The sequence below is a fragment of the Ambystoma mexicanum genome, chromosome 5q (genome assembly GCF_040938575.1).
Source record: "Ambystoma mexicanum isolate Mex_15411 chromosome 5q, UKY_AmexF1_1, whole genome shotgun sequence".
NCBI classification, from domain to species: Eukaryota; Metazoa; Chordata; class Amphibia; order Caudata; family Ambystomatidae; genus Ambystoma; species Ambystoma mexicanum.
Genome location: NC_090933.1, coordinates 441,922,392 through 441,994,480, shown reverse-complemented (window position 1 = coordinate 441,994,480; position 72,089 = coordinate 441,922,392).

Sequence of the window (72,089 nt, the reverse complement as noted above, 5' to 3'; positions counted from 1 at the left end):
CTCTTGATGAAGAAATGTAGAAACAAACTATGCAGCACCCTTCTCGGGACTGGAGGCGGGTCAGGAAAGCAGGTTTTGGACCGTGCACGGCGTGCACAGCGATGCAGCAGGACTCAGTAGCCGCGGTTGGACTTTCCGGTCTTTCTCGGATCCCCTTGGTGCTAGGATGCCGAAATTTCACAGAGGGTGTCGAGAGTGTGCCAAGTTTCAGGTAGAAACTCGGAACGGCAACGAAAATAACCCATTAGCCCAAAAAGGAGGCTGGTCAGCCACAGGACGATTCCTGGGCACTTCCGAAGGCGGTTTTCATGCTGGGCACCGAGTAGGCTTCAGGAATGGATGGTTCCTCCACTCCTGGGGTCGTAGCACCTTCACAGGCCTACTGGAGATCAAGAGACAGACCGGGTTCCACCAGGACTGCAGCAGAAGTTGGTTGCCAGTCCTCCTTCAGACAGGTTACAGGTTTCTTTGCAGGTCTTCTCAGCTGGACGGATTCTTGGCTCCTTCAGGTTCTTACAGGATCTCTGAGAATTGCATGCAGGGGCCCTCTTCAAATCCTAAAGACCAGGTAAAGCCAATGGCAGAACTAGCCCACACACACCCCCACAGTGGTCCAATCAGGTCCACTGGCAGGAACACTCATGCATACCACTCAGACACACAGAAACCAGGATATGTATTAGGGTCAGACTGACCCAGCCCACATCCTGCCTGCAAACACACAAAGCCCTCCAGTAACCCGCCAAAAGCTCCTGCTTTCCCGGGCACTGGAAGTCCTTATAAGGATCTTTCTGGCCTCTGAGGCCAGGAAGAAGGCTAAACAACAAGATGAAAAAAGAGTGGATGAAAAACCTCGTGGCACGGCCATGTTTGGCCAGTAGCCACAGTAAGTAGCCAAACGCGATAAACGCGGTTAAGCTAACATGAAATTCCCCAAAAAGTGGGAAAAACTCACTGCTGCCACCAGCCTGTCTTTTAAGCACCTCAGAATAACCAAAAAATCCTTTGAGTGTTAGTCTAGGGCAAAACAAAAATGAACCCCATTGCACTGCAGTGTAAGCTGCTGTGTGCAATGATAAAAAGTTACCACATGTGATACAAAAGTAACCACAAGTAGCAACACAGTCACAAGACTAAGGGAAACACTGTTTCCCAGCACGGATAGCCTTAAGGACATATCAGTTTCCCCATAACATGTGAGCAAAGGCCAGTACAGTGAAGCTTAAGGCTTCACTGTACAGCAAAAAGTACAGGTCAGATTGAAAAATAAAAGCATAACGTTTGGGGGTTCCATAAAGATGGAAGGAAAGGTGCAGTAAAGAGAATCTTTCCTAACACAGGGCTGCAGCCATGCATCTCTGTGGCTACTGACTTACCTCACACAGCACACCATAGTACACTGCATGTTTAAATCCTCATGTCTCATGGAATGCAGTCCTCTTCTGCAAATGTGCCTGCCACCACTCATCACAGAAAGTCATCGGCGCAGTAGCTGCCATGCCATAACGAAGGCTGCCTGCAATGACCGGACAAGATTGTTGCCTGTTGAGGCATCCGCGCATTGGCGGCGCATGCAAGGATAGCGCTGGCACACCACTATCTTCTTCTAATGAGATGTATCACATGAAGAAATTCCCCCTCGTGCACCCTTTCAGTCCCTTCTTCCCACCTCAAGATGCCGTACACTATGGTTTTCAGCCCCTTTTGCCACTGCATTGTCATCTGATACAACATGGAGCCATCATGGAACACTTTTGACACACTTACCGTCACTGCACACTGCGTTGCAATCAACATTTTGCCCGTGCGTTGAACAGGGAAATGGGACCCTGGAGCGGAGCCAGATAAAACTAATTGTACTGCGCACACTGCTACGTACAAGAGGCCCCCCGTGCACACAATGGCTTAGAGCCTTGCCACACACACCACAACACTGTTCTCCGATAAACTATGGCAGCGTTTACCAAAACCTTTGACGCACTGCATGCTTCCCTCCAGCCAACCACTGGCCGCATCCAATATTCGCCAACAGCACATCATACGGCAGGCCAATGACACTATGGTCCACGGAGCGAACAGGGAAACGGTCAGCGGACCCAGATATCACTCATTTTTTGGGACGTACATGTCAGTCCTTTGCAACAGAAGTACTGGTCTGATTTCCACCAAACACACAAAAGCATTCTTTCTGACCCAAGCCCCCGCTCCTGCCGCAAATTTGGTGCAAATCCATCTAGCCGTTCAGGCTGTAGCTGTGCACAAAATTTTTCTCCATTCAGTCTATCGAACAAAAAACATTTTTGGGACCCCGTCTATAATTCTCCTCCCCTGCACGAAAGCTCACGCAACTTGGCGAAAAAATTCCGAGCAGGCCATATACCTTTTTCGCAAAGTTTGGTGAGGATTCGTCCAGGGGGAGTGAAATTTTATAAGCCACCCAAAAAGTGCTCTTCCTATGAGTTAAGCAACTTAACCATAACTCCAAGGCCGCTACTGCGGACCGTGTAATATATGTATATTTGTAGTGACAGCAATTGCTTTGTTGTTTTAAAATAGGTCTTCTGCAAATATGTAGGGTGCGATTTCACAACATGATGCAGTTGTCATATTTCAAACACATTACTTTGCAGTCATGAAGATCGGGTATAGGTAGAGTGGGAGGAGGTTGGGAGGAGGTTTTTGGAACAGAGGAAGCCATAGAAGTGGAAGAGAGTGACACAGATGTGCTTTTCTACACCAGATACCTGTGTGCAGATTATAGGCCATGGGTTTGTACATTATGATGGAAATTAGCCTTCGTATAGGGTTCCTCCACATTGTTGTAAGGGAACTGGATGAGGTGCTGAATCAAATTAGAGGTTGAAAATGTATGGGATGGTTTATTGGAAACATCTATCTGCAACAGTTTACAATAGAAACACACTGAACTTCTTTAATGTCCGATTTACTCGATTGCTACTTGACACAGAAATACTACCAGCTGTCAGTGACAGTTTTCTGGGCACACCGGTACTTCCATGGAGTTAAGGCGAATATTTAGCATACCCAGGCACATCTTCATAACTTTGTTTTATTGTGTTTTCTTGTCTGTGCTGGGCAGGTTTCCTGGAATGTCTGAGCCAGTGATCTGCAAATTCCCCAAGAAATGTACAGTGACCAATGCAAGCTGTTTGAGAAGGAATGGTATTAGTTGTGGAAACTCTTATTATGTAAAAAAGAAATAGAATGTTTTTTCCAGTGCAAATTGTCCCAATACATGCAGGTGCACTGTGGGCTTCAGCAATGCAATTTCAGACCACAGGTAATTTTTGAAGTATGGGTTTGTTGTGTCTACTGTTTTTATGAGTTTTCTTCGGTTTTTAATTCTGTAAAATAAGGGGATTCCAAAAATTGCCACTGACATTTTTTTATATTTGTAGTGGTAGCAATTGCTTTGGTGTTCTAAAATAGCTCTTTGTTAACAATGTAGGGTGCGATCTTACACCATGATGCAGTTATCATATTTGAAACACATTGTTTTGCAGTCATTAAGATTGGGTAGGATAGGAGGAGGTTGGGTGGGAGTGGATGGAACAGAGGAAGCAACCAAAGTGGAAGAGAGTGACACTGACATGCTTTTCTACAGCAGATACCCGTGCGCAGATTATAGGCCATGGGTTTGTACAATTTGATAGAAAAAAGTGTTTCTCCACATTTTTGTAATCAAATTGGATGAGGAGCTTAATCAAATTAGAGGTTGCAAAAGTTTGGGATGGTTTATTGGAAGCTTACATCTGCAACAATTTAAAATAGGAAACACAATGAATTTCTATAATGTTTTAGTTATTCTACTGCTACCTGATACAGAAGTACCGGCAGCCGTCAATGACAGTTTTCTGGGCACACTGGTTCTTCCATGGAGTTAAGGCAAATATTCATAACTTTGTTTCAATGCGTTTTCTTGTCTCTGCTCAGCAGATGAAGGTGCCTGGTCCCAACATGATACAGAACTAAACCAAATAAAGGACGCACCCGAGTAGGGAATGAGACTAGGAGATAGATTGCAAATTGGACAAAGTTTATATCAATAAAGTTGTGCACGCAGGGAACTCTGCTGCCCTGAGAGCGCTCCGCCAAACATTATACGGGCAGCACATTATGAGTGAGAAAATCGTCACGAGTGACGTAATTACATAAAGTACAGTTCAAACATTTTAGTTGGTTATCCTGCACAGTCCCTTATAGAGTGTAGGCGATGTTGGCCTCCAATTGGTTGCTGTGGCTGGGGTGGTTCAGTAGGCACGTGGGCCAGCTGGGCTCATCTTCACAGGTTGAAGGTCAGACTTTGTTCACAAAATGTCATACTTCTAATTAATCTAAACTACACAATGACCATTGGCATACAAAGAGTAATGTTAGACATGAAGCCATTATTTAGATGGAGGAGGCTATAAAATGTGGACCGATATATGTACATTCTAACCCATGCTTCTATGGGGGCAAGGGTACCTTTGGCCCTTCTCCCAGGTGTCTTATCTCCCAGACCTTTATTTGTGATTTGTTCTCCCTGTACCTCACGATTCAAACGAGTGCTGGATGGGTGTTAGTTTTACAGAAGGATATACTATCACACTGGATTAGGTATATGGTGGGCAATGATGGCGGTCCGGGGGAAAGGGTCATCCAGCAGTTACTTCAAAGAGAGAGAAAGTGAGAGAAATGCGGGCAGAGGGCCTGCAAGCTGTAACTTCTAAAGGTGGGGTCGAGGGGGCACAGGCAGGTTTGTGGAGATGGATGGGCACGCGGGCCAGAGCTTGCTCTGGTCACACACAGGGCAATGAGCTCAAAGGAAGAAAGAAGGATAATGAGTATTTGCAACAATACACGGCCAAGCGCTTCTCTGAGAAATGGGTCTGAGCAGAGCTGCCAGGAGGAGGAGGAGGGGTTTGGCTGGGCTAGCATTGCGCGGCGCTCGCCGAGGGAGAGATGGCTTTTGAGAAATCATGACAGAGCCTAGAAAAAGATGGCGTTTTAGGGAAACACAAAATAGAGTCTATACGTCTTCCCTAATGGCTTTTTTTACCATCTTTCGCGTGATTTACTTTAAGGCCAAATTATTAGAATTGACAAACAAACATGCAGATGTCTCCCTCCATTTGGGTAAACACAAGATCCATTTTACGTGGGAATGTCAGGGGGGTCTAAAAAGACCTTTCCTTCCTTACATTCCCCCCTTTTGTTACAGCTAAAGTAACAAATACCTTTGACCAGTGTTTCTTCGTTCTTCTGCTTTCTTTACTGCCGCATCCCATGCTTAAGTCCCTTTAATTGGCATCAATGCACAGCATACATGTCTCAGGCTTTCACCTCTCCTAGCATATTCTTCAGGAGTGCACATCATATAAATACAACCCCCATCCACAGCCAGGTCCACCCATACCTCCTGATGGTTCTCTAAGTCTTGGGGCTCATCAATGGTTGCATGCCACAGATTATCGACTATTTCTCCTGTGTCATACAATGAAGTCATGCAGTATTTGGGTTTATTACTTTCACTGATTTGTACTTGTTCTTCCCTAGTATCGTGAGGCACCTTAATTGGGTTACCCACTGTCACCATCATCATAGCACTATTAGGAATAGCTTTAGCACAGCCTCAAACCATTACCTGGCACACACAGAAAATCAGCAGCAGAAAAATGATGATAGGGACCAGCATCTTCATTGTAGTCCCAAGCCATCATGGTACCCAGTGAAATACTGTGTCGAACCAGTCACTGGGATACACTCCTCCTTCCTTCTTCATTCTCACCCTGAGGTCATGTACCTCAGCAATCACATGTGATAGTGTCCCTTTGTCAGCATCTAAAGAAGGTATGAATGTGCAACATGCGTTCCCGATTTATTGGCAAACACTGCCTTCCATTTCTGTAAGGAGGTCCAGGACATAGCGGTTCTGCATTGTCGTTAACCACAAGGCCCTTAGTTCCACCTTGATGATGTTGAACCTCTCTTCAGTGTCATTAGCCAGTTGGATCAGCTCCAATCTGACTATGCAGAGCCATTTGGCATTTGCTCGAGCTTGGATACTTGGTATGAGCGATGCAAAAAATGTCTCTGCTGAGTTGAAGAGTTTGTACTGTTCAGGTATCTGCGCCAGGAGGTCGGAAGAGTCTTGAGAGATGTAGTTGGGTGCTCTCTTTTTGCACGATACCTGTTCTTGCCGCTGGTTTTCTTTCAGTACATTATAGATGGGGGTTCTCCCTTCCTTGATTTGGGTGCCGGCGACAGCCCGGTGGGCACCCTCTCCCCCTTGACATGGCTTTCTGGGATAACAATCAGGGCAGAATGCAGCAATGCCAGAGTACATTTGCTTCTCCATGATTGCGGGAGATGCAAGTATGCCTGGTTGCCACATACCCAATAATTGTCTATCAAAGCAGCAGTTCCTTTTTGCATATCAGGAATGATAAGTGTTCTGTTGCAATGTTTATTTGATCCCAGTGCTGTATGTTGATTGGTTTCTCGAGAGCCATGACCCAAGTAAGCTTTGTGATGTGTTTCGACCATGTTCCTGCACATGTATCTTCCATCCACTTCATTCGGTCATCTGTCTGCTCACGTAGTTTTTCATCCTTGCACATCAATGTTGCATCATGCCATTTGCTTTCAGTAAACATAGTCCCCTTAATTAAAAAAAATGGCTCCTTAACCATGTTTCACCGTCTTGTCTTTTCTTACATAGTTTTTCGTCGGTAGGTTGTAATTGCAATTTCAATATGTGTGACTGGAATTCTACACAATGTGAGATGAAGGAGATGCTGAGCATCCACTATGGGGGTTTCCTGTGGCACTAAAACTTTAGGTGTTCCTGATGCATGGGGGATCAGTGAACCTTCATAACAACTTTCATTTGTGGCCTGTTTGCCGGTGGTGCCCATATCTGAGTACCATTTGTTAGATTGCTCTGGGAGACAGGGATCTTCAATTGCATCTAATCCCAAACCATGATAGGCATCATATTTATGCTGTTGTATTCCCCTACTTCTCCTCCCCTTGCCCCTGGGCCACCATGGACATACATAGCGTCCTGAAAATGAATAGGAAAAAGACCTATGTTCACCAGTTCCTCATAATTACTGTTATATTTCCAATACTGCGCATTTGGGGCATCAGCTTGTGTGGTAGCTTGGGGCATAGCATGCATGAATTCGACACTTGAGGTAGGATGTAACAGAGTGTGTGGAGCTGCAAATGCTTCTGCTGTTGGGTAGTCATTATCGTAGAAATACATGACATTGTCACTATCATTCATTATGGGTAATTCATGCTGGAAAGGGGCAATTGTACGGTTCTTATGTAACGTGGTGAGATTTGCAGAAATGTTATGGTCCCATATCAATTTTGCTCCATCCCATATTAGCTTAGTACCTTCTTGTATTAGTTTTTCCCCTTTACCCTTCTTTTATATTGCCAATAATAAAAGACAGACTCCAATATAAACCCAAACACAGTAATATAATGGAAAACACTATTTCTACAAAATACAGTCTGCACTCATAAGAGTACGCCATAGTGGCACTAACATTGCCTCTACTGCTATCTCACTCTCTTCTATCTGTTTTCAGAGGGCTCGTCTCAGCCTTTGTTGCTCATTTAGAGTGGAATAAAAGTGGGTTAAGTACACATTCCGTGGTTCTGCTACTATCATATTCATTGAAATACTTCAATCGAGAGAGAGAGAGAAAAATTAAGAGAGAGAGAGAGAGAGAGAGTATTCAGTATACGTTATATGTTTTCATTATTTACATTTCTTTAGTCTCCTTCTATAATTGCGAAAGTAAAAATAGTATGCAGTACTGCTCATCCACATGTATGCGTTCTACTCTTTCTTACTTCCCTGTCGGGTTTCTCTCAGTTAGGACACTGCCACTTCATGTTCCTCTTGCACGATCGTCTGTGGCGCTACGCTGTCATGTGCTTTCCTAACATCAGACAGATGAATCCAATATTTCAGGCCCTTTACCTTCACTGCCGAAGTAGTACAATATATCACTTCATAAGGGCTGTGAAATCTTGGAGAATTCCATCTCCGGACAAAACTGCGGACGTATACTAACTCCCCTGGCATCAGTTGTGTTGCAGGACTGTCCGTCGCTGCAGTTACACTGTCTGTTTAATTATTTTGTGTGAAGGGCAGCACTATTTGTTTGGCAATTGTTCTTACTGCTCGCGTTAGCTGCGTTAAGTACTCTTCGCCTAGGATCGCTGCGGTCATTGGACACTCTCCTTACCGGGGAAAGTGGTGTTTGCATGTGCCTTCCTGTCACTATTTTGGTGGTGACAAGTGGTGGTCTTTGCTAGGTTGTGTGCGCAGTTGGAACAGTGCCAAAGGTAGGCAATACACCCAAATATTCTTAATGCTGTGACACAATTTTGACAGTCTGCTCTTAAGGAGTCTGTTGATTTTCTCGACAATCCCATTTGCTTGTGGGTGATAAATTGAGCACATGTTGTGATGTATTCCTAATAGTGCAGTTACTTCCTTGAATAGGTCATTAACTAAATGTGTTCCGTTGTCGGAGCAAATGACATCATATATCCCCTAAGGTGGGACCACTTCCATCACCAAACGTTTTGCCGTGCATTTCACATCCGGGAGTGCGCAAGGTCCCGCTTCCACCCAATGTGAAAAGGGGCAGACCACCACTATCAAGTATCTTGCTCCATTGCACCTTTTTCCCATGTCTGCATAATCAATGTGCAGCTCACAGAAAGGTCCAATGGGGCGGGGCAATGTGCGAAGGGTCATCCCTGAGCTGTATGTCTGGCACGTGATACATTAGATAGTCGTTTTAGTAAGGTATTCTTGGAGGTTTGGAACAAACCAATCCTCCTAAATATCTGCCGCTATGTGCTTTTTCGTCATGAGGGCTGGGAAACACAATTATTCTAATGCTATTTGCAATAATTCTACAGGCTTACCACCTTTCTGTTGCATTCTGTCTCCCAAGGAGGTTAGTTGGTGATTGTGTAAAGCCCCTTTTTAGCCATGAATCCTGTTCTACTGGGGGTTCCCTCTTTTGTAACTCTATCACCTGCACTACTGGCAATGCATTATACCCAGCTTCTTTTTGTTCCTCCACTTTGCTTTTCTGCACACATTCTGTAGGTAGTGTTTTTAAAAGGTTTGCTGCCTTTTTCGCTGCAGCATCTGTTGCTGCTTTCCCCAGTGATATTTTGTCACTGTTGTTCGTATGTGCTTGGCATTTTACCAATGCCATTGTTGATGGTTCTGCAAATGCCTTTATCAGTTCATTTAAAAGTTCAGCGTGTTGTACTTGGACCCATCTGCTCTCCTGAATGCCCTTCTCCTCCACCTGGACAACCCAGCATGTACCTTAGTGGTTACATATGCTGAGGCTGAATAAATTGTCAATGCACAACCTTTTGCTGCATGGAGTGCTTCGATTAATGCCACCAATTCGGCAGCTTGTGCTGAATAGTGTATCGGCAAATGTTTTTATAACAGTATTTCATATTCTCCCTCTTCCAATCTCACCACTGCTGCTCCCACATGTTTTTCACCTGTTTCTGGAAAAATAGAAGCTGATCCTTCTACAAAATATACTTCCCCTTTGCTCAATGCATTTTCGCATGCTTTGGGAATGTCGTCTCCTTCCCCCTCATATGTTGCACAATCATGATCCTGCATGTCTTGTATCTTGCAGGGTTCCGTGAGAAAAGTGGCTGGATTTACTGTTTTACAATGTACAACATCAATGTTCAAGCTTGATATTATTTTTACGTATGCTTTTGCTCTTTGTATTGTCAGGGTGGATTTGGACCGTTCAAGTATTGCGAACAGGGTGTGTTCCACAAACAGTGTGACAGAACATCCCATTACAATGGTGGAACATTTTTCAACGAAAAAGGCAGCTGTGGCCAGGGCCTGTTGTTCGCAGACGAAGTGTCCTTGCATTACAGAGTCAAGAGTGCCACTATAGTATGCAAGTGTGTGTGTCCTAATGACGTTTTATGTGTCAGTATTGCAGTCATTAATGTTCCATCTGAGTGGGAAAAAAGGTATTATTCCCTGTCATAATTGGGGGTAGGAAGGACGGGTGCTGTGCAAATCAGGTCCTTTAGTGTGCTGAAGGCAATGTGCATTTCAGGTGTCCACGTTACTGGTTTGTTCTCTTTCTGTGCTTCTTTTAGCCCTTGTAGCAATGGTTTGGTGTCATTGCATATCTTTCACTGTGTGGGGTCTTGCTGTTGCTCTTACTGTCGCAGCCCTATCGGGAATTATTCTTTTTCCATCGTACGAGATCAGTTGTCCCAGATACAATACTTCTGTGAGACAATATTGGAGTTTACTTTTGTCTACCTTGTACCCTTTGTGGGCTAGCAGGGTGAGTAGTTGGATGGAATCTTTCCTGCACATTTCTTCTCCCTCACTACATATTAGTAGATCATCCACGTACTGGATTATTGTGCTTTGAACGGCAATGATGCCAAGGTCTTCGTGCAGTATTCTGTTGAAAATGGTGGGGCTCTCACAGTAGCCCTAGGACAATCTACAATGCTGGTACCTGCTCCTCCCTAGTGTGAAGGGTGTCAGGTATTGCGAGTCTTGGTCAAAGGGCACGGAGAAGAAGGCATTTTTCAAGTCCGCTACAGTAAAATGTGTTGTCTTCTCTGGGCTACTGTACAAGATGGACGCCGGGTTTGGAACAAGAGGGAATTCTTTTTGAACAATGTCATTAAGAGGGCGAAGGTCCTGCACCACCCTCCGCGACCCTCACATCGCTTTTTTGATCAGTTAAATCACAGTATTGTCTGGGGAGTTGGAGGGGACAATAATACCTTGTTGGAGCAATGCTTGTATTGTTTCTCGTATCCCTTCCTCTGCTTCTCTTGACAAAGGGTACTGTTTTATTTTAGGCAATACTGCTCTTGGCTTTATTTTTATCCTTATGGGGGACACTTTGTGTTATAACCCTACATATACAAATAAAATACAAATGATCTTTTATGAATAGTTGTTTCAATGTTTCAGTCAATCAAGGACACGATCACTTGTCTATGAGTGACATGAAACAATGGTTGGTGCCCTTTTACGCTAACCTCCTCTGCAACAATCCATCCCCCATCCATTATAAACGGCCAAGGTGCCAAACCCAGTGTCTCCAGGCTCCCCTGAAGCAGACCACGCCCCTGCAATCCACATAAGTGTGTCTCTCCCTTCAGCAGTGTTCCGGTCTTTGTCTGCACACCTCTTGCCCATCCATCCCCCGTCCATTATCAATGGCAGTTCGCACCTGTGGATGTGCGCTGCTAAGGGGGCTGGCAGGGATGGGAATGCCTGAGGTGTCAAACACCATGTACACTTCAAAGGTATCTTCCGCACAGGGGCCATTGTTCACAAGGCCTCCCCAGACCCAGTGTCTCCAGGCTTCCCTGAAGCAGACAGTGCCCCTGCAATCCACATAAGTGTGTCTGTCCTTTCAGCAGTGTTTTGGGCCTTGTCTGCACGCCTCTTGCCCATCCAACCCCCTCCAATATCAATGCCAGTTCGCACCTGTGGATGTGCGCTGCCAAGGGGCTGGCAGGGATGGGAACGGCTGAGGTGTCGAACACCATGTATACTTCAAAGGTATCTTCCACAAAGGGGCCATTGTTCACATGGCCTCCCTAGACCCAGTGTCTCCAGGCTCCCCTGAAGCATATCACCCCCCTACAATCCACATAAATGTGTATACCCTTCAGTAGTGTGTTGGGCATTGTCTGCACACCTCTAGCCCATCCATCCCCCCTCGACTATCTACAGCAGTTCACACCTGTGGATGTGCGCTGCCAAGGTTGCTGGCAGGGATGGGAACGCCCGAGGTGTCGAACACCATGTACACTTCAAAGGTATCTTCCGCACAGGGGCCATTGTTCACATGGCCTACCCAGACCCAGTGTCTCCATGCTCCCTCAGAAACATGTCACACATTCACATACACACCCACTTTTCTAATCCTTTATAATCCCCTTGATATTTATCCATAGAACATCTCTGAGCACTGGAAGTCAACCATTGATCGTGCTACCTGTGAACATTTGTGACCGAGCACTGGAAGCCAACTCTTGATGGTGCTATCTGTGAACATCTGTGAGCACTGGAAGTCAACTCTTGATCGTGCTACATGTTCCCCTAGTACTAACTCCCCTGCTTGCCTGCTTGCTGAATTGAATAGTTTGTTAGTGAAGGTAAGAGCAGGTCACCAATTAACTTCACTATTTTCATCTCTTTCTGATCTCAAAATGTCTATCTATTTCGACTGAATGTACCCAGTAGTGTAATGTTCATTTATCTCAATGACTTTACCATTGTCTAATGTTTCAAGTGTTCTGATCTTGCTATATAGTAGTTTTCATCATTGTCATTGTAATAGAATCGCATCTTTCTCGGACCATGTCTATAAGCATGTATCCTTTTGATGCATGAAAGTACATTCAACGGACGAGTAACACGTTATGATTTGCGTCATATCAATCAATTCTGTATGTATGTCGATTCTGTATGTATGTATTATTTGACTACGCAAACATTTTTTAAAACTGTGATATAATTCGATCAATCTCATGCATTCAGTACAATTTTTTTGTAATTATATATACTTTTGTTATACAGATGTTATCGATTTTTCAAGAATGCCTGCTTGTATGGTTTTGGTTGCCGTTCCAGGAGCCATGTCAAAAGTCAGGGCACAATCCTGCATACTTTCCCTAAGGATATTGATTTAATAGGAAAATGGGTTCGACATTGTGGTTTTGCGGTCGACGCATCTGCAGCCTGCACTTTACCCAGGAAATGTACGACCAATCGACGAACACAAAAAAGGGTCGGCCCAGAATGCTTCATAAATTGCTTCCAAATGCAATTCCAACTCTATTGATGCACATGCTGCCTCTGGTGAGTCCCGGATGATGAATTAGCTGTAGGCGGTGGGGTACTGAACAGGTAACTCCATGAACGGATTGGTGCTTTCAGTGTAAATGGGTCTTACTAAAGTTTGCATATTTACCAGATTGTATTACATTTTAACTATAGCACATTTTACTACACATCTGTCCCTGGTTTATGGAGACTCAAATGAAGTAATTATGACTGTTAGGAAAGATTTCATATTGTATGTAATTTTCCCTGCATGTGGCAACCCCAAAACTTTTTGCTGCTGTTGTACACCCTGATCTAGACTTTGCCAGAGAAGTGCAGCCTTCCACCGCACTCCTCTGGGCTTTCGCTCAATTCTTATGGGGAAACTGACATGCCCTTAAGACAGTCAGTACGGGGAGACTTTGTTTCCCTTAGTCCTTTTCTCATTTTGCAGCTTTTGTGCAACATAACACAAGAGGGCACTGTAACTCTTGGGTCTCTAGTCATTCCAAAGGCCCTAGAAACCTCTCGCTGGACTTATTATGAACTTACCGCGTTTGGCACGAGTAAGTGGCCTGGTTCCAAAATGGCCATGCCACGAGGATCTTTGTCCTGTCCGCTGACCATCTTGCCCCTTCACCTTCCCCCAGGTCGAGCCGACCCGGGGCAGTCCTTATGTGGTCATGCACTTTCCCACGAAACACAACACTTTTGCGGGCTTCTGCATGCCTTGTGTGTGCCTCCAGGATGTGAGCTGGGATGTCTGGTCCCAATACACATCCTGGGTCCCAGAGAGTCTGGAGTGTCCTGAATGCCTGGGACCACCGTGGTCCGTGATAGGTCCACGTATGGTGTGGGTGTTTGTGATTGTGAGAAGATCTCCCATTGGGTCCTCTCCATTTTGGCGCGAAGGGAACTTTGGATAAGAGGAGGCTGGAAACACCACTACCATGTCGATCTCCTGAGTTCACACCGACCAAGGGATAAGGAGCCAAGTATCCTGCAACAAGAAGCTGAGTCGAGGAACTGCTGGTGACCCACTGAAGGTTTGGCACCCTGAGCAGCTGTCGTCCTTCGAGGCCCCTCTGCATCTGATCATCCTATTGGATTAGTGGGATCAACTATTCCCGGCACCTTCATCAAACCCTGCAAGTATGCCTCTTCCGAAGTGTCCCTGGGCCAACCAGTGGGCTGACCAACTTACGCAGGATGCTTTGCTCTGTCACCGCCGCCGTTTCGGGGGAAGCCCTCGAAACTTAGTCTACTGCTTGCTCTGCGTCCACGGCACCCTCACACCGAATTTCGTACACTTGGCATTCCCAGGTCTGAAGTGAGACGAGTGCGCCCTGCTGCGGTAACAACCTGTGCACGTCTGCTGCATTTGGGACACCCTCGACCAAGCATCCTGCTTTGCAGAATCTACATGGTGTCAAGACATCCTGATCATCGCAGCTGAACCTGCCAGCAACGTGAACTGAACTGGAGAAGTCTGGGTCTGCCTTTGTCAGGGACCGGTGAGTAGTCCATACCCCAACCGGTGGCCCCTCGTGAAGTAGCCTGTTTCTTTTCTACCGTTGTTGTGAAATAGCAACTCTATCCCGCACTCTCACCCTGCCTCTGCCCACAAGTGGAGGCCTTGCTTGAGTAGTGGGGACTTGTTCTGCATCGCTTCATTCACCTTCCTGAACTGCCTGATATCCTTGAAGAGGCCCTCTTTTGTCCATTGGCACCAGCGCGTGCAGGTACTTTTGAGCATAAGGCTGCTCTCTTCGTAGGGCTCGGACTTCCTCCTAGTTAGGTGTATTTCGGATGTCGAACTGGGTCTAATGATTACTTGCACTGCCTGTTTGCCTCCCCATCTAGGTGATCTACATATTACTGGCTCCTAACTCCTTAGACCCCTCAGTCTTGTATATATATTGTATTGATTGTGACGTGTTGGTTTACTTTAGTATTATTGTGATTCTTTGCTATGGTCGATGTTACAAAGGCCTTGTAATAAATGTGTCTATATTTTCCATATAACACCTGTCTGGAGTAATTTGTAAGTTTCCTTGCTTTGTGTGCTCATTGAGGTCTTTCAGTCACCCTCACCCCTCTTGAGACTTAGTCTTGACCGCCGCCATTGCTACCCTGATTCGTCTGGCTTGTCCAGAGGTTACCCTGTTCCAAGATACTAGGCTGGCCTTCTGAACCTCTGCCCCTCCAGGTCCGAGTTCAGAAATCCATCTTAACAATGACTGTGGAAAAAAATGCCATAGTGCCCTTCACAAGAAGCTGAGAAGCTGAGGGGCCGATTCATGGAACAAATGTGCACCGAAAAAAGTGGCACAAGCTGGCGCAAGCAGGCGCAAGCGTGAAAAAGGAAGCGCACGTGCACACGTGCCATTCATGGAAGTCTCTGCGTGTGTTTTTCTCGGGATGTGTGCCAAACCCATGCGTGACGCACACGGGTGCACACATCATTGCAACATCCCGAAAACCGTGCACGACTCGCACAGGGTAAGCGCACAACGTCCGCGCACATACCAAAAAGGGGGAGGGACACGGGGCATAACGCACAGAATGGGGAACAACAAGTGAAAAAGAAGGCGTAACTGGGGAAGTACTGCACGGAACGCCCACACGCACGCGAACAACTCGTATTCATGGATTTGAATACGGGGAAACAAGCGCACGCTAAAAGACGTGCACAGGCATCAACAGGTCCGCCACAGGAAGGCAGGCGGAAGCGGACCCGCGCACAGTATAAAAGAGCACACAAACAACAAATACGTACATACCGATTCGATGAATGCCCCATTTGTCGCAGCACTGATCATGGGACACCGCAGGAGGAGGAGAATAGACAGGGCCCACATTTTTTCCCCCTGGACAAGCCTTTTTGGGATGCCTGACAACCAGATCTACGGCAGGTATAGGTTTCCACCTCGTATCATCCTAGACCTGGTCAGGGAGTGGGAAGATGACCTTACATCACCCACCCTCTGCTCCCAAGCATTGAGCCCCTTGGAGAAGGTGCTCAATGTCCTGCATATTTTGGCCACTGGGTCATTTCAGCTGACTACTGCCATAGTGGGGGGGGTCTCACAGGCCACGCAGTCACGCTGCCTACACCAGGTGTTGGCAATCATGACTGCGTGCCCCTCAGTCCGCAGGCACATATACATGCCCAGAACACCCTCGGAAAGGCAGGCCGTTGACCAGGACTTTTACAGGGTGGCACACTTCCCCAAAGTGCTTGGTGCCATAGATTCCACCCATGTGGCCCTACATCCAGCTAGGTTTTTGTAACTAGAGGGAAAGCCCTTGGAGTGTCAGAGCAGAGGGCTATAGAGAACAAGATACACAAGTGGGTTTGCTCTGACAACTGGATTTGGGGGGGGTACTCTTTTTTTATTTTTTTATATAGTACCCATTAGGTTGTTTAGTCATGACACACGTGTTCAATCATGTGTAATAAAGGTGAAATCTAAACACAAATAGACTTACAGATTGACATCTTCATATAAAGTAAAGGTGCATTTATTCATTTTGCATTTCAACATAAATATTTGGTTTTTTATCTTTGCATTTAAATTTTTAAATTCAAAGAAGTTTTTTTGACAAACATAACTCAATTGTGATGCCTAGGAGTTAGAGTCGTGACCACCACCTATTGGTGACAAGTAACAAACAAGTTTAACTTAAGTAAACATATTCCAACCAATGTTCAAAACAGTGTAAAGAGCTATTGGTTTTCTGTAGCCAGGCTTGGGGTGACCTAACACGTGGTCGTGTGTCCCCTGTGGGGTGCTGTAATTCTAACGTCCCTATTGTAGCATGGTGCTATATCTAGGTTTTTGTAACTAGAGGGAAAGCCCTTGGAGTGTCAGAGCAGAGGGCTATAGAGAACAAGATACACAAGTGGGTTTGCTCTGACAACTGGATTTGGGGGGGGTACTCTTTTTTTATTTTTTTATATAGTACCCATTAGGTTGTTTAGTCATGACACACGTGTTCAATCATGTGTAATAAAAGTGAAATCTAAACACAAATAGACTTACAGATTGACATCTTCATATAAAGTAAAGGTGCATTTATTCATTTTGCATTTCAACATAAATATTTGGTTTTTTATCTTTGCATTTAAATTTTTTAATTCAAAGAAGTTTTTTTGACAAACATAACTCAATTGTGATGCCTAGGAGTTAGAGTCGTGACCACCACCTATTGGTGACAAGTAACAAACAAGTTTAACTTAAGTAAACATATTCCAACCAATGTTCAAAACAGTGTAAAGAGCTATTGGTTTTCTGTAGCCAGGCTTGGGGTGACCTAACACGTGGTCGTGTGTCCCCTGTGGGGTGCTGTAATTCTAACGTCCCTATTGTAGCATGGTGCTATATCTAGGTTTTTGTAACTAGAGGGAAAGCCCTTGGAGTGTCAGAGCAGAGGGCTATAGAGAACAAGATACACAAGTGGCTTTGCTCTGACAACTGGATTTGGGGGGGGTACTCTTTTTTTATTTTTTTATATAGTACCCATTAGGTTGTTTAGTCATGACACACGTGTTCAATCATGTGTAATAAAAGTGAAATCTAAACACAAATAGACTTACAGATTGACATCTTCATATAAAGTAAAGGTGCATCCAGCTAGGGCCACTGAGCACATCTACTGAAACCGCAAGCACTGGCATTGCATCAACGTGCAGGTGGTATGCGATGCCAAGGGAATCATCACCTCTGTCTATGCAAACTACCCTGGCTCTGCCCATGACAGTTTCATATACAGAATGTCCGCCCTGAGCCGGGCCCTGGAAGCTGGGCAGCATGGCGACACATGGCTCCTAGGTGAGTACAAATGCCCGTGCACATACATGCATGTCACACACAGACAAATACACAAACCCCAATAATCACAAACATTATCACCTCTCTGCCTACCCTCTGAGCAACCACATGATGACGCCAATCCGGAACCCCACCACACCACCCCAGTTAAGACACAACGTTGCCCATATTGCAACCCCTTTGTTTCACCTTGCTCTCCTTTTGTTTCCCCTTAGGGGCCGGGGATCGGCAAAGATGCTGTGGAAGCCGCGCCGACCCGTGAAGAGGAATAGTACCCCCAGTGGTAAAATCAGGTAAGTCTATGGGGGTTAACTAATATTGCCTCTGTTTATTCCCTTGGCTCACCTTGCTGTTCTTGTGTTCCCCTTAGGTGCTGGAGTGTGGCGGGAACATGCAGAAGGATGCTGTGGAATGTGAAGATGCTGCGAAGGCCGGTGAGTTCAGCGCGGCGCTGCAGCAGGCGAGGAGACGCACATAAAATAACTTCTTTCTTCCAGCTCGAAGGCGCAGTGGATCGGGAATTCAGGTAAGGATCAAAGGTATTGCTCTTGTTCTAACCTTTTCACCTTCTTTCTCCCTTTTTCTAGGAGCTCCAGACTCGAGGCGGGCGTGGCAGAAGACTGGATGCAGACTTGCAGGCACGTTGAGCGTTACGCTGCTGGATGCAGAATAACGCGAAGCGTGTGCTGCTTTTCGGGCATGGTTTAAATAGCCTCCAAAGTAGTCCCAGGTAAGTATTCCTCCCCAGCCCCACCCGAGTAAAAAAATAGTCCCTAGGTAAAGTAGTCCCTTCCAAGCCACTTTTGGCTTGGAGCTCTTGCAGCATGGTCTGCATCAGGTAAGTTTGCAGCATGGTCTGCATCAGGTAAGTTTTAATCTATGAGCCTGGCGCCTATGGCGCCAGGACGGACTCTCCATATGATCCTGGCACCATAGACGCCAGTACTGCACCCAAATAGCCCCTAGCAGGGGTTGTTGGGCTTGCTTGGAATAACTTGATGCCTGCTTCCGGGGTTGCTGGACTTGGTCTGGGTCCCCGGGGGTAGGCATCATGACAGTGCATCCCTAGCTACTCAAACCTAACCAATCCTGTGTGACCAAAAGGTACGCATGCAAGGTGTGTATAACACAGACTTGCAAAACAGGCCATGACAATCACTGGTATGTCACACAAAGCCACCAAAACCACAACATAACATGGCAAGCAATAGCAAAACACCAACACAATAACAATAATGTACACATTGACATGTTAAAAATGCAAAGTGGCGTCAGACAATGATGCCTGACATGGAATCAGATGAAATGACTGACCAACAACCTCCCACACAAAGCAAGTCATACCCAAATGCATAACAACAGTTGTAGATTGCACATAACAATGAATGCCTGTTCACATGCACATTGTGCACAGCAAAATAAACACTGCATAATACGTGTGGTGTGTCCATCTCCTGCAACACACTGCTCAGCACACAGCACGGTGACCAGTCATTGTGTGTGATGCACACCCTGAGCATCACATGAAAATGACAAACTAAATAAAAAAACAAATCACGCATGTACAGGATCCACACATGGTTATAGATCATGTGCTGCAGGGACACAGTGGTCCCCAGAAGGATAACTGCGTGCACATGTGGACATGGAAGTGTGGTTGTGCATGTTGTGTGTCATAGTGCGAGTGTGTGTGTCAGTAGGGACATGCACTCAATACATGCATGTGCAATCAAGTGACCATCAGTGTCCTCATCGCATGTGAACATTGCCCATGTGTACACCCCAGCATGTAACACCACAACTATACCCTCTCAACTGAAAGGTAAACACAACACATGAACAGCCATTGATCAGCAGAATACATCATGTACATAGGATACCACGATTACAATGTCAGGTCGCCCATCACACTGTGGGGCAAGGCAACTGTCCAAAAACAAAATACCCCCCCTCCATCACATATCACCATGACCCACTGAACAACTGCGCATGGGGTATGTAGCCTTCATCCTTGAAGTTCACCTGGCCACAGGATCACCTTACCCCTTTGTCTCCATCTTCCACCTTGCGTGTAAAAATTGTCCAGCACCTTCAGAGGCCACCTTGACTTGCAAAAACAACAAATCAAAGAGAACTCAAAGCAGGCCAACACATAAGCCAAGCAAAAAGCCTTCAGACAGCAAAACAAACCAGAAGAGCTTTCAGTAGATGACTTGAAGTAGCAGTACGCCACAAAGCCCATGTACTAGCACAATGATGGAACAACCAAGGTAGCACAGTAAAACAATGTCACAACAGGATGTGTACCGTGTGTGGTACATAATATCGAATGATGCACCACGAACTGATGTGTACTGTCACAGCTCCCATGTACAGGCGCAGGAGTGGCACGAACCAACCACCCGCACTGTGGTCTGGGTGCCTGCAAGGTCAAACTCACACAGGCCTCTGAGACCCTGGTGGGGAAGGAGGGTCAGGGATATGCAGCCGGGACAGGCATTGGTATACTGGATAACCGGAATGTGGGGCAGGAGAGGGGAGTAGGATTGACAAGGGAAAGTAGGGAATGTACAAAAACATAATAATCACATTAACACATACACAATCAGACCAAACGTGTACATCATGCACATAGTACCAAATTACTCAAATTGAAGTCAAAGAGAAACGTATCTCTGGGGTGAGTGCTGGCCTCCTGCCTGCACACTCTCAGGTCCGGTAACATGAACAGCTCAATGCTGCAAAGAGAGCCAGAGTCACTAATCTGTGCATGTCCATATCACACACACACACCACCATGCATGCCCCAAAGTAACAAGATACTCTACAAACTATCTGGTGTGGTGCTTCGTACCCATACGTAAGATTCCCCCGTGATGGTTCATACACAGTCAATGCAGTAAGTAATGCGCCGATGGGTGCGTGGCAAATGTAAGACCAGTGTGTCAAGATTCACACAACATGCAATGTTCCCTGGGTAAGCATCCAGACGCATTTAGCAAGGTACGACTTCAGTACAAGTCGTGTTCCAGCATAACCTAAATAAAGTAGGTAGTGCATGTGGCAATTCAAACCTGTAAATGAAATGCACTGCACACAAGTCTGTCCCTCGCTGTCTGTTCCTGTGAGCTGCTCTTTCCCTGTCTTGGAACGCTACATGGCTAATACAACTGCCTCAATGGACCATGTTGGACCGGAGGATATGTGCCACTACCCCTGCATGTGCCCCTGACAACTTTCCCATCAACTACCCATTACTCCACCAACGCATCTTAGCTGTACTGTGCTCTTCAACACCAATATCTGTCCAAGCTCACCGTCAGTGGTGCTACTTAGCATGCATGTGCAACTGTCCTGGTGGACAGTTGGCTGCGGTGTGGCCCCCTTGTGCCGCTCACCTTTCCTGGAATTCCTTGAAACACGTCAGCTTCTGTATGATGTATGAGTGCAATCCCTGTGGCTATGCCTGCGCAAACATGTGCATGTCTGCACCACCGAACGTGGCCAGCTTCCAGACATCCAATGGGCCATGTCTGCTGGGAAAGGTGGTCTGGAGACTCATCCCCCTGCAGAAAGGGCAGAAAACACATGATTAATGCATGACATTGACCTGTGTGTGTCTCCTCAGGCATGTCATGAGTGGACCATGTCAGAGACGCACATCAGAAATCACTCCATTAATGCAACTTTCCCAGCCAAAGTGTGTCAGTCACTGCCTACAGCATGAATTGCATGAAGCACATGTACAGCAAAGATAGGAAACACGCTACACAATGTATAGCAATTAATGCACACATGAATCATGAAACCACCCATTTAGCATAGGAAGAACTGCGGTCAAAATCACCCCTATCATCCCCACTAGGGGTGTCAACACAAGTAGTACAGCAGCAGACATGCCACAGATATGACAGTCCTAAGCCATTGTGTAATAGGCTGTTACACTGAACCAGCCTTGCGAGCCCATGGATAAGGGAAGCAGGAGTGGCATATGTGAGTCAGGACCCCAAGCTGCAAAGACATACACGAGACAAGCTTGAAGGGACCAGCTGGAACAGACAGTGGATGCTTTCAAAAGCCACAAAGCACCACACCGTCACATGAAAGCACAACAGACAAGCAATTTTAAACTATATTAACTAATTACACTAACTATCAAAAACCTACATTACCTAATTAAACTACCTATCAAATAGAAACTTAACTAACTAAACTAAAAGAAAAATCAAAAATGGCCACATACGACCCGGGATGGGAGGCACCCAGGAGGGGGGAGGTACAGGGTGCTGCTCAACACCCACATGCAATGATGCTGACGTAAAAAACAAAAAAAACATCCATGGGCTCAACGCCTGCACAGCCCGATCTATGTGGGAGATACCTCATCGTCCGAGTCTGGCTCTTCCTGGAAAGGAGGACGTGTCACAGGAGCCTGACCACGCCTAGCCACAGCTTGCCCCTCATCGGCAGCAAGTCTGCTGGACGGGTGAGTCTGGTTCTGTGCGGCGATGACACGTAGGTCTGCATGCAGAACCTCACGTGATACGCGTGCTTCCTCTTGCAAGGTAACACGTGTAACACAGAGTTCCTCCTGCAAGGCTTGGCTGGACAACTGATGCACCTCCCAGCAAGCATGTAGCTCAGCCGAGATGGTACGCTTAAGCTGTGCAAACCTCTCCTCTGACTGCTCCCTTTGGGACATCAGAAGTACACCCAGAGTGGATCTGAGGGAAGCATACTCCTCCCTCAGGGCCTCCATGTGTGCCTCTGCGTGAGCAGCAATTGCTTCACGCAGAGACAACATTTCAGCCTGGCATGCTCTGTCTGAGGCCGCCATGCCCAGCCTGAGCGAGCGGGCCATGGAACGTGCCGCCTGCTGCTGGAGAAGCACCTGCATAGCAGGGGGGAGCACTGATTGGGCCACACGCTCCATGCTCACATCAATGTTCTCCATTGCTGCCCCCTGGCGTTCAGAATTGGCAGTCATGTTTTGCTCCCACTCAGTATACAGTGGTTGCACGCGGTGACTGCGTTGCTGGACTTGACACCTGCAGGACCCAAGGACCGGGTGTCCTTGTTGTGTTGGCACCGCAGGTGGCTGCACAACTACATGCCCCGTCGACGTGATGGCCCAGGCACATCAGTGACTAGTGTGAAGGGTGACCCTGCGTCCCGATCCACCACAGGTGGAGGTTCCAAGACTGTCTGAACCCCTAAGTGCAGGTGTCACGGACAGAGGAGTGCCCACATAAGAATCACTCACCCCTGACATATGGACCTGATGCACATCCAACTCGACATGGACGTCAAAGTGGTCATCAGGGCCGACTCATTGCTAGCCAAAGACAAGATGGACTGTAGCACATGCATGTGGGTTTTCGTGGCCTACCACCCCACTACCCCCACTTGTGCCGGGATGCTGTAGTGATAACCATGTGCCTGGCATGACAACACCATGCTCTGGCTCCATTGTATCATCATCTGAAAAGTAGAGAGAAAAAAGGTCACTACACATGTTAGAAGCACACAACACACACACACACACATAGACATCACACCAAACACATGAAGCAGACATGTCACACACAAAAGAGAACCTGCCATGCATGCTGGGTCAACTTGACATTGCTCCTGTGATTAGGCATGTAGAAGGGTGTTATATCGCTCTGATGTGGGTCGATGCAGTGCAGCACATTTGTACATTACTCACTATCCACATGTACAAGTACATCATGATGTGTATCAGAAAATGTGAAGGCAGTGCAAGGTCAACTTCAGCCATCACGTGCAATGTGCATGCAATGGGTAGCATGGCTACAAGCAAACCACCCCTCCCCCAAGAGCAAATGCAGGGATGCCTTGCATGGCATCAAAAGGATGACCATAGACCTGTGTATTGACAGACAGTGTTGACTAGCATCAATTTGCATCATGTGAGTCAAGTGACAACACAGCAGATGATGATGGGACAGTAAGCAGGGCACATGATGAAACCTCAGGAGTACACCCACGTGTGAAGAAGACACTACACCAGTTGGCCATGAAATAGGCTGAGGCCTGTGACCAACACAGACTGTCACACCCTAAACATGTGGGCGATGCAGGACTGAGCCACAGTGGCCATGGGAAGGCTGATGAAATGCCATGCAATGTAGGTCACCATGGACACGTACTATAATGATCATCCAGTCAAGGACACATAGGGGCATGCATGGAATCCACATGGAGCATGAATGGGCACTCATGTCCCTGTGGGGCATCTGACCTCTGCACAGTCCAAGTGAGACACCATGCATCAAGTACAAAGGATGTACCCCACAGCATATGTCTGGCAGATTGGCTGGTGGAAGTCAGCATGTACACAGGGCGCATGAACAGGCAAGTGCTCAACGGCAACATTGAAGCTGACCAGTGCAAAGATGAAATTGGGGTGCAGAGGGGGGGGTCGAGGGGCAAGGGAGCATGCCTATGTGGAGTACCCACATGCAGGTAGAGGACACATGCACGTCAGTCATGCTATGACATAGTCCCAGGGCTGAGAGCAAGGTCAACCCAGGCTACATGCTCGAAGGGCCAGTGAGCTGGAACATGGACTGGAGGGGCATCCTGGTGACCAGCATGTGAGTAGGGTGCAATAGTGGTGATGCAGACAGTCCCCGTCCCCTCCACATGTCCACCATCCTGCAGAGCAGCCATGCATCATTGAAGCATTGCATTACTTGCACATCAGAACCATATACACATGACATGTAGTGGCAGTCATGCAAAACACATCACACAAGTAAAACACACATGTCCTCAACAAACACACAGCAACACTTCTGGACTGGGCTCAAAGTCCGGCATCTCTCCCACTCCTTTGACCTATTCACGTGGTATGAACTCCGCAACGAGTGACTTGTGCGGAGTGAGGTCTTCCTGCTCAGGTGCAGGCCCACTGCCAGTCACCAGAGTCAAGTTGTAATTTGAGGCACAATTAGCCTTAGCGCTGCATTTGAGGTCATTCCAATGCTTTTTGCACTCTTGCGCCATGCCCACCTCATGGCCAAATGCACTCACATGTTCCGCAACTTGCTTCCAGTGGGTATCACAGTGGGCAGCCATAGTCTGACAATTAGGCCCCACTAGCATGTCACAACTGTGGTCCCGCACATAGTCCACAAGCAAGTCCAGTTCCTGGTTGCAGAAAGGCTTCTTCCTCGACATGCAGGAGGTCGTGGCTGTGTGTGGAGTCCCAGCCTGTGCTGCAGGTGCAACCTTCCTCCTCTTGGATTGTGGCGCAGACTCTGGCTGGCAAATGCCGCCCTGATCAGTTTGGCCAGTGGCACCGGTGGATTGAGCCAAGGGAGTGGCAGGTGGAGGGACGACCAAAGGCCTGACTTGCGTCAGTGGCAGCTGGTTGCCCTCTAATGGACCCTGCGCAGCAACATCCACTGTCGCAGGGTGATTGACCGTGATTGTCCTGGTTGGCAGACTCACAACCGGGGTGTTGTTGGCTGCATCTGCCCCTGCACTTGCCAACACCGGCTGGTCGGGGCAGCAGATGACATTACTGCCCCAAGGACACGTGTCTTGGTCAGGGCAGCCCTGGTGCACCTACGGTTTCCCTCCTGCCCTGTTGGAAATCTTCCAAAGACTCCTCAAGTGCCAACGCAGCCTGTGCTGGCAGACCCTGAGCCTGGGTGGTGGTGTCCACAGCTGCACCTGCAGCTACCACTACCCTTGGGCCCGTGGCAGTCGATGAAACGGACTGCCGGGTCACACGGGCACCAATGCCAGATGCAGAAGCTGCATCTCCCGGAACCACATGGGGTGGTGGCATGACTGCACCGACACATGGCACAACATCGTGCACAAGTTGCACACCCGTGCCTCTACCCCCTTTGCGGCCACCATGGACAGTGTGGAGTCCCCCAACTCCCTGGTCACCCCAGCCACGTCCCTGACCACGCCCCCCATGAGGAGGACACCCAGCTGAGGTGCCCCTCACCTTCGGTGGCCTCCCAACCATGGCACAGATGGAGTACTGCCGACACAGATGGAGGAGTGCCAATGGGAAGTGTACACCACAATTGTCCTGGGCAATTGGGGTGAAGGGTTGGGATGCAAGATGCTAACAGCACCCCTGCACCTGCAAGGCTGTATGTGACCCCGGTGATGTAGTGACGGGTCACGCAATGCTCAGGCACCCCAAAACTGCAGTAAAACCGTGCATGCAACCCCTGCAGCCTACGTGCGTGGAATTAACCTCCCGCAGTACGCGGTGGCACCCAGTAACACGAAAAATGCGTATGTGTGGGACACGCAGGCTACTATGACCTCAAAAACGGGTACGCGATACACAGGGGCACCCGCAGTCGGAAAAATAGTGTGCGCGACTCACCATCAGACTAGCGCGATGATGAAAAACACGCGTAGCCAATTCCCCCGCCAAAAGAAGAGATACATCCTTGATCCGCTGTGAAGTTGTGATGGCGCGCGAAACAACACAAAGTAGCAACACACACGTCGGTCTCCACGAAAGGCATGTACAGCGAACTGCTGGCCCCGCTCACCTTTAACCCGTGCTGTGGGAAACGCCTGCACGCGTCGCGTCACTTACGTGGGTAGGCCCTTTCCTCGGATAACACGCATTCACACGCGGACATGCAGTTTTTTCACACGCTGAACGACTATGCACATATCACGAGGGAAACGCCCGCGCACGTAACGTCACGGACGCGCTTACGCGCTAAGGGCCTTTCCTCGGATTTCACGCTGATGTGCACTTTTTCACGTGCCAAATCACGCCGTATCAAGCTGGCCACACGAAAACACACGGAAGACCACGCTCCTGTCCAGAAGGCCATATTCCTGCCCCCCAGAGCCCTGAGCATGCTCCCACCTGCCATCTGATGCTGCCTGCCTGCCTGCTGCCCACGTGCCCTGCTATTTGGTGCCTGCACATCAGCCAGGGGTGCAGTTGCTGTGACCACCCCTGCTGGAACTGAAGACTCCCGACTGGGATACCATTGCTCCACAGCCCAGCCCCAGGACCCAGTTGCCCATCCACACCTGCCTCTGGGGTTGCCATGTCGGACACTACACCATCTGGCACTGCTGGCAACCCCCAGGCAGAGAGGCAGATGGCCACCAGCTTCAGTGCCAGTGAAGTTGGTGTCCTGGTGGAGCAAGTCCTGGGGCAGTATGATGCCCTCTTTGGAAGTTTGCGCGCCGGCAATGAAGGACGGAAGAGGATCTGGATGGACATCGTGACTGCCATCAACGAGGAGGGGGTGCCAGTCCACGAGATCAAACATGTCCGGAAGTGCTGGGAGGACTTCAGGTCCAGGACCCTCAACAAGGCCCGGCACCTCTTGAAGGCAGCGGATGCCAAGGAGTGCCGGGTCCACCTGACCGACAACCAGATGAGGGTCCTGGAACGCATACGCTCAGCGCTCCACATCCAGGACCTTGAGGGGCAGACCCGTCTGGAGTCGAGCGGTAAGTGTACATGCATGCTGTACATGTTGTGGTGTGCCAGGAGTGTGCAGGTTGCACATATGTCTTTGTAGGGACATGTATGGCTGCGTATGTACAGGGACGTGAACCTGCCACATGTGATTCCTATCAAGTGTGAGACACATCGATGGTGTATGTGTTGGTAAGCATGCTGTGCAAATGTATGTGTGGGTGCACACACGTAATAAATTATGAGTATGTACTGTGGCATGGTTGTGGTGTCACACATGGATGCTGGTTCATGCTGCATGTGCCTGCACTCTGCACATGTGCATGTGGCTGTATTTGACAAGTATGCAACTGTGATGCAACATGGATGCATGTGACACTGACATGTAGAAGGCTGAATGCGAGATGTGACATGGATGGCGATCTCATCTCTGCGACAGTTGGTGGAGATGTACACATGCATGTAAGTCTGGTGGCGTGTGTGCATGTGTTGTGCACTCCCTGTGTTTCATGTGACGTCAGGCTCACCTTCGGCTGCTCGTGCTGTTGTTTGTGTATGGACAGTGCTGCCTGGTGCAAGATTCCTGTTGATTTGCTCATGTGTGTGAGTTGAAATGACATGTGTGTTGGGGAGTGTGATGCCATGTCTGTAGTTTTACACTGCCACTCGTGTGCAACTGTCATGTGTGTATCAGTCCATTGTACAGTGCCCTGATGCCTGTGTTCTATCTCTCCCTGTCTGCAGCGTCAACTGATGAAGAGGGCGGAGAGGATGCTGTGGAGCAAAGCAGCAGTGATCGCACCACCAGTGGGAGACGCAAGGTCCGACTCCCCTCCCAGGTTGTCATCTCGTTGGGTAGTGAGGAGTCTGGTGCTGCATCCCAGGCCGCAGCTGCCGAGGGTATGTCCAAGAGGCGGAGGTCAGAGGTGGACTCCTCGGCAGCAGAAGGGGCAGCTGAGACCCCACAGGGTCCGACGAAGGAAGATGGCAAGGAGTCATCATGGTTGGTGGGGGGTTTGGTGGAGGAGGCGGCCATGGAAGGGACACACACAGGGTCTGGAGGTGGGGATTCCACTGGTGCTAGTGGTGCAGTGCAGGGGCAGGGACAGGAGGCAGCACAGGCCGCCGCAGAGGTGCCTGTGTGTAATCCTGTCCCCGATCCTGTGACTGCATCATCCTGCCCCAGCAGGGATGTCTACATCCAGATCCGTTTTCAGGGAGGGGATGAGCGCACAACAACTGGCCTTCCTCTCCCTGCGGATGTGGCAATCTGGGACCGGGTTGAGCCTGTCCTGGCTGAAATGGCATTGCGTCAACAGGGCATGTGAGGTGACCTGCAGTGTTTTCATGAAGACACTGCACGTCATCGCGGATGCTCGTTGACCGCGTTGACCTACTGGGATGGGTCACCAGGGCTGGATTCCTCTGTATGCTGGACCTTATTCCGACCCCCTCCTCACCTGAACCCCCTATGCGCCAGTCGTCCTCCATGCCATCTTCCCACCCATGTATCACCTGGGTAGCCTGTGGAGCTGCCTCTGACCCAGTGGCCAGGCTGGTGGAGGACACATCCCTGCCACAGTCGGGAGTTGGACGTCCAGCAGGGGTGGCCACCACGACAACTGCACCCCAGCTGGAGGAGGACATGCAGGCAGCAAGAGCCAGGGCACAGGCACAGCAGCAGCAGCAGCAACAAGGTTGGAGCGATGATGGCTCGGGGCCATCAACATCGGAGGGGCAGGCATCGGCCACAGGGCAGTAGGACCCAGGATTGGAAGTGTCTTCCATGTGGCAGCGGTTGGGCCAGGCCATAGGTGCAGAGCGGCAGCGGGCAGAAGAGGCACGGCTCACAATGGTCAGGATGGAGAACTCCAAGCGGAGGGCACTGAGGCGGGCCGAGTGCCTCGAGGCTATTCGCACGGAGTTGGAGTTCAACATGGCATCGTCCCTGCGAACCCTCGGGGCCATGGAAAAGGACCGCCTCCAGGACATTGAGCAGGAGTTCAATGATGCCCTGGCCCGGGACATCGGAAAGTGAGCCATCGGACTAGCCCGCCACCATTGTAAATAGTTTTTAGTGTTAGGTTTCCTTTTCGTTTTGCTTTATTTTGGGGTGATTTGACTATGCCCCACACTATTGTATATAGTTCTTTTCTTAGGTAGTTTTTTGGATAGGTTTCATTTCTTTCGTTGGGCTCATGGACCCTGGATGAACTCGGTGTACATAGTTGAACAGTGGATCATGTGAGGATTTTATTTTATTAATCACCATGGATCAATGGATTTTTCAATTTACGTTTCCTTTGGATTTCATTTGGTGGATCGTGAGATTGGACACATGTGTTTTTTTTTATCACTTTGGATTGGTTCTTCATGTTTTTTTATTTTGTTTCTGACATACATTTAATTTCATTGTTTGAAATATATTTTTTATGCCTTCATTTCATTTCATTCATTTTGTTAATAATACATTTTTGTTTCTTACTTCCATGTGTGGTATGAGCTCATTGGGTTACTGCATGTGAAAAGGTGGATTTAGACAATCACTTGCACCCAGTGTGTGTGTATGAGGGACATGTTTTGATGTACATAGTTCACTTTCGTTTTGTGTCATGGAATAGCCATTTCAGTGTGGGGTGGATTGGGGACTTGATTGCCTCTCAAGACTGGGGTGGCGTGCAGTGGGATTTTGGTGCACATGAGGCCCATGATTGTGCATCTTTATGACGTGTTGGGGGGGCATGAGTCGGGGCCTGCTGGCAGGTGCCCGTCAATGCTGGGTGGGTGTGGGTGCAGGGGGACATGAGTCGGGGCCTGCTGGCATGTGACTGTCACTGCTGGGTGAGTGGCGGTACAGGGGGACATGAGTCGGGGCCTGCTGGCAGGTGACCGTCAGTGCTGGGTGGGTGGGGGTGCAGGGGGACATGATTCAGGGCCTGCTGGCAGGTGACTGTCAGTGCTGGGTGGGTGCTGGTACAGGGGGACATGAGTCGGGGCCTGCTGGCAGGTGACCGTCAGTGCTGGGTGGGTGGGGGTGCAGGGGGACATGAGTTGGGGGCTGCTGGCAGGTACCCGTCAATGCTGGGTGGGTGGGGGTGCTGAGGGACATGAGTCGGGGCCTGCTGGCAGGTGCCCGTCAATGCTGGGTGGGTGGGGGTGCTGAGGGACATGAGTCGGGGCCTGCTGGCAGGTGCCCATCAATGCTGGGTGGGTGGGGGTGCAGGGGGACATGAGTCGGGGCCTGCTGGCAGGTGACTGTCAGTGCTGGCTGGGTGGGGGTACAGGGGGACATGAGTCGGGCCTGCTGGCAGGTGACCATCAGTGCTGGGTGGGTGGGGGTGCAGGGGGACATGAGTCGGGGCCTGCTGGCAGGTGCCCCTCAATGCTGGGTGGGTGGGGGTGCTGAGGAACATGAGTCAGTGATCACTAGTGCAAGGTGACATGTGAGCTGGCTGGTGGGCATGCCCATGGTGGATGGGCTGCCTGCGGGACATGACCAGGGGTGCAGGGTAGTCCCCTGTGGTGTGGGCTGCCTGCACGGGCTGGGGAGGGGGTTGAGGGCAAACCGGGGAGGACCCACACTGGCAATTCACGTGTGTAACACCCCGCACACTCCACTGGATACACGTACCCCGCTCAGACAGCGAAATCGCGTGTGAAACTTCCTGCGCACCCCCGAAATACACGTACCCCGCTCGTACAGGGCCAATCACGCGTGAAAGTTCCTGCGCACCCCCGAAATACATGTACCCCGCTCGCACAGGCCAATCGCGTGTGAAACTTCCTGCGCACCCCAGAAATACACGTACCCCACTCGCACAGGGCCGATCGCATGTGAAACTTCCCACACACCCCCGAAAATACACGTACCCTGCTCGCACAGGGCCAATTGCATGTGAAACTTCCTGTGCACCCCAGAAATACATGTACCCCGCTCGCACAGGGCCAATCACGTGTGAAAGTTCCTGCATACCCCGAAATTCACGTACCCCGCTCGCACAGGGCCGATCGTGTGTGAAAGTTCCTGCGCACCCCCGAAATACATGTACCCCGCTCGCACAGGGCCGATCGTGTGTGAAACTTCCTGCACACCCCAGAAATACACGTACCCCACTCGCACAGGGCCAATCGCGTGTGAAAGTTCCCACGCACCCCCGAAATACACGTACCCCACTCACACAGGGCCAATCGCATGTGAAAGTTCCCGCGCATCCCCGAAATACACGTACCCTGCTCGCATAGGGCCGGTCGCATGTGAAAGTTCACGCGCACCCCCGAAATACACATACCCCACTCGCACAGGGACAATCACGTGTGAAACTTCCCACGCATCCCCGAAATACACGTACCCCTCTCACACATGGCCAATAGCAAGTGAAAGTTCCTGCGCACCCCCAAAATACACGTACCCCGCTCGCACAGGGCCGATCGTGTGTGAAAGTTCCTGCCTACCCCCGAAATAAATGTGCCCCGCTCGCACAGGGCCAATCGCGTGTGAAACTTCCCGCGCACCCCAGAAATACACGTACCCCACTCGCACAGGGCCAATCGCATGTGAAAGTTCCTGCGCACCCCCGAAATACACATACCCCACTCACACAGGGCCAATCGCATGTGAAACTTCCCACGCACCCCAGAAATACATGTACCCCGCTTGCACAGGGACATTTGTGTGTTCAAGTTCACGCGCACCCCCGAAATACATGTACCCTGCTCGCACAGGTCCAATCGCATGTGAAACTTCCCGTGCACCCAAGAAATACATGTACCCCGCTCGCACAGGGCCAATCGCGTGTGAAACTTCCCGCGCACCCCAGAAATACACGTACCCCACTCGCACAGGGCCAATCGCATGTGAAAGTTCCCGCGCACCCGCGAAATACACATACCCCACTCACACAGGGCCAATCGCGTGTGAAACTTCCCACGCAACCCAGAAATACATGTAGCCCGCTCGCACAGGGACGGTCGTGTGTTCAAGTTCACGCGCACCCCCGAAATACATGTACCCTGCTCGCACAGGGCCAATCGCATGTGAAACTTCCCGTGCACCCAAGAAATACATGTACCCCCTCGCACAGGGCCAATCGCGTGTGAAACTTCCCGCGCACCCCAGAAATACACATACCCCGCTCGCACAGGGCCAATCGTGTGTGAAAGTTCCCACGCACCCCAGAAATACACGTACCCCGCTCGCACAGGGCCAATCACATGTGAAAGTTCGTACGCATCCCCAAAATACATGTACCCCACTCGCACAGGGCCAGTCTTGTGTGAAAGTTCACGCGAACCCCCGAAATACACGTACACCGCTCACACATGGCCAATCGCATGTGAAAGTTCCCGCGCACCCCCGAAATACACGTACCCCACTCGCACAGGGCCAATCGCGTGTGAAACTTCCCACGCACCCCAGAAATACACGTACCTCGCTCGCACAGGGCCGGTCGTGTGTTCAAGTTCATGCGCACCCCCGAAATACTCATACCCCGCTCGCACAGGGCCAATCGCGTGTGAAACTTCCCATGCACCCCAGAAATACATGTACCCCGCTCGCACAGGGGCAATCACGTGTGAAACTTTCCCCACACAGCGGGGTACGTGTATTCAAAGGGGTGAGCGGGGAGTTTTACAGACGTTTTCGTGGTTGGGGGACTGTATGCTGGTCCATTGGCCTGTGCACCGTGTACGGTATTTGTGCGCTGTCCATGGCGCATGGGGAAAGGGTTGGGGGCGTAACTGGCGCTGCTGCAGGGTCGCTGCGCTACTCTGCACCACGGCTGGTTATGGATGTTGAAATCCATGAATACGCTGTGTGCGGAAATTGATTTTGGCGCACACGGCTGCCGCAAACTTCTGCACGCGCACACTGTGCGCCAGCCGTGTGTGCCACTTGTGTGCTGAATTCTATGAATTACCCCAATAATGTTTTCGTAATCGGTTGATTGACATGTCCATTTTTTGGGGATAGCATACTGATGGAAGCACAGACCCTTGCAAGTGACAAAACCACCGACATGTCCAGGATACCAATGGTGAACCCTACAGACTTGCAGAAGTTTATATTCTCGACAGTTGCATTTTCCATCATATCTAATGCAAATCTAATTTGCCACTTCATGACAATGCACTGAAAATGAAGGAGCAAGATTGCGCAACCATTTATTTTCACAAGTCAACAACAACTTCAAGCACCTATCAGGTAATTTTATTTCACTTTTCAATTAGGAGAATGTATTATGCTTGGAATTTCAAATAATATGAAATTGTTTATGTATCCTGTCAGTTGTTTACACTAGGTGTCATTTTTGGGTTTCTCTTTATATGTACCGTTTTCTGCATCCCATTGTCTCTGTTCCGTTTGGCTGTTTTCATCCATACTAAACAGGTATTGTGTTACAGGGGGATGATGGTACTTCGACTACAATTACATTGTCCTTTGCAGCTGGTCAAAAGTATGAGGTATGCATACTTGCAGTTCCGTTGAATGAAAAAAAGTAAATCCTACATAGGATACTATTAGACAGTGACATTCATATAATCGTGCAGTGTTTCAAACTTTTCCGATTACAGTTCTAACGTTACACTTCCTCCCTAATGCAGAATACATTGCAAAATGTTTGAGGGCAACATTACAATCATCATGCTTTACACAGTGATCTCTGATCGAGTACACTTGCCATCAATCAGGTGAAATTCGAAATGTATATTTTGACGAAATGGCGTGCACTGTTTGCGAGGGTATGTGTGTAAGCGATGTGTGCGATGAAAGATTTTAATTTCCAATACGATTGACTTTTCTTTGTTTTAATGAATATTCTATTCAAGGAATGTACACAATGTGTCGAATTAGAAGAGGAGGCACATGGATCAGAGGTGGTGTTTCAGCTTCCTGGTGAGGTTGTCAAAGAGAAGACCACGGTTTCACAGAAAATAAAGAAATCAAGGGTAACTAACAAACAATTTCGTTTTCTAGAAGTGTTTTGGGCTGGTGTTTTCTTCAGAACACGTTTTTCTATTTAAAGTGCTATCTACTGTACGTGTGCTATAGATTGAACATGTTTTTAAAACCCATCTCGTAGAGGCCCAGAAGGAAAAGAAGTATAAAGACACAGACAACAAATTAAACCAAAGATGTTGCTTGCCAAACAGATTTCACCATGGATCAACTACTATTTGAGGCACAGCGTGGTCCAGAAAATAAGCAGACTCGTGATGCTTATGCCCAATGGCATGAAACTGAATGCAATGTGACAGGCAAAGCCAGCAAAGTATTCTTGGACCATTGCTACAATGTGAAAAGTCGACAAGATGAAGCTGAATATAATGAAGATGATTTGGAATTCCTCGCTGATCACGTGACACAATCTACACCCGCAAAAAAGGTCCACGCAATAAGCATTCGATGTTGATGGTTTCTCCAATTCGTGTGTAAATAACAAAAGCTGAACTAAAAGACACTGAAGCTTCAACGTAATTGACTGAGGAACTTGCAAAAGATCTCGACTACAGTTTGTCTAGTTTGGGTGATTTGTTCACCACAGTTGAGTCACAAACCACATGCATGCAGGACGATTGGCTAATAAAAGAGCCTTAATACATTGTATTCGACAGCTGCATGGAAGACATTATACTGATGCTGAAATGTGTCCATCCAGTTAGGGGGAAATTATGCGGGCAGCCATTGGTGAATGTGACTTGTGTATTACAAGGCACTAACCTGAAAATCCAAGCCACCTGTGTCCACCTTCATGATTCCTTTCATGATCCGCTCAACCGATGCTGGGCAAAGTGCCAAGTGGAAATCTACTGTGTTCAGCAGCTTTACTTTTCAGTGGCTCAACTTTTAGTAAGTTGTCCAGTTTCTGTCAATTTGTGGGAGTTCAGTTCCTTGCTAAAACACAGTACTACAAATATCAAAGAGAATTCTTATTCCCCGCTATTAGTCAAGTCTGGAAAATTGAACAAATGCCAATTGAAAGCACATTCTCTGGCAAACGGTTCAGGCTAGCTGGCGACGGACAGTGCGACAAACATGAATTTTCAGCAAACTACTGCACATACCACTTTCAAGACATGGAAACTAAAACAAATTGTCAGTACGGAAATCGTGCAAGTGTCAGAATGTAAATCCTCTGTGGTCATGGACAAACATGGTTTCATAAAATCCCTCAAACATCTTCAATCGAGGGGAATGCATATAGACCTCATAGCCACTGACAGACATGTTTCAATAACCAAGGCCATGCAAGAGCAGTTTCCAAACATTTGTCATCAATTTGATGTATGGCACGTTGCCACATCAGTCAATAAAGAAATTACATCTGCTGGTAAAAAGAAGGGTTCGGAACATATTTTATAGTGGTCTCAGTCTTTCAGCAACCATCTTTGGTGGAGCTCCAAAACTTGTGATGGGTCTGTGGAAATTCTACTTGAAAAATGGTGCTCATTGATGCACCACTGTTCCAACATTCACTCATGGACAGAAAACCAAAATTTTCACCAACCTTTATCGGAGGATCAGGAACGCAAGAACAAATGGGTGGTTCCATCTTGACCTCCACACAAAGCTCTTGAGATTGTGTTTGCTAAAACTCTTTCAAGAGACCTAAAGGGACTCACAGAATTCTGTCACACCGGAGATTTGGAGGTGTTCCACAATATGTGCCTAAAGTACAGGCCCAAGAGGTTGCATTTCGGCATAGACGGGATGCAAGCTCGAACATTACTAGCCGTATTAGCACATAATGAGAACTTTCATAGAGAAAAATCGAGAACTGCAGGAAACTTCGGGATACTTCTTTAGACAATGGCCTTTACAAAAAAGAGCAAAAAATGGGTGGCCAAGCCAATATACCAGGAAATAGAATTTGATTTTGTGAAAGATCTCACTTTGACTGTGTTAGCCATGCATACTCATGGAATCGATGCTGATTTCTTTCCTAGGACACATATATTGCCACAAAACATTGCAAACGAGCCCTGTCAACCAAAAGCAGATCTCATTGAACAGTTGACTTCCTGGTATAAATGATTTGCAGCAGTGTTTGTACATGAACAATGGAATGCTATTTTTATTTTTAAATCTGTTTATTGGCATTTGTTATTCGTTATAAACACAAGAAAATTGTCAAATCTTCCACCAAACAATAAATCAGATTGCGTCTCAGGTTATTAACATTTACAACTTAACATAACTTAACATAGAAACTTTAACTATCTCCAAATGTCTGCTTCTTGAGAAGTCGGTGCCAGGTGGGACACCGGGGGGGATTGGGAGTTTCGGGGGGTGAGGGGAATTCCTTTAGCAGGGCTCGCATGAAGTTATGGTTGGGCTTCCTCGAGGATTCCACTCCTGTCCGTGGGACTTCCTATTGCGGGTTTGTGCTGACTCATGGGGGCTTATCGTCCGAGGGGTAAAACAAGGGGTCTGTGAGTCCTCTCCAGGCATCTAGGGTCACACTCGAGGCATCTGTGGATCTAGCTACACTTTCTTCCCAGGCTTTCGTTTCGGCTTGCACCCATCGTTTCAGTTCTCTGTGCCAGATTTTCTGTTGTGGTCCCGATGGTTTCTTCCAGGACATTGCAATTGTCCTCTTAGCCAGAATACACATAATGTCCATTAATCTACTAAGGTGTTTTAGCTTTGCTGGTCTGGGGTACGTGCCTAGTAGGCACTCCGCAGGGGTCCATTCATATCTGGTCAGCCCCAGAGATTCACTTATCTGCTGTACAAAAGACCACAGTGATTGTGTCTTAGCACACCGCCAGAACATGTGGAACAGGTCCGCATTGTCCATTTCGCACCAGGTGCAATCAGGGCTTTGAGTGTTATAGAGTTTGGCCAGCCTGGATGGGGTTAGGTATGTTCGATGCAGAAGGTTCAATTGTATTTGTCTAAATCTGTGATTTCTGGACACTGTTTTAGGAAATATGAGGGCCCTTTCCCATTCCCCATCCGTTACTTCTCGGCCTATGTCTGCTTCCCATCTGGATTTTAGCCCAGCACTGCGTGGATTGGGGGTGTCATTTAGGTGCCCGTAGATCTGAGACACCGGTCTCCCTCCTTCTCCTAGTTCATATAGTAGCGTAATCAGGGGGTTCGTGTCTGGTTCCTCCGGCCATGTCGACCATCTGGTGCGTGCCGTGGATCTTAATTTTTGGTATCATAGAAACTGGCCAGCGTGGACATCATTTTGTTCTTGAAGTGTTTCAAATTCCATGAACTCCCCCTCCGTGTATAAGTCCCCCCATGAGTAAATCCCCTTCCGTTCCCAGTGCCTGAGGTGTTGCAGATCTGCGGGGGATTTGCATAGGTCTGAGACAAGCGGTATGTTCGGGGAGTATTGGTGTTTGACGTGTGCAAGGGATTCAGCCCTATGCCAGATTTTGCGTCCAAGGGAGACCAGTAGGGGGGCGTTTCTTGTCAAATGGGTGGGGGCCCAGGGAAGTTCTTTCATATATAACGGGGAGACCCGTGGCTGCAGGAGTGGCGTCTCCGATGTGGCATCGTCTGCTAGCCACTTGGTGACAAAGCCAAGCTGCGCTGCTAGGAAGTACTTTTCAAAGTTTGGGAGTTGGATTCCCCCCTGAGTGTACGGTAGTGACAACGTGGCAAGCGCAATCTTTCGTCTTCCCTTCCCCCATAGGAAGTCTCTCAGCATACTTTCCAGTAGGCGAAAGAAGGGAGCTTTGATGTAGAAGTGTACGTTCTGAAATCCATACAAGAATCTGGGAAGGACAATCATTTTAGTTATTGAGGCTCTGCCCATCATGGATAGGGGGAGTTTCGCCCAGAAGGCCATAGATTTCCTCAAGGCCGGGAGAGCAGCTTTAGTGTTGCGCTCATGCATTTGTTCCGGGGAGTGCATTATGTGTATGCCTAAGTATTTGAACGAGGTGTGTTCCCACCTTATTCCCACCGAAGGAAGCTCCGATGCTTCCTTTCCCTTAAGATTTGCCAGGGGGAAGAGGCAGGATTTGGCTCTGCTGAATTTTATTCCAGAGACCTTCGCAAAATTATCTAGGACCTCCAGCATCGTGGGCACATTATAGTATGGGTCCCTGACAAATAATAGGACGTCGTCCGCGTAAAGAGAAATAATGTGGTCAATGTCTCCCAGCCGGATCCCAGCATCAAAAAATTGCTTTCGAAAATAGATAGCAATGGGTTCCAGGCCCAATACGTAGAGCATGGGAGAGAGGGGGCAACCCTGTCTGGTTCCTCTGCATATGTTCCAGACCTCCGATATATGCTTCCCAGTTTTTACTCTGGCTCTAGGTTTCGTGTAAAGTATCTTGATCCACCTAATGAACCTAGGGCCAAAACAAAACCCTTCCAGAACCGCCAGCAGCCATTCCCAAAAGATCGAATCGAACGCCTTGATGGCGTCCAGGGACAGCAGTGCGAACGCTTCTGTGCTATCTACAGTTTGGGCGATGACATGCTGCACTCGGCGCAAATTCATGGTTGTGTTTCGGGCTGGTATGAAGCCGCATTGGTCCTCATGTACTACTTCCCCTATGATTCTGGCCAGTCTATTTGATAACACTGTTGTCAGGATTTTCGCGTCATAGTTAAGCATTGCTATCGGGCGGTAAGAGTCGCATCTATCAGTGGGTTTATTGGGCTTAATAATCGGGATCAGGAGGGTCTCTCTCATGCTATCAGGTAATATCCCTGTCTCATATGCTTCCCGAAAGACCTCGTGTAGCAGGGGCGTTAGTGTAGGCTCATACGTCTTATAAAACTCCGTGGGCAGGCCATCGCTCCCAGGCGTCTTGCAAGTGGCTAGTGAACTAATAGCTTCCGTGATTTCCTCTGTTGTGATATCTGCATCTAGGACCTCTGATTGTTCTGGGGGCATCCTGGGGAGTCCTATCTCTTCAAGGGTGTCCATGATTTCTTCTAGGGGGACCTGGTCGTCATGAGAGTAAAGGTGTTCGTAGAAGCCCTTAAACGTTTCGTTAATAGCTTGTTGTGTCTGTGCTACCCCCCCCTCTTCAGTCTGTACTCCAGTGATTGTGTGTCTGGGATGTTCTTTCTTGCAGAGCCAGGCGAGCATTCTGCCTGGTTTGTCAGCCTCCGCGTGTATTCTATTAGTTTTGGTGTCATAATCAAATTTGGCGAGCCTATTCCATGCCAAGGTAGAGTTAGTTCTAAGTGCTCTGAGGTTGTCCTCCCTTTGTTCTGTGTCGACCGGGGCTGCTTCTAATTGTTCTATTTCCTGCTCCCAGCGGGCCAGGTCGCCCCTAAGTTGTCTCTTAATGCCCCCTGCCTTTGCTATTATTTCTCCTCTCGTCACTACTTTCAGGGCGTCCCACATTGTACTTAAGCGGTCTACGCTTCCAGTGTTTCTTTCTATGAAGTTTTCTATGAATTCGTGTAGGTCCGCCCTAAATGTCGGGTCACCCAGGGCATCTATCGGCATTCTCCACATTGGGATAGGAGGCCTGGGGCCAGTGTGATTCCAGCCCACCAGAAGAGGCGAGTGGTCAGAAATGGTTCTGCCCAGATATTGAGCTTCTTCTATCTGTGAAAGGTGTTCATTACTTATAAAAACATAGTCCAGTCTGGTGTGGAGACCGTGTGGAGAGGAGAAATATGAATACCCCCGAACATCAGGGTGACACTCCCTCCAGGTATCCGCCAAGTGTAACCTATTGACTAATAGAGTGAGGGCTGTAGTAGCTGCTGAGGGCCCTTTCGGGTGCGGGAAGGACCTATCAAGTATTGGATCATGGACACAGTTGAAATCTCCCCCCCAGAAAAGGATTTCATGCCTATTTAGCGCAATCTTAGTGTACATGGAGTTTAGGTGTGATGGGATGTTAGTGTTGGGGAGATAAGAATTCACTATACAAATATCTGATTGTTCTAGCCTGCCCCATATTATTACAAATCTTCCCTCTGGGTCAGACTCGGACTTAGTTACCCGGAAAGGGAGTTGTGGGTGAATCCAAGTATATACCCCTCTCGCATACCTGGAATACAAAGATCTGACCCCCTGGCCTCCCCAGTGTTCACTTAGCCTCGCTAAGGATTCAGCCGTGCAGTGTGTCTCTTGGAGTAACGCTATCTGTACTTTCTTTCTGTTCAAATAGGACTTGACTCTATTTCGGCGTAGGTATGATCCCAAGCCTCTCACATTCCAGGTCAGTATCTTTATATTTATTTTAGCCGCCATTACAGGGTAATTGAGTCACACTCACAGTTGTCCGCCCCCTGTTGTCCTCACATGTCCCGCCATCTCGTCCTGGACTTCTCCCCGCCTGCCCTCTCGTTCCGGCCCCAGGTCTTTCGCAGGTTGGAGATTCTAGAACTTGTGTAGATCCCATTGTGTTATATGGGAAGAAAACCAAACAAAACTTTCCAAACTGACCCTAGCAGCTGCTTTAAACTTGCAGCGCTCAGGGGCTCCTGAGCCTTCCAGGCCACTCCTGGCCTTCCGGATCAGGTTGTGTGTGAGCAAACAGCTTACACCTTTGTTGGTGGGGTGGGTTGTTTGTCCGCCGCTTGTGTGCTCCTCGGGTCTCGCGTCCGATGTAGCGAGATTAGTAGTAGGTCTTTCATGATGGTTCGTTCGTCTACGATTCGTGTAGCATCCCTTCTATTTGCTGCAGGGATTGCCCTTTGCCCGCATGCACCCGGGGGTGGGTAGTCATCCCCGATCCGAATTCGGTGGATCCTCCTTGTCATCCGCCAGGTTGTTATGCTCAAGCCACATATTAGCCGCGGCTGGGGTCTCCAGGAACGTTGCTTTCCCCTTATATAGAATCTTGAGCCGGGACGGGTATAAGAGCATATATTTCAAGTTGAGCTTTCTCAGCCGGGCTTTTATTGGAATGTAAGAGTTTCTGGCTCGCTGTACTGCAGGGGTGTAGTCTGGGTAAATGACTATTGTGGAGTCATTTCTTTTTATCTCCCCGCCTTCTCTGGAGAACCGCAGTATGATTTCGCGGTCTCTGAAATTTAAGATCTTTGCTATAATTGGCCGTGGATGCGATCCAGGTGGGGGACGTCTCTGGAGAGACCTGTGGGCCCTTTCGACGGAGAACCCCTGGGAGAGTTTTGCCGCCCCTATTTCTTGCTGTAGCAGCATTTCGATAAAGGTCGTCGGGTCCGGGCCTTCCAGATCTTCAGGGACCCCCAGTATACGAATGTTATTACGGCGCGCTCGACCTTCTGCGTCCTCAGAGCGGGCTTCTAGCCTTGCTACCTTTTGTTCCAAATCTCTAACCGTCATCTCCAAGTCTCGGGTGTTCTCAACATTTTCCTGCAGGGCAGTCTCTGTCACCGTGACCCTTTCTGTTAGGTTGCGGGCGTCCTGCCGCATAAGTTGCATGTCAGATTTCACCTCTTCGAGCCGTCCCTCGAGTGATGTGCGGAGGGCAGCTATTGCTTGGAGGACTTGCGTGTGTTTAAGGTCTTCCTCCTGTTGGGGCGGGTCTTCGGGGGTTTCTCGGTCTTGTTGTGTTGACTGCCGTTGGGGTCTGACCGTCGTGAAGGAGTCCATCGTGACCAGTTTCGGTTTGGTCCTGGGGGGAGACATCTCCTGACTAATGTTCTGTAAGTGCTGCCCCCTGCAGAGTGGGAATCCGTCGGCGACCCCTGTATTGAAATTTTCGTGTGGGCTACTAGGGAGCTTTGGTCCCAGGGACCCAACCTCAGGTATTCGGTTGTTTCTGGCTACTGGTGTTTTCCCGCAATTAGGTTCAGGTTGCATGGGGGGCCCCGCTCTGGGAGTCGTTGTGGTGCAGATAGGCCCGGAGCCACAGGTTGTGTCCAGTATTTTCTGATTCCTGCCGGCTTTCCAATGGGGGTACCGGCATGTAGGTGTCTTCCCACCACTAGTCAGAATATTTGTCACCCTTCTCTCCTTCGGGCCTTAGTGGTGCGAGTGGGTCCAGTCCGCCGGGGTCTTCGTCCCGTGGGTCTTCCCGCGTATCAGGCAGCCTCTAGGGCGATCGGGCCCCCGCAGATTCAGACCAGGCCTCTTTGCAGGAGTCAGTGTTGGGCCTCAGGGCCGGCCGAGCCTCGCTCCCCCAGGCTGCTGAGGCCGTGTGAGGCAATTGCGGGTGGTCCCGTTAGGGAGTGCTGTGGAGGGGACCCGATCCCGCTTCCAGCGTTAGTAAGGGGCCCCGCCGCCTTTCGTTCTATTCCCGGCGGCCGGTCTCGCCCTCGCACCGCTGGAATTGCTCCGTGATCCCTGCTCCGACGCCCGCGCCGCGGTTTCTTCTACCTCCGCAGCAGTCTCCTGCGCCGGCCCCTGCTCTCAGATGTTCGTCGTCGGCAGGCTCCTCCACAGCGGCCGCCCCCAGCCGCAACGGTTCGTGGTATGACCCAGGGGGCCGAGGCTGGCCTTTTCCTATTCCGCGGCGGGCGCCGCCATCTTGGAATCCCAGGGGGCTCGAGTTCGGGCTTTCCGTTCTCCGCCTTTCGGACTCCGATTCCACCCAGAGTTGTTGCCGAGTGCTGGCAATCGGTTCCCCCACAGTATTCTGGCCTCCGTTCGTCTCGTAGACCTGGGTTCAGCGAAAGTTAAGCGATATTCACAGGATCGCGGACGGAGCACCGTGGAGGTCTGTCCTTACGGCATGCGCGCTGGCCACGCCCCCCAACAATGGAATGCTATTAATCACGAATTTCAAAGCTCTTAAAAAGTATTAAGAAGTATTTAATTATGCACATTTAATCCGATTTATGATTGATTAATATATATCTCAAACGATGACATGCACGTCTGTGGTTGCTTGGTGTCTGTAAAGCTCGACATAGGTGGCCATAGTGTAACTCTGTGTTTTGCCCCCTCTCGCTTTCCCCCCACTCTTGAGGGTCCTTGACTGATCGGGACATGGCAGGGTCAGATGGATGTCAGCATGAAAGGAACTGCAGGTCTGAGCTGGTGAGCTCAGGCCTGGCGTGGTGTAGGTTGTTAGTGCACGGGAAGTTCAGTGGAGATGAATGGGCACTTAGATTTATGACTTGTCAGTGTCTAGCGTTATCCGCAGAGCACATTCCTTCACGAGATCAGGGTGTGCACAGAAGTGGCAAGGACATGGGATCGGTAGGCTTAGCTATGTGCTGGGGATGGGAGAGTTGCATTTGTACAAAGAGAGATGGATTTTCGGGCCTAGTAGAAAGATGTCATTGGGCCTATTTGAATATGGTTTCCTCGTTATATGTTTTACTTACACTAACTGTAACTGTTTTCCCAAAAAAATGAAATCTCTAGCACTATTGATGGCTAAAAAGTATTCACGATATCGCAGCATTGGTGGATGCCAGCAAACAATTTGTTTATTTTTCAAACATATTTCAAATGGCACATTGGTCGGCCGGCGGGCCAATCGCTCCCACGGAGTGAAGGTCACTTTGTTTGATGTAGCTTGTGTGTAGTTCACACTGACGCATCTTGTACAGTATGTTTTTGATTTGTGGCTTTCCTTCACAAAAACGAAACTTACCATACACGCTCCTTAGAAGGTTCAATTGTTGTTCGACATTGGAAGAAAGGGAGGTTTCGCTATGGATTGAAGGACGGAAGTTATGGAATACCCGAAAAATGATAAGGGTCACTATTTTAAAACTTGAGATTGGAACATTTATTTTCATTCTATGAAAACTGTTGTTCAGAGCGGACACTCTGCATTACGCCGAGAGAATGGAAATACCAAATATCATGTTAGTTTGACAAAAGCCGAGTTTGTAGATGAACGAGTGAAGGATTCATTTTCTGACTGGTATTGCTTGCTTACATTGTTATGGGTTGATGGTTGGGGCATATTGTGACGACACGCAAACACAACCTGTATGCAGGCTATTGATATCTAAACCACTTCATCCCATGGCATCAGTGTGTGCTATCAACGTTGTATTATTGGGTAGCAGGAGTCCCTTTCTAGAAAGAACATGGCCTGATAAACTGTTATCTGTTTTTTTGACACTTTCAGTGTCCACAGCCATTACCTTTAGCTCAATGTACCTTTCACAGATGGGACATATCCATTTGCATATTTGTCTTTATCCCTGGCACATTGGCAGTCCAGCACCGAAATGCTATGGCAATTCCCTTCTCAACTAGAGTACCTACAGCAACCCCATACATGTGTTTCAGCCTTGTTGTGCCTCATCAGTGAGGTGTAGCTGTGCCTCTCTGAGCACAGTGAGCATGGAGTCCGCGTCTAGGTTCCCCCAGATTCCACCAACCCCAAGTGGGTTGATAATATTCCGTTATAATGCCGTCTATGTGTTGTTTGAATTTTTCCATCAGCTTCCGCATCCCATTGGGAGCTAAACATACTCTACAGCGCTAACCTCTCAAGCACATCGTAGACTCCAACTTTCCCCAATGTTTTCTGTGTGTTTCCATTGTTTGTGGTTTGTGTTGGTTATTAGGTTTCACCTGTCACAGAATTAAAGGGTAAATGGATACATTTGAATAAAGAACAGCTACTGAAATATATTTGTATTCTGTTTTCTACACAGCTACATTCTTCCTTTCTGCGAATCTCATCATTTCCAGATGCCGAGTGACAGTTTCTTCAACCAGCAGTGTCACATACAGCTAAATGGATGGATGTCCGTCACGCTGATTTGGGACGATCGCCCCGCACTGATATGCCCTTTGGCAGTACCAGCTACAAGGAGCAACCTGTCATCATTTACGATGGTCTAGCAAGAAGCTGATGCCGAAGACTTGCGAATCAAGGTGCGTTGAATGCGCATCTTCTCCCGAAAGGAACACTGTGTGCCTCATGATAAAGTTTTGATGCTGTAACCCAAGAACATTTAAAAATTGGTGTTAAATGGAAATCTGCGGATGTTCTCAGAGCTTTGTTTGTGAAATAAAATAAAATTATAAATGCAGAGTATTGATGTTTCCTTTAATAATAGTATTTTCTATTCCGATTTGGGGCACGCTTTGCTTTGAGAGGATATGATTGTTGAATTTCCGGGTTCTGCATCAACTGACGTTAAGACGTAGGTGATGACAAGTTTGGCTACGCTGCCCACTAACATCATGAAAGTAGGTGGAGAATATCACTAGGAATAGTGATGTCAGCTTCAGGGGCAGGTGATATGATTTAGTGCCGCAGAGGCACTCAAACTTAATCAGATCGGTCAACGGATACAATTATCACAAGATGGCCGCACCCGACTCTTTGATTTTGCATGTGTAAAAGTTTGGAAATCTGAGGTTAGATGCATAGGAATGTTTTTATACTCGATCAACATATTTTTATAACGACGTGCCCGAACGTTCGGGATAATACCATTTTTGAGCACATTATTCCTTTAACCAAGCTGACTGTTCCAACACAAAGGCTCCTATTCCAATAACTGCAAATTATTTTGAAAAGGTGATGCAACAATGGAGTCATTTCTGTGATTCTTTCCGTTGCACCCTTTTTGGTATATCTATACTTTTCTGGTTGAGCTATGTGTCTTTTGTGCTGAAAAATGTGTAGAGAAGAATGCAGTGCAACGGTCTCGCCTCTGGAAACAGTGTATCTATTGTTTGTTCTTTTTTCCAGGCTGAACAGCAGAGTGCCCCTCTGAATATCAGAGCCAGCATTAGCGCGTGAACAGGACTGAGTACTTCGTGCTCACTGATCCAGCTTAATGCAGCCTCCTTTGCAGCTGGTGCTATGAGAACTTCATATCTATGGCAGCTGTTGGATATTCTGATGTTCATACACTATTATTTTCTGTAATTGTCAATTGGGAATTCCTCCATGGTTCCAAGGTTGAAACTATCATGTTAACAGGAAAGGCTTCTTCAATTTTTTTCTGTCCAGTAAAATCTCCTTCTTGGGAAATGTCCTTAGGCTAAATTTCTTGACTGTGGTGTTGTCTCCTTATTAGATTATAATTAAGGCTCCCGGTTTTATGTTATTTGTTGTTGCACCATTTCCGTCTGTATTGTTCCATGTTTATTTTTTGCTACGCAAAAAAGCTAGTTGTATCTAGTATTTTTCCACATTTATTTACCGCAAAAAAACACATTGGCTCGTCAATGCCTGTAATGGGGAGCTGCTTTCTTGCACAACAAGGGAGGGGCTGCATATCTGCAGCCATTTAACCAACTTAAAAAACAATGACATTCCTTTTTCAACCTCTTTGTTATGTTACTTTGCACAGCCATCGATCTGCAATGCATGATCAGCAACTTAATGACCAAACCAAGACACGTGATTTTCCGTTTTTATTCATTTTTTGCAAATAAATGCTGAAAGGAAAACGAGTGATTTCCATCTACGTGTATATGTGAAAATCAGTAAAAACGGAAAACAGGGAGGCTTAGTCATAATCAAATGCAACCGCCGTGTTAATGAGGATTCCCTACTCTTTCCTCTCAGGTTAGAATGATATTTTCAACATTTTCGATGATATCATGTCACAGTTAATAATAATGTCAAATTCGCATCATTCTTTAAATGCTGTTTAGGATGTTTACCTCATATGATGTAATCATGCACACATGATGCCTTTGGAAACTTGTAGATGTTTTTGAGTACCATTAAATTGGGAAAAAATAACACATGAAATTACAGCAGTCGGTAGTCGATGAGTCTGGCAAGAAGCTCTGTATAAGAAGACAAAGTAGTATTATTATAGTTATAAACCCAGTGACGGTTTAACAGAAGTTGGGCAGGTATGTTTTAAAATAAGGACCAGCCAACAGGCAACAGTTTTTTTTTAAATGTTCCACATTTTTGTGGAAATTGCTTTATTTGGTTGCTTTATTTATACAGATTATACGTTTCCACTGTGTATCACCTTGAAAAAGAGACCGAGGAGACAATCGCCTGTAAGGGGGAGGAGCTTCAGAACCTACATTCCATTTAACCTGTTGGAGGGGAAGCACTTCTGTAAGGCCTGGCCACGCAGGTTTTTAACACCTGCTAGAGGAAAATCCTACACGCTAGCTACAAACTCTGTCTGCTCTAGCAGATGCAATCCCAAATAAAAGGAGGGCAATTATGGCATTCAACAGTTCAACTCTCAACATGATTCAAAACCACAATTATTTCTTTTGTTCAAAATATGACCATGGTGGCTTAAATGGCAATCAAAATGTTTACTTAGCAATAATATAGCACTGTTACATAACACTCTATGCTGGATTCCCCTTGCTTCCAAGCTATGTAATAATAGGTATTTTATGTCAACTTAACTGTACTCCATTTTGTGGCCCTGTATGGATGAGCGGCTGATTCTGCCCCGCCAGCATTCTAACATGTAATTGCTGATCGTACGCAGTTTCTTATGGTAAGCACTTAACTCACTAACACATCTTGAAACACAAAGCTTAAAACCTCATACCCAGATAAAAGTTAAAAATAAATATGAGCAATTAACTTGAATAGATAACCCTGCACTTAGAGCATATCAAAACCAATTATTTGGCCTTTCTGACTTGATCACACCTTTTTCGGCCTACATTATCAATAAAGGGCTAAGGATTCAATCAGCTTCTTTAATTAATTACTCTATGGGGCTTTACATACTTTATTCAATACATTCTGGCAAACCATTTTGGCATGCTAAATGTAGCTGGTAAGATAACTCATTTGGCTAAGTTCTTCTTGCCTCAAATATCTCTGTTCAACCTGCACTTACAGGCTGGAAGTTCAGCTGGGCTGACTTAGCCTGTCATCACTCCATGGTAGACCCATGTAAATAAAGTATCCAGTATCATACTTATAGAGATATTGCAAGACAATGGGCTTCATTACATGTTTGCCGGTCCGGTAATACGGTACCGGTACCGTAGTTACCGGCCTACCAAACTACGAGTTCTGCTCGCAGGTGTCTTCCTGCCGTACCGTCACCCACAAGCAGAGCATGTCGCATGCACTGGCACCATTCACCGGCACCCAATGAGCCCCATGGGGCTCAAATGGGAATGGGGAGCACCCCAAAACAACCCTTCTTTCTTTCCCCACTTTCCTGAGCCCAGACAGCCCAATCTGGGAGCGGGGAGGCCAAGGGTGGAAGGGTACCCAAACTATCCTAACCAGGGGTATTATGCGAGAAGGGATAGCTACCCTTCCTGGGATCAACCCAGGGTAGACCAGAGGACCCCGTACCAGCCAGAGCGGGTATCCCAATCGGAGCGCCAGGTACAGAACATGGCACAGGATCTGGCTCCCATGCTGAGGGCTCATCAGAACCCTCAGATGAGCATGGCAGCCCAGAACTCCTCAAATCCAGGGTCTGGTGCTCCAGAACAATGACAGAGAAGAACCCCGACAACCCACCGGTTCCCAGGGAGGAAGCTTCCTTCCCTACTTGTGGAGAGTGCCTGGAAACCCAGGAACCAGAACCAATATCTCGTGCCCCCGAAAATCTGCAACCTAATGAACAGAGGGCGGGTCGGAGAAATAAAGAGCATAAAATGGAGGAGGTGCGATTCTTCCAATTTGAAGGAGAGGGGTCCTCAGAGGATTCCGGGAAAAGGATCTTCTCCTTCAGGGATGGGCGAACTCCTCCCAAAGAAAAATGGGTCCCAAGAGATCCTGGGCAAGACTTGGTAGATGTGGGGACTGAGTTAAAACCGCCCATCATCAGACCCCAGAATGACCAGCAAGAAAATCACCTTGGTCAAATCAATTCTGGTGTCTGCCTCCAAAAAGGGGAGGGCAGCCCAGAAAACTCCCCCCATGTTCAACTATCCTGTTTTCTTTGCAGATCCCCAAGATCCCACACAGGATCATGCCCAAACCTATTCTGGTGACTGCCTCCAAAAAAGGGGGGCGGCCTAGAATTATAGAGAGAAGAGTCCCTAGCTCCCCAAAACCCTTCTATGGACTGTCTTCAACAAGGGGGGGACAGCCCTGAATTAGAAAGGGAGGATCCTGAGACTCCTCAAATCACTGAGTATAATACTGGGTGCTTAGATACCCAAATTATCCCACTCCATTCTTGGGACCGCCTCCTAGAAGGGGGGAGCAACCCAGAACCAGCCCAAGAGGAACCCCAAACCTCTACAACCACTTCTGTTGTCTGCCTCCAGAAAGGGGGGGGGCAGCCCAGAAACAGAACAAGGGGAGCCGAGACTCCCCAAATAGTGGTGTGTGAAAATTCTGTGCCAGATTCTGCAACTCCGACACGTCTCTTGACACAACTATCCCGGTGTCAAAGTCAGAAATAAGCAAATTGACCATCAAGCTGGCCCAGAGCGCCCATTACCTTTGCCCCTTGAAGGAGAAGGAAGGTAGATTCTACGCCTCCATCCAGGTGCAAGGGCAATGTGCAATTCCAGCACTGGTGGACACTGGATCCCAAGCCACCCTGCTGTCCAAAAGGGTCTTTGAGCAGCTAAATTCGGGAAGGGGGGAGAAATACCAAATTCCTCTCACCCCTCTTCCTCGACAGCTCCAGAACTTTGACGGGAAGGAAATTCCTGTTGAAGGGTCTGCAGAGCTGGAAATTAAAATTGGGCGACACAAAATGAAGCACCCGGTCTTGGATGTGGTGCCAGAGGGAACCCCTTGTCTATTAGGGAATGACATCTACCGCAGGCTGTCTCCCCTCATAGATTGTGTCAACAAGGTCCTTTGGACCCATACCCACAGGCCAATTAAATTAAAGCAAAGCGTCAACTATGTGAGTTTAAATGGCACATGACACATGGTTGAGCAAAAACCGGACCTAGTTAGGTTCTACTTTCAGAACAATGATACACCCCACGTCACTGTCATAGCTATGGGACCACCCAACGGTGAGGTGAACCCTTCTCCACTTCTGCAAATCAGCCTCCCTTCCAGTCTCAAGTGGCATTCCACCCTGAAGGGAGATACATTTAAATTCTACACTGATGTATCCTCCGAAAATCCCAAGTTCATAGCCAAAATTGACATAAAACCAGCACAGAACTTAGCTGGCATTCTGAAAAAGGGTGAACAGCGCTTCCTCCCGATTCAGTTAAATGACGGGAAGGAGTCTGTCCTCGCCCGAGTTGACTTGAATAGCGAAGAAAGCTTCATCAGCGAAGCACTGTTTAAAAAACTCCCAAAAGACCAGACCCTACCCGCCGTAGAGTCAGTGCAGCAATGGGTAAGGGATCTGGAACCACACCGCTCCAAACATGCTCTTCTTAGCAGTTGTATGATTAAATATTCTAGGAATAACAAAAGCAAATAGATACTTGTTGGGTTGTGCAAGGTGTTCCTTCTGCCTTTATATGAGCCGGGATCTCCTCAACCAACTTGATATTAATTTGGACCCTAGTTATTAATGGAATTTCAGAAATGGAGGAGAGATGACCATCGCAGGACTCACCTACAGAATCCGCATCCCCAAGGGCAGTTTGGCAGAAGGGGAAGATAAGTGGGTCCACATAAACCAGCTGAAGAGTTGCCATCCCAGGCATACTTTGCGGCACATAGAGGAGCCAACCGGAAACCCAGAGGGGGAAAATCTGGAAACCTAGAAGAATCCACCTATTAAAACCATTAGTAAATACAGACAGGGAATATTGTAAAGTGTATTCAATGCATGCATCTGCCCCACTACACCCTCGGGGAGTAGTAGTGGGGACATTTCCATAACCATGCTATGTTCTGTTTTTTAGCATTGGAGCTAAGAATCATCTAATCACCAAGAAGGACCACTCGGAGACCGGGAGGAAAGACCCAGGGAGCCCGGAGTGCCGCTCCATACTCCCAACCAGAACCAGCAAAACTCCTGACTAGAACCGTTCAGGAGAGCGTGTCCCTCCAACACTGACGGGAGAAGCAGCTGAATTTCGCCACATAGACCAAAGAAAAAAGAACATCCCAATCTCCCGACTTCCCCTTGATGGGCGGCCAAACTAAAGTCGGGATGGGGGCTCTGTGGGATGTATTGACCCACTTTTGCTCTGCTATGCTGCATCACTCTCTTATGGTGGGGCCAGAAACAGCAAAATGGCAGCAAAACCCTTATGCACGCCAAAACCCCTGAAAATCGTGCTTTTCAACGCACAAAAAGATGGCTGCCCAATCTGCCACGCCTGTTGTCAGTGGTGTTACAGAGCTCTCACTACTGAAATGTGTCACTCGGCTCCACAACAATTGAAAGTGGAGTGCAGAAGGAAAAAGGGGTGCTTTGCTAAATGAAACTCCAAGATTGCTGTAAATCACCTTTTCTTTGCTGCTGAAACTTCAGAATGCTGGTACAGAACACCTTTCAAATATTCAAAATTCTCGCTGGGTGCTACACTTCACTTAGTTTAAAGAATCACAGTGAACTTACAAGGTCCTGAAAGGCTAAGAGCATAAATGTGCAGCAGAGGGCTACTTGTGATGACAGCTGCCAGGGGCCTTCCTGATTAAACTTTAACATGATATAAACTGAAAGTCAAATGTTTGCAATATAAGAGGCTGGTTACTGATAGTAACCCATATTATAGTTGTTTTTGATCCCACAGTTTCAAAATCTTTAATGAGAATTCTATTTGTTATTTGATACGACAAGTTTATTTTGTGCTAAGGAAAAGCCAAAAGAATTTAACAATTAAAGTAAACGTGGCTGAAGATGCAAAACTGGAATAGCAGATTTTTCTCACAGAAGGAAGGCCTTCCCTCAGCAGGAACTCACGGGGAGGCGTTAAATAACAGGGTAGGACAGAATTTGGTCTACAGAGGGAAGAGGAACAATGACAAGCTGCAGCTCAGGAAACTCAAAGTGTGAATAGGGTCGTAAATGGCCTCTGCAAGGAACACACAAGGAGGAGCCTGCTCCTGGACTGCAGGGAGACAAAAAGAGGTGGACCAAAACAACCATCTGTGGCTGAACATTATAAAAGAACACTTTTTAAAAGACTTATAACTTGCTAGTCAAAATGGTGAAAAATATAACAATGATAGAATTGTTCATTTAATTTCTGGCTGCACGTTTTAAGAGGCGGCAAAACCGTGTGACATGTTCTGGAAAGGAATGGCAAGAAATGTCATCTTACGCAAAATGCATGACTGTTAGAATTGTGAAAATGTACACGCATGTCCCCAGGCTAAACACGCATATTTGTGGAAAGTTGCAGAAAAATCGGAAAGTGTGTTCATAGCGAAAAGGGCAAATTCTGTGGAGAGGGGAGACAAGATCCCACAGCTACAGGGTTTTGAGGAATAGCTGCTATGTAAAATATGGCATCTGTATGTGTGATTTGTATAAAAGTGACTAATGTAGAAATGTGTGTTAAAGGTAAAATCCGATTTTGAGACCTTTGGCTACAGGGAGGTCTTGGAGGATTGTAAAACAAATCATAAAACCTGACATCACCCAGCCTTGAGCCAATCACTCAAATTGCAAGGCGGAGATGAAGTATTGACCCTATCCGAGCACAAAGGGGCAAGCTTAGATAAGCCGGCCCACACACCTCTGTATGATGTCATTTCATATCATAAATAGAGACAGCTCACCAGGCATAGGGACATACAGATCCACTCACCCTCCTGATGCTGGCGGAGCACCCTGCTGCTGAAATCTACATCTTCCTTGTTCCAGACTCCAGAAACTTGGCAAAGCAAAGGCTAATTGCGTAGCTGAACCATTCTCAGCTAGGCCTCAAATTCTAGAACAGAACCCCAAAAGCCTAGGGGAAGCATCATAATACAGCCGGGCTGTGCTGTTACCACTTGTCTGCTGAAATAAAAGTATCCTCAGAACCAAGAAGGGCAGATCCCATCCAGTCCTGTGCCATGCTGTGACCAGAGCACCTTGCTGATCCCGTCCAGTCCTGTGACGTGCTGTGACCAGAGCGCCTTGCTGACCCTGTCCAGTCCGATGTGCCCAGCCGTCAGTCCCTGATAGGTCCAGAATCCTGACGGTCCCATTTAAATACTTATCCAGTGAGTATAAATAAGAAGAACTATGCCATATAGCTTATGTACGTTGCATAGTCTTGTCACTAGCTTATACCCATCCTATCTTTGATTTAGAACCAGTTTTGTCCGAACTATCTTTGCACGGACTCTTTTCTCACATGTGTTCCTAAACCCTAACTTCCCATTGATTGATTAAGAAAGTAATTCCCAAACCAAACAGAAAGCAGAGTACCACACCAGAACTGTTATACTCGGCCATAAATGACCTTCCTGTGTGGCATTCTACTTTTTGGTAGTCTTTAATATAATGCAAGCAAACCCATTTGTCATTTTTAAAAGTGCATTTCTGTTTTAAATTCTCGCGCCTATTTTACAAAAACGACCTTCACTAAATCTGTAACTCCATTAGTTTTTGTGATAGGAACGACATTTTTACTCCTACTTGTAGCCAACATTGTACGTATCCAGAAAATTTCTACTCAGCGTAATTCTCCCGTTATCGCGAATATCGCGCACTGAAAAGTTTGCAGCGAATTTCATTTTGAGAAATGTTTACAGTGTAAAATAGTTCTAAACTGCTTCCAACTTGGATTTTAAGTTTTCAAATGTTTTCTTTGCATTACATCATTGCTTGTGTTTGTGTGCAACTATTCAAAGCGGCTCCCATAAGAATTTAGAGCAATTTAAGGATTTTAGACCATATTTGGTGTTTTTGGCCAGTCTATTCTAAAGATTTTAAAAGTCATACTGACAGTTGAAAAGCCCACTTAGTTGTTCTCTTTCTGTGTAAGGGGGGAAGGGGGAAGTGAGACACTGTTTGACCTATACTATTCCTAATTACCTGCTCTCTCCTTCCATCTCTATGCATTGCCTATTGGGGGGTTGAGAAGTGTTGCAGGGGGAATTTCTAACCATTGTGCTATCTGATCTGAAACCAACACAAAAGTATTATTTTCTGTGCTGCATTTGTTTTGTTCGTAACTTAGTCCCAGTGTATTAAAGACATCATTCTGTGTTCTGTCACCCCACTGGTGATTGTTGTTTCCCTATTAATATATTTATATCGTGTTTTGATTTTAACCAAGTAAATAAATAATACCTTTTACAAACCAGCCTGATTTCTGGTCCAGCGTGACCCGGGGTATTCTTAAATAAGGGGTGTGATAAGAGTGGTACATCTTTCAAATAATTGAATCCATATATCAAATAAGTTTTTCCATTGCGCTGTACACCAGGCTGGGAGCATAGTGTATCACCTGATTGAAATCCTTAACAGCCTCCAGACACCAGTTTGAATAATGAACCATTACCAGGATTGATCTGTTTCCAGCTTTAAAGCAATGTAAGAGATCCACTGTAGACACACCTACATGGGAAAGGTGTACATCAATAATTGGCAACAGCTGGAGGTGAACTGATGCTATAGTACCATGGAGCTATTTTATGTTTTGATAAATACAGGATCAGTAGAATCTGCGGTTCTATGTGAAAAAAAGTCCCCAGAAAAATGTAGTCATGTGAAAATGTAGTGAGCAAAAAGTTAGTTTAAATAATGTAGTCATGCAATGCAAAGTGTGAAAATGTTGCCAGTTATAAGGTCGCCAAAACTATTTTTAAATACACAAATGTACAAGACTGCAACCCTAAATATGAGCCAAATCTCTAATGGAACCTCCACTATCACCCTAACTCCTTTCCTAAACCTTCCCCTAACTCTAATTCCAACGCATTTCCGACCCTGAACTCTCACAATTTTATTTGCATATAACTGATTGCGAAATAAATAGAAAATGAACATTGAATCTATCTCCAGCCCCATCACCAGCTTTCCACAAATTACATAGCTCTTGCCCTAACCCAAACACTTGCCTAATACTAACCTTACCCTAACTGCAATTCTAGCACTTACCCTAATGCTTACTTTATCTGGACCACTGTGTTTATCCTAATCGCTATCCTACACCAACATCACCAACGCTTTCAAACCTACATATCCCTTTCTTTAACACTTACCCAAACTCATACCCTAACAGTTACCCTGACACTTAATCTACCCTAACCAATAACCAAACCCCAACATATTTACTCTAACCCTAACCCCTAGCCTTACCCTAACCCCTATCCTTTTCATAACTCCTATCCGAACCCTAAACCAGGCAATGACAAGCCCACTACACCCTCCTTAACCCTAACAATTACCCTAGCAGCACTACATTGTTGGCTACTTGTCAGCTGCACATTTGACTACTTTTTACTTGGCAGAGGCATTTTCAGCACAACTTTTTCACTGACTACATTTTTGTTGGCTACATTTGTACTGGATACTGAATCTACCTGCTTTTGTGTTGTTGTAATCCCCTGCAATCAATAGGTCATCAACCTCCCTGCTATAATGCCTGTCAAAAACAACAGCCCCAGTTAAATTTCATACTGGACAAGTAGACATGATTTATGAGCTAAGCTGCCAAACCTTGGCACAAGGAGATGAATGTTAAGTGTTATAAGGTCTTATCCCGAGGAGGAACCTCTGTGTCTTTATAATTATGGAAGTCATATCCCACTGACCGTTGGTGGCCCTTTGGGGAAATGTAGCCAGGGGTGAAACTCTCATAATATTCATGGTCAGAGGTGGTTGGCCTCATGGACTCCCTGTGTCAGGCCCCGTTGATCACACGGCTGACACCATATGACATGATTGAGGGATCAACACACAACTTGAAGTCAACTGTTCTGCTTCTGCTAATTTGTTCTCCCTCCTCCCGAAAATCCACTCTTCTGTTTACAGTGCCTCTGATGGACCCAACAATTATATGACTCTTTTAGGTATCCCTTGTAGCCTATTCCCCTTTTTCACTCACGGCCACTGCTACTCTATGCCTTGTAGGTTTTCTATGCAGGGGATTATTTCCTGCATTGTCCTTCGAGAGAACATTGATATCTCTCCAATAGATTCACTGCTTTCCAGTGCTGCCTCACTGCACCATCATCATGTTTCTCCTGCTTATAACCTACAGTAATGGCAAGACAATGTTCAACAAATATGCTCTGATGCAATCCAGATTCACCTTTTTATTACACTTACTTGATTGATCAGAATATTCACTAACATGTGAACATCTTAGTATTTGCCTACTATATTCGAAAATGGGTTGCATTTTAAAAAATGTTCTTAAGTTTATCCTGATCTACTCCTCTTAATGCTGGTATCCACTGGACCATTCTCCTTTAGCATTGAAAAACCCCAAAGCACACTAATAAATGTTCCAGGACAATCATGTGACACTTAACAAAGTTGATACTTTTCTCCCGTCTGTCATATGAATGATCAGGTCATGCCCTTCAATTTTGTAACCTTAAAGCCTCCCTTCACAGACAACTATGAGACACCCTCTCTGACCTCACCCTGATGTACACCTTGCTGGATCTTTCTGGTAACTGTGGCACAACTGACCGAAAATGCAGACCTCCTCCCGGTGGGTGGCTTATGTGTGGGTGTCAAAGTTCTCTATTCAGCTAAAGAGGTCAACATTGTGGACCTCAACGATTATTTGCTCTTTGATAAAATTGCTGGGCTGCCCTTTGGGGTTGGGCACTTGCTGATAATTACCTTCAATGACTATCCTGGCGGCATGCCGACTAAAGGGATGAAGGAGGCACTTATTAGTGTCCTTCGACAATGGCAATTATGGCATCCAAAGGGTGGGAACTTGGTAGCCGGGGATTTCAACGTGGACTGTTAAGGTCATGGGCTGGTTAGACCCATTGGCCATGCAGTAATTATAACAAAGCATCAAAGTCTTGGCTGTGAATGGCGGGCCTTGCTGGACAGATTTGATCTACAGGTCCAGCATCCGACTTTGAAAGATGTATTACACACATGGTCTAATGGTAGACATTTTAGCTCCCTGGACTTTGTTTGTGAATGGTCCATTATGTAAACAGTCCCCTTCGCTGGAAATTATGCCAGTCCCTATGAGTGACCATGCTTAAATTTAGCCCTACAGGTCACTAAGTCTGATATTGCCCAACAGTTATTAAGTAACCCTACAGTTAATGTCCAGGGAAATAGACTACGATGGACGATGGGCCACATTAGAGAACTGAATGATAAGCTGAATAGGGCAGAGGCAAGTGGGACCATGATCTTGTATTATTGTGGATGGCAGCTTGACACTTTGGTAACCAGGTATTCGCCACAATTTGATAGGACCTCTTTGCTAGGTATGGAACTAAAAAGTCGGGAATCCCCTATGATACAATAATAGCCAGCCGGAAGAGAGAGGTTAGGGCTGCCATTCGCTTGGTTAAAAGGCACATGCGTCTAAGTCCCACAACGAAAAACCAAGACATCTTTATCTTGAAAGGTCAATACAAAGGTTGGTTTAGAAACCATCGCCATAGTAAGGCCAGCGCTACTTGGATGTTTGTTTATAAACTCATCCAAGGAAGAGATACTATGAAATTCTGGTGCCAAATTTGGTCTAACCTGGCTGAGGACAGGGCCCTTGAAGTTTGTGCCTTGGAAGAGTACTGTTGGAGACTTTTATTCAGGATCATTATTGGGTTCCACAGGAACTCCCCCAGACTCTGATTTGTAGGTCCATGATTAACACAGAGGTGGGGCAGTTGGTCAAGGATTTAGACTTGCCCTTGATAATTAGTCAATTGGTTGCCTCCTGGTCAGTATGCTCAGATGGTCTATGTAATATCATATTTAAGAGTGCACCTGAGTGTTGGGCGGTGGTTCTGCGCCAATTGTTTTGCATATCTGTGAGACAGGCACCATCCCTAGAACGTGTCAGCAATCTGTCCTAATCCCTGTCCATAAGAAGGGCCCGGCACTTGCCTGAGAATTATAGACTCTTGCCTATGTTGGACTGCTACACAAAATATTTTGCCAAGATATTACATGAGGAACTCCTACAATGGGTAAGAAACGGTGCCCTGCTTGTTCTTACTCAGACTGACCTTAGGGAAAACTGCTCTAAGAGTCATCCTTTGTGGTTTCTTCTTACCTTAATTTTGAACACCTTACTGGCCCCGGACCAGGCACTGTATTTGTGCTCGATCAACAATGGGGGCTGTTCTGACGTATAACGTTTTCTGGGGACTACACTCCACAAGAAGCAGCGGTGGAGTGCATCCGACAACATCTTACCCACTACATGACCCAGACAAGAGTTCCCACTAACTTTATAGTGGAACTACTTGAACTTGCACTAACCAACAACTTCTTTACATTTGATGACGAATACTATCTCCAAACAAGTGGAACGGCAATGGGAGCTGCATTTGCCCCGAGTCTGGCAATAATTTTTATGGCAGAATTTGAGAGGCAATATGTCATAGACAATTCTAACCCGTTTCAGGATAAAATCTCCTCTTGGTTTAGGTACATTGATGATGTCATCCTTATTTGGAACGGGGATGAAAACAGCCTTACCTCATTTTTTGAGTGGATCAATATCCAGACCCAAGAGATAAAATTCACAATGCAAAACAGCAAAAGTGCCATCAATTTTTTGGATCTGACCATCTTAGCCAAGAATGGCAAACTGCAATGCGACCTCTTCACAAAGGAGACTGAGAGAAACACCCTACTTCATTACACAAGCCATCACCCAAGGAACCTAAGGGATAACCTCCCATATGGCCAATTCCTGAGACTAAGGCGAAATTGCACTGAAATTAGTAATTTTCAAGAACATGCAATAAAACTCAAGCATAAACTACATGAAAGAGGATATCCCAGAAAACTCGTAAATCGGACCATTAAAAGAGCAAAATATACGCCCAGGGAAAGTTTATTAACCCCCAAAATGAAAAACCCGGACCAAGATGATACCATCACATTTGTCTCCACTTTCGGCCCTGACACAACCAAGCTTAAAGGGATTTTGAAAAAATTCTGGCCCCTGGTACAATTAAGCCTGCCAGAAGAGAAAACACCAAGAATGGCACTCAAACGATCCAAGAATTTGAAGGACATGCTATCACACGCAAGACTGGAGAAGAAATCACAAAGATCAACGCTCTGGAATATGCGAGAAATAAGAGGTCATCACCCCTGTGGCACCTGCACAGTATGTTGCTTTACCAGAAAAATGTCTTCATTTAGGATCGGCGAAAAAGATTGGGAACTCAGACAGTTCACAAATTGCAAAACGGCAAATGCAATTTACATCATTGAATGTCCTTGTGGTTTACGTTACGTTGGCCAAACAACTAGGCAAATCCACAAAAGGATAGGAGAACATAGATCTCGAATCCGATGTAAATCTGCCACTGCCCCAATGGTACAACATTATATTGAAAACCATCATGGTCCAAACGATATCCTCTGGTGGATAGCAGATTCAGTACCAAACACGAGTAATGCCACCAACTCACTCAACCACAAAGAAGCATGGTGGATTTTTAAATTGAAAAGCACTACTACCGGGCTAAACGAGATAGACCCCACATACTTCAGCAGATAATTACATATCTTCATACAAAGCGGCTGTCTCCCCTTCCTCTGAGACCTCCATCTCTCATGGTATTGGAAGATCCCACTATTGCGGGCCCATAACAAGTCCCCCTACTAATCTTCCCTTTAGCCTTACACTTTTGTAGCTTAGGAGCATTTAGTGCAGTCATCTCTTAGGAACTGCATTTCATTTACCAGAGCATTCAGAGTACTAAACCAGCATTTTTCTGCTCGATAACACACACCTACAGTTCCAAACCTTTTTTTTCCTTCTCTGTACATATTGCAGAAGTCTGCAACTGACCTCTATACAGTTCACACAGGTTTGCATTTTATTACACTAAACATTGCAATACGAGTTATTACAGTACAACTTTGACGTACTTGTCATTCTGCAACGTTGGGGACAAGGGCATGAGACTAGTGACTCGCACAGTCATGCACCTTGTAGTAACGCTATCTAATAGCGGGCCTGCACATGCGCACTCGACATGTAGTAAAACACACACTAATCCCGGCGCGCATGCACACACAACACAGCCATGCACAGCCTGGCTCTTCAGTTCCACAGCTGCAACAGAGCCTTCTAGTCGCAATATACAAACGCGACCACATACGCCAGCTTGCAGCGAACCCGGGACCCATCTAGCCACCATTACGTGCTGGTTCCATGTCCTTGTGTACAGCCGTCACTTTACCGGCACAGTTAGCCCGGGATTCCGACTTCCAGGTAAATACTTTTCCCCACTCGACCACTCATTTCAGTCCCAATCCCCACCATCAAACCGCTAAATCACCATTTACGTTAACGGGCGCACACATTTTGTTGTGTTTTTTCACAGGACAACTAAAGGCAATATGGATAAATAAGACCAATCCAGCCACCATTACATGCTGGCTCCATGTCCTTGTGAACAGTCACCACTTTACCGGCACCCTGCGCATTTCCTGCGTTTCACCACACAGTTGCAACCTAGCAAGGTGAGCCCATGCTATTTCTTGTACACTTGGGTCATTCTTTTCTGTCATTGACCGTCACTATCAGTATCCTTACCTAGAACTATTTGTTCTTTGATTCTTGCAGCCATTCACAGCCGGTTGCCAGAAGCCTAAACCATTTTATACGATTCACTGTATTTCCAGTTCCAGGGAGTTCTGCAGCCCTAAGGTCAGTCCCAAGTTTCCCTTGTCCCTGATTTCATAGTGGTGTACCATTTTTATGGAAATATTATGTCTTGTGGTTTTTTAACAAAACAAAAGGTTTTTTTTGTTTAAACTTTCAATTCAGTCACTTAAAGAGTCCCCCTGTCTCTATTTTTTTAGGCGGACCTATCCCAGGCCCAAGATGAAGGCACCTAGCCGAAACATCTTACCGACCAGCACCTCCATAATCCTTCTGGTCTAAACATCTTCTTTGATCAATATCTAGACGTCGACCACTTGTTAGGTCACCCTCTAGCCTGGCTACAATAATCAAGAGTTTTCTCATTCATTGCTTTTGTCTTGGTTGTTATGTATGGACTACATGCTTATCACTTATCACTATAGGTGGTGGTTTCACAGTGTTTCTTTCAAAACACTTTCTTATTTTGCAATTTATCTTGCTATAAACAGTTGCTTGAGGAAAAGTTAAGAATAATAATTAACCTCCTTACAAACTCTGTTCTTGTGAATGAACTTTTTGTACTTTCCGATTGTGTTTTTTTCAACGAAGACTTATTTCACCCAAAAAAACTATTGATGCATGAGTTTTAAATGCATCCAGCAGCAAAAATAAATTTAAAAAGCTGATTGTTTAAAATTCATTTGTGTCTGAAACTTGTTTTGATGCATTTTCACATTCAAAGTGTTTCTGTATCTATCTTGACATAATAGAAATGACCTAGGCCTACTCAAGTCAAACAGTAGTCCCCAGAAAACGTTATAAGTCAGAACAGCCCCCATTGTTGATCTAGAATTTCGAGCCCAATGTTCTGCCGTAGTCGGGCCATCCCTCCAGTTACCAACACTGTATTTGTGCTCTGCAGACTACAGTTTGGCATTTGACAGTGTATATTGGGGGGTACTTTGGTCTATGCTGGAGAGTTGGGGCATAGACTACTCAATCTTATATTTCTTAAAGTTGCTGCACACAGATAATGAGGTACAGATTCTCCTGACACAAACTGGCATTCTGGGCTCCTCCATTCCTACTAATAGAGGTTTAAAACAGGGCTGTGTGCTTGCCCCCATTTTATAAAACTTGTACATCTTCGACTTTGTAGAACACTTAAGATCTTTAAACAATTATCCCCCAGATTTGGTGATGAGGCTATTCACTGCCTCGCTTACGCTGACGACACCGTCATTTTCGATCGTACTGCTGTGAGTCTGCAACGCTCTCTAGAAGCATTGGCTGCCTTTGCGTGAGAAAATGGTCTCAAGGTGAACATTTCCAAGACAAAAATCATGATAATTGGGAAGCGAGTGTAAGGCGCTCCTAAGTTTGTCTGGAAAATAGATGGTCAGCCTTTGGAACAAGTTGGTGAATATAAGTATCTGGGTATGATAATTAAGGCCTCAAAAGATCAGTTACTCATGGGAGAGACTGTTTGTAATAAGGCAAGTACTAAATGGCTTATCCTTAAGAGCATTATCAACAGATTAGGCGGGGGGTCGATTGAGGCCAAGCTGAAGGTTTACATACAATATATTATCCCTGGAATTATGTATGCTTTGGAAGTACTCCTGGGGAGTTCCATACACTGGCTAGAATGTCTTGAGGCAAAAAATCTTTGCTCATTGTTGGGCCTGACTTGCTCTGTACCTGCGAAGGCAGTTAGGCTAGAGCTTGACCTACAGTCGCTGACCTCATTGTAAAAACCTGCTGTCTGTAGGCTATGGGCTAAGATCACATTGGAAGTAAATTGTGAGTCAAATCTCCTGAATCATACTGCTGAACATGCCCAGAGGGTTACCCAGAGTATCTGGTTCCATGGTGGTAAAAAGGGCGATGTCCCATTTCTCGGCCATTGGCCTGAGTGTTGTCCCTACCTCCATGATTGAATACCATTTAGCCAAAATTGAGGAGAAGACGCAAGTTCACGACCACGCTCAGAATACCGACTAACTGGCATTACACCCCATATACGTATAATACACCCATCAAGGTCTACCCGGTAATAGTCTATGTATCTATTTGATTAAATATTACTTTCCTGGACCGGTACACTTTGTACTTTATCTAAGGTTTGATATTCTACCAGTGTTGTCCTATACTGGGGCCTGGACGGGTATACCCGTGAACTTAGAATCTGCAGGCTTTGTGGTGACAGAATTGAGACCGCTCGACACGTCCTGACTAGGTGTCCTAGACTCCAACCTATGTGCGATAGGGTGTATGCGCCATGCCGCAATATAAGATCTGATCAATTCTGGTGTCTTCTGTACAGGGCGGATGCTCTTGTTCTTACTGCAGGGGTGTAATACATTTGGGAAAAAGTGAAACTTAGATTAAGTGATTAGGCTTTATTGTTATTGTGTTTTTTATGATGGAAATAATGCTTTTCTTTTTAAGATCTGTGTACTTCTAATTTAATATACTACAACTGTGTGCTTTAAAAAATATATATTTGTATGTAACTTCTTTCTATGTTTTTATGATTTTATTGTAGTGTGAGGGTTAAATTAACCATATGCACTTAATAAAATAAAACATATAAAAAACAACTCCTTTTTACTGCTCTCCCCAACCCGCAAACTTCAATAACTAGCCCTGCTTCTTTTCACCACCCCAATCTAGCAACCACCTACCCTATGCCACTGTGCTCAGACTCTCACCCACCACCTAAATGGTTCAACAGCATCCTGTTGGGGGTCACCTAACTGAAGGTCTAAAAGAAAATATGCTGCTAACATCTCCCAATCTATTGACAATTTCAACATTAATATCCTTGTTCTGACAGCAACCTGGTCCTCTGACAATTGCGAGAACCTATCCCCATCTTGCTCCCTCAACACTTCAAGATTCTGGTTATCAACCATGCTGGTAAATGCATGGTGAGTGGCTATTGTGTTTCCCTTCAAATCCAAAATCCACGCATTTCATGTTGGTCCCCCCATGCCTTGTTAATAGTGGTTGGTAAACACTTTCTCAACCCTAAAACACCATTGCACACTATTTTCATTGCCTAAGGGCCCTCTGTATCCAATTCCCTTACTGATTGGGTTGAATTGATGACTAACATCCAAACACAGGCCAACTGAATTCTCATTATGAGAAACTTAAATGTGTGACTCAATTACCCAGAAACCCAACTGACAAACACCTTCTTTCAGATTATGCTCCATCTAGGATGTGTCCCAATCATCACTAGGCCCACTCACCAAGAATGCAATTGGTTTGGTGGCATCTTCACATTGGAGTTCCCACTCAGTTCTGTGCATCATGTTCACTTTTCTTGGTCTGACCACCACATCCTCCTGAAGGAATGGGTTAGACAAGTTCTCCCCTCTTTGCGCCAAGGTCCCTCCAACAGATTGAAAGGTTGTTCTGCACCTTGCAACCTACAAACAATATCCAACATTACAAATATCCCCATACCCCCTCAGTGATCAATCACCCTTAGTACTGACCCTACCCTGCTTCTTATCAATCTTAACAATGAGATGACAAGTACACTCACAATCATAGCACCTTTGTAATCTCATTAAACAAACTTACAAGTGATTTGATGGAGGAGTTGTTTTTCTAAAGAGGGTGGTGAGAAATTTGGAATTTCAGTGTAGGAGGAATGGAATATTGCACACTGAGCTGGAGATAGGCGAGGTTGGGCAAGGTAATACACTATATAAGCTTTACTTAGCTATTCTTATACTGCATTCACCTGTATGTCTTAACCTGCTGATCCTGATGTCCACGTACCTCCCAGGGATTGTCAGTGCTGGAGCCACAAGCTGGATGATTGACTGTGGAGTTGCTGGCCCCTAATTGGCTGTAGGGGGCACGCAGGTCATCTTTGCATCACAGGCTGTGTATGCCAGGAGTGGCTTGGGTGAATGTGAGCAATGGGAGTCCCGGGCTGCATGTGTGGAACAGCTTGGTGAACATTTGTGGTGCCATTGAAGGAAGGAGATCCAACCAATGGGCTTTGTATGCAGCTCTGCCCTGGCGAAGACTGTTGCTGAGCAAGTACAGGCCATGTGCACAAAGCGGCCCTTGGGAAGACTGGAGCAGCGCTGGCAAGAGGAGTTGGGCTGCTTCGGTGAAGTGAACAGCACTCCTTTGGTACAGGGAGTTCAGTAAGAATTCAAATCCCGGAAAAGATCAACCAGGTTCTTTTGCTGTGTCAGTGAGTTCTGAAGAAGGGGGCTCTCCTAGACTCAGAGCACAGGAAGAAAAGTGTGGATTAACTGCCACAATGGTGCACTGCTCAAGAACAATTATGCACTCACCAGTTGTTTGAAAAGTGTTACGAGTGGAGCATCGGCTGTACCATTTTGTAAGAAACATTTTCATGACTATGATTACCTCTAAATGTGCATATATTTATCCATGAGCTGAATAAATAGCCACTATTCTGTGGAGGGCGTTAAACCATTTTTGAAGCACTATTCACCTGATAACAAATTGCACAGCAAAATGGACCAAGATGATCATTATATATTTGTGAAGAAAAAGAGCACCTAAATCCAGCACTGCATTAGTACTGAGAAAAACAAAACAGCTGAAGTTTTAAAAATGTATTAATTTATTTATTTTATTTATTTCAGTTTTTATAGGGCGCTACATGCCCGTAGGCCTCAGGGCGCTACATGAAAGAGAGAAGGAGAGGCCATAAACCATATGAAAGTCCAATCCGGTAGATTAAAAAGAAGTGTCTTAACCTGTTTCTTGAAGATGGATAAAGATTGAGATTTTTTAATGTTCATGGGTAACAGATTCCATTCACATGGAGCCTTAAACTCGAAGCTACAATTTCTAAAATTTTTCAAACGAGATCTTGGTTGATTAAGCAGCAGAGTATCCGAGGAGCATAGGGTTCTGTCTGCAGGTTTCCTCGTTAATCTGTTGGCAAGATAAAGTGGAGAGATGCCATTTTGGCATTTGTAGCTGAGGGATAAAACGCTATGTTTGATTATTTGCTTCACTGGAAGCCAATGGAGTTTACTCCTGGAAGCAGTAACATAATCACGTCTGGTCAAGCCAAAAACTGATCTAACGGCCCAATTTTGCACGGTTTGTAAATTCTTCAGATTCCCCTGAGACGTCCACATTAAGAAGCTGTCACAATAATCCAGTCGTGAATTTATCAATTAGGACACCAGGAGAGAAATGTTAGCAGTACTAAGATAAGGCCTAATCTGATGCAAGAGTTTAATTACGTATCCACAAGATGAACACATTTCAGAAACCTGTTTTTTCATAGAATGTTTAGCATCCAGGATTGCTCCCAATGTTTTCACCGATTTTCTCACCAGAGTGGAGTTACCCACCACTTCAAAAGATTGATATTGTTGGGTGAGGTTCTTTAGTCTAGGATTAGAAGCCAGAATAAGTAACTTTGTTTTGGAATCATTGAGAGCCAAAGAGTCTGTTGCCATCGAGTCTTGAATTTTGGAGTAAATGTGATTCACAGTGTCTACATCCTTCTGATAGTTGTCCGAGAGTTCAAAGAGGATCTGCGTGTCATCAGCTTAATTTGCGAATTGAACACCCAGGTCATCTAGGAGGTCAAGGGTATGATGTGAATGTCAAAAAGCAGGGGAGATAGACAGGACCCCTGCGGAACGCCACATATACTTGAGATCGATTTTGCTTGAGATCTCTCGACTGCCACTCTAGAGGTTCTTGGACCCAGGAAAGACGCAAACCATTTTGCTGCATTTGTAGGAACAATTGACTATGGATAATAGTCTATTGTAAAGAAGATTGTGGTCAATAATATCGACATCTGACGAAAGGTCTAATAATAATAGCAGCACAAGGTGTTTATTCTCAATGAATTTAGTAATGTTGGATTTGAGCTCCAATAGAGCAGTTTCGGTGCAATGCTGAATAGTGTGCTCCTTAATACATTTCTGCAGATGCACGTATGCAACTCTATCTAGAATTGTCAATAGATAAGGAACGTTGGAAATTGGTCTATAGTTTTTGGGGATGGAGGGCATGAAGGGAGGCCTTTTCCAACAGTGGCGTAACCCAAGCCTCCTTCAAAGCACCAGGAACTATGCCAGACTGGAAGGAGGAGTTAATCAGCTTCGTGATCCATGGCAGAAGAACATTCACAGAATTTTGTAAGATGTCTGGCGGGCAAGCGTCTCCGAGGCATGATGTAGATTTCATATTAATGAGGATGTCATTCATTTCTTGGTCAGAGCAAATCCGAATTTCAAAGTTGGGCAAGTTAGCGGAGTAGGTGTTATTTTGGCAATGTGTATTAATACCCTCTTTTGCACCAAGGTTAGCCAGTTGTTTGGAGATGGCTTGACGATGTCCAGCTATTTTACGTGTAAATTCGTCCTGAATCTGTTGGCACCAGGCAGTGTACCTGGAGATGGGGCCGGGAGGAAGGGGAATTGTGGTTTTCAAAGGCTTGAAGAATTTTAAATAGTTATTTTGAACTAGATTTGCCGGTGTCTATGCAAGCATTATAGACATTCTTTTTAGATTTGATTATAAGGTTCTTATACTGTAGAACAGATTTTTTGTATTTTTCCAGTGTGATCGGACAGGGATTCTTCCTCCATTCTCTCTCGTGGGTTCTTTTAGATTTTCTTGCTTCTACAATTTCATCAGAAAACCAGGTTTTATTGGTGGTTTCAACTTTAAAGATCTTCGTTTTTTCTGGAGCCAACGTGTCTATGGTATCATTGATGCCAAATGATAGGTGATTAAACCATTCAAGAATGTATCCATCAAATGATTTAATATCAAACTATTTTGTAGATACTAAGGTGGAGAAAGTAATGGGTGTAACATTTTTGATATTTCTATAAGTAATTTTGGATCTGATATTGGTATCAACTTTCAAAGGGGGACTAGGTAGTATGATCATCATATTGACGAAATAGTGATCAGACCATGGACATGCCAAGGTACCGCGGGTGAGAAGTTGAACATTATGCACCAGTGCCCAATCTAGGGTATGGCCACCATTATGTGTTGGTCCATTTACCAGCTGGGTCTAGCCAATTGTTTCCAGGGCCAATAAGAGAGCAGTGGCAGATGAATCTAGTGGGTCTTCAGCCCATAGATTGAAATCACCCATGACAATGACAGGTGAGTTCATTTTGGTGATATTGTTCAGTATATAAAGTAATTGTTCTTCAAAGGATGGAATGTATTGAGGGAGTTTATAAAGTATAATTAGTGTACGAGAAATATTGTGGTGAACTTTTATTTTTGTCATGAGGTATTCACAGCCCTCCAAGTGGTGCAATTTAGGGTCATGACAATTAAGGGTTTTTTTTACCACAATTGCTACACCCCGTCCCCGCTGATCTTCCCTATCCGCCCTGAGAATTTTATAGTCAGGAGGAATTGCGTTGTTTACTGCTATCTGGGAGGAATCTGATAGCCATGTCTCAGAGAGTGCTAGAATGTCAGGTTTCTGAGTTCCTATATAATCAGCAATTTCAAACGCATATTTTACTAGTGATCGCATGTTTAGTGAAGAGATGAGAACATGATTGGAGTCAAGAGTGTAGACAACGTTTGCAGCCACAAACATGGCATTACAGTTATGCCCGGCAGTGGTACCCTTAGGAAGGTAAGTTGAGAGTGTGAGATGAATTCTGAGTCCTTTTCGGAACGGCCCAGGATCAGACAGACAGCCTGTTAGGGTCTAAGTATTATGTGAGGGAAGTTAAAATCAAAAAGCTATGGGCCAGTAAGATAGATATACACAACTAAAGCTCCCCTTGAGATTTGGAAAGGCAGAAGCGTAAAATGAGAGAAGAAATCAGCACATATTGCACGTACCTGGCACGAACCAGCACTAACTGGTTTAGTCACACCGGTGCAGTCGCACCTAAAGGCGGGATATAAGGCGTGCAAAGACTACAATGTTTATAAAAATGTAGTCCTAGAGTGTGCAGTGTGTATCAAAGCAACACGCGGGTTCAAATCGCTCTGTGAATGCGGCGCAGCACACAAAAGTTAAAAGCAAATCCAAGATAGCTGGGAATAATTACAGATCAAATAATAAAAATGTTACAATTCAATGATTTGATATTTGCAAGAGCACCAAATAGCAACAAATCAAGAATGAGAGGGTGATAAAACTAGAGTGATACAATGTAAACATTACAAAGCCAACGCAGGTAAAATGGGTTACTATCTAAAATAATGACAATCAAAAGAAACCTTGAGGTATGCAGAACTTAGCCTCTCATCCCGGACCACCAGCAATCACCTCCCTTCATGAAAAATGTCCTAAGACCTAACCTCTGTCTTTCATGAGGTAAAATAAATTAAACAGATAAAAGAAATGTGCAGGCAGCTGTTTTATGAGCTGGCACCATCTACAACCTTTTCTCCACCATATCCGGAGTATATATCTTCCGCTTCAAAGAACTAAAATAATTTATGTCAATCACAGTCGGGCTCGGTTGTCAAACCTGATACACCTGACTCCAGCCATGGACTTGGCCCCTGAGGATCCAATAGTCATGACAACAGATGCAGGTATAAAAGGCTAAGGACTTAGATCAGGAATTCTATCAGTCGAACCAGCACTGTGGTCACGCAGCGAATCAAAACAGTATTTTTTTAAATGCTGCGCGTACGGGTCTAACATTTCACAGTCTGCGACAGAGGTATAAAGGGAAGCCCTTTTAACACGCACGTACTGTTTGTTTTAAAAAATCTGTGTTTTCTAAATTCGATTTTATCTTTGGGCTCATTTACTCTTATTTGAATTTGACTGCGTGTGGCAAGAAGTGCTTTTTACTTTTAGACAGTTTGCATTTTTAAAGGTTTAGTACACATTCTTTGTCATCTTTAAAAAAAGAAGCTCATACTTAGCATCAGGCTCACCGTTATTAGTTTATACTCGTGGTTAGCACTGACGCCTCCTAGGTGGCTACACGAATTGTGGAAGCTTTGTAAACCACATTACCCAGGTGTTTTGTAGTTTTTTGGGTCGCATTTCTTCCCGACCCCGGCGCATTCGCGCCTATGCGTATGGGTCTAGCATTTCACAGTCCGCGACTAGCCGAGACGCTGAGCAGGCATATTTACACCACTGTTAAACTATGGTTAAAGCTCATACCCTTAATGTAATCTCTGCTGAAAAAGTAGTACACGCTCTAGGTTAGAGAAGGCTGCCTCCACACTTAATGCAGTGAACACTGGTTTGGCAACTGGAGGTACAGTTACACCGCATACTAAGGTAACCAATCCGGTATCAAATTTGCACTGCCTGCTGCTAAATACTAGATCCCTAGTGAAACATGCCATTAATATAGCAAACCTAATAGAGGAACAAAACCTGGATCTTTGTGCACTAACGGAAACTTGGGGTTCGAAAGCTGCAGCCCCCTTCTTGAATCTGGCCATACCGGGTGGGTATAATATGATCAGGAATGATAGGGCGGAAGGCAGAGGAGGTGGGGTAGCGTTTATTGTTAAGGATGCCTTAACAGTCTGGGAATCAGCGGATTTAGCCATTGATGGGGTTGAATCCCTTCACGTTAAAATAGGTATGAATTCAGAAGCTACTACTAATTTTGTCCTGATTTACCGGCCTCCCACTTCTAAAACTGATTTATCAGAGGAAATTAGTAATTATTTACTGCCTCAGCTGAAAAGCACATCAAAATACATAATTTTGGGTGATTTTAACCACTGGCTGGCATCAGCTTCTGATCAAGGGGCCGCTGCCTTGCAGTCGTCACTGAGTAATTTGGGCTTTGCCCAATACATAACGTTACCTAACCATGCTCAGGGCCATACTTTGGACTGGCTTTGCGCGGTCAATGTTTGCTGCAGTGAAGTGGGTACTAGCACATGCCCCTGGTCTGACCATTTTTTGTTAACTTCTTCATTACTGTTCCATTCGCTAGGAGTCAGAAAGGTAAACTGTTGGGAAGTATGTCCCTAATCCAAAGCAATTAACTGAAGCCAACATAGAGCCTTTGATTGGTAACTCGTTAGATTTTTCTTCTGATAAAGGACAAACGGCACAACACATGGCCATAGCTCTCACGAAAAGCTTTAATAGTATATCTGACAATCTAGCACCATTAAAATCAAGAAAGTCACACTTAGAAGCCAATAACAAAAAGATTTGGTTTACAGAAGAACTGAGAAGACTAAAATCCATCTCCTCAAAGGCTTTTCAGAAATGGAAAAGGGAGCCCATCTCAGACATACTAGAAAAATACTTGAAGTCCGTAGGAGAGTATAAATATGCCATTCTTCAGGCTATAAGAAACATCATAATACTCGTATAAGCAACGCCGAGTCCGATACCAGAGAATTGTTCAAAATTCTTAAGGAACAGGAAAGTACCCCGGCTCCATCAGGCTTAACTGAATTAAATGATAAAGACTGGTGCCAACGGATCCAAGACGGGCTTCAAAACAAGCTTCTTAACATTCGCTCAGTAATGCTTGAAAAAAAGTTATAGAACCAGGCTTGTCCGGACATTGGCAACCCTAAGGTTTTCACAAGGAGCTTAGATGTTCCAATCTTTAATTTTCATCCAGTAACCGAACCGGAATTCATAAAGGTCATTGAACAAATGAAATTTTCGCATTGCATAGGCGATGCTTGTACATCTAGGATAATAAAGAGCTGTTCCCCTTCCGTCATTCGTGCAGTCTGCTCCTTTGTTAATGCCTCATTGGCAGAGGGCATAATACCCAAAGAATTGAAACACACTATGGTTACACCAATCATCAAGAAGCCAGGTCTGTCAAGGGATAATCCTTTGAATTTCCAACCCATCTCAAACACCCCTTTTCTTCTAAAAATACTGGACAGGGTAGTGTACCAACAAATTTCGGAACACCTGAATCAATACACCATCCTGCACTCCCACCAGTATGGTTTCATGAAACTCTATGGGACTGAGACTTCTCTCCGAGAATTTAAATCTAGACTACTCTCACAAATGTATAAAAGTAAGCTCTCACTGATTATATCCTTGGACCAAACAGTGGCCTTTGATTTAATCGATCACACTATATTAAACATAAGGCTAAAGGAAGTAGCCACCTTCTCGGAGCAAGCAGCACTGTGGATCGCTTCCTTTCTTGAACATCGGCTGAGTAGTGTGTGCTAGGACACGTCGGAAGCAGATCCTATTGCGGTACTCTATGGAGTTCCACGGGGGGCTAGTACATCGCCATGCATCTACAATCTTTTTATGGCTCCCTTCTTTTTCATGTTAGAACAGGAAGGGGTTGTCTTCTCAAACTATGCTGACGACACTCAATGCAAAGTTCCATTGACAGGCAATCATGGACAGGATGAGGCTGAAGTAAATAGAGTTTTCAGCCTAATCGAGAAGTGGATGTTAGACAACTATCTTGTCCTCAACAGGAGTAAAACAGAATTAATGATTGTAGGGAGTCCACACGCAGTTAAAATGTTAAAATCATCCTACAGTGCCTTTAAGTTAGGGGATG